A 71,073-nucleotide genomic window follows, 5' to 3' on the forward strand; every position below is an offset into this window, starting at 1 on the left:
AAGGGTTGGTATGTGGTGAAGGTGTGGGTACATAAATAGGTGGGTGAATGGTAGGGAAGTAGGTTGGTGGGGATACAGATTCTCTAGTGACTGACTGTGAGTCACAACTAGGGAAACGGGATCATAATGAGGCCAGGGGAAGGGTTGCCACCTGAAGGAGGAGTGCTTCGTTATCCACGACAGAAGTTTGTTCTGAGGAAGAGGGAACGTTTGAGACATGTTCATTTGTGTTCTTGTTCATCAAAGAGCACTGGGCAAGATGCTGGGTTCCAGGGATTGAAGAAGGAAGGTTCAGGGCTGAGTGCAAGTGACAGTCCAGTGAGCGTGTGCATTGTAAACAAGAAGCCCAAGGGAGCAACTCACTTTCCTCATGTCAGCACAGAGAAGGCTGCCAATAAGGGCTCGGTGAGGCCCTGTGAGCCTGCGTTCTGAGTAGCCTCACCACCTGGCACCCCTTTACCACCTCTGGGCAAGCCTGCCCATGCCTGAGCCTCAGCTTGGGAGCTCCTGCCTGGCTAGGGATCCCTGGGGACTTGGCAGACACTTGTGAAGCTGAGGGTGGGAGGGGGTTGTTGTCAATCTCATTCAATCCTCACAGAGATGGGATTGTTCTACCATTTTGGGGAGAAAGGGAAGATATTCAGAAAGGAAGACTTCCCCCCAAGCTCACCCAACCAGCTGTGGAGCAGAGAGGCCAGATTTGGTACCCAGGACAATCATCTGGGACCCCCTGTCCCTCCCACTAGACTATGTCCCTGCTCTGCATGGATGTCCTGTCTCTGTTGCCAGGGTAACCTTCCCAGCCTAGCAGTCACCCCCCTGGAGCTTGACTCCTGCACCTGACATCATAATCTTCCGTGACATCTTAATCAGCTCCCTGGCAACAGCAACAACAGCCTGTAACGGCATTAGCACTCCCATGAGTCAGCAGGGCCTGGACAGGCCCACCTGCCCCGCCTCTGCCTTATCCTGCCTGCCACCCTGACCTTTAGGGGAAGAAGAGGGGGAGGGGTCGATATGGTTTGGTTTGGAATTCTAACAAGTCATTATTGCGTCAGACTCAAACTTTGCTGAAGAATCCTGACAGACTTTAGCTTCCTCTTCTATAACACAGGTCCATGATGACAGGTCCAGCCAAACATTCTCTACCTGCTGAAGCCCTGGCGGAAGGAAGTGGGCATGCCACCTCCCCAGACTGCAGAATCAATATCTCTCTCTCTCTCTCTCTCTCTCTCTCTCTCTCTCTCTCTCTCTCTCTCTCCCCCCTCTCTCTCTCCTCTCTCTCTCCTCTCCCCCTCTCCCCTCTCTCTCCCTCCTCTCCCCCCTCTCTTTCTCCCCTCTCCCCTCTCTCTCCCCTCTCTCTTCTCTTTCTTCTCTCTCTCTCTCTCTCTCTCTCTCTCTCTCTCTCTCCCTCCCCCCCCCCCCAGCCTGGGTATCCAACCACACCAAAGAACTCCCTACAGGGCCAAGACGAGACCCATATGACTTTGCCGTGGGTCTAATTGTGTGTCCCTTCACCCGAAAGGCCAATCCCTGTTTCTGGAAAGAGTGTCCTTCTTTAGAAATGGGGTCCATCGAAGTAAAACATTCAGGATGATGTCATCCAGTAGAGAGGTGCTCAATTCAGGACAACTGGTGTCCTTCCAAGAAGAAACTTGGACACAGTCACAGAAGACACCATGGAAACAAGCAGAGGCTGGAAGGACACAAAGACGAGCCAAAGGTTTCCAAGGACAGAGGCTGGCCCTGAAGTCAAGAAAGGAAGATTGGCTGTACACAGGGTCTCAGATGGAGCACAGCCCTGCAGAAGCCCTGATTCAGACTGCTGGCCCTGGGACCCTGAAAAGACCAATTTCTGTTGCTTTAAACCGTCCAGTTTGGGGAATCTTTCCCAGTTGCTCTAAAAGTAAAAAACGGTATAGCTTCTGGGGCAAGAGAGATGGCTTGGCTAGTAACGTGTCATACAAGCACATGGACCACAGCTCCGTCCTCAGAACCCATGTGGAGAAGCCAGCTGAGGTGGCCTCTACTTGTTATTCTAGTACTATTCATATTCTATTGTTATGCTGGGGAGGCAGAGCCTCGAAGATTCCTGAGGCTCACTCTCAGGCTAGTCCAGCCTACTTGGTGAGCTTCAGGCCAGGGACAAAATGTATCTGAAAAAAATAGATGCTTGGCCCCATAGCACCAACCACCAAGGCTGTCCTCTGGCAGGTACGAGCCTGTCTTCTACGTGCTCCTGTGTGCGCTTGTGCTGTGTGAGAGGTAGATGGTGGCCTGGTAGCCTTTTGGACAGCCCACTGTCCTCTTAGAACAAATACCCAGATTGCTTCCTCGGTGCCAGGCCACATAGAAACCTCTACCTCTTCCCAAGCCTTAAGCCCTCTCTAGTTTATACCTCACAGTGGAAAAAGGTAGGAAGACTTCATAACCCTGCCTTGTCTGAAGAGAAAACAAACACATGAAGAGATCCCAACAACCCCAAAGTCAGTGTGTGGGGAACTGGACGCAAGCACTTGAATAGATGCTCTTTATTGAGCATCTACTTTGTGCTGAGTGCTGTGCTACGTGAGGAAACAGCCTAATCCTAATGAAAATCCCCAGGGGACGGACCAAAGGAGAGTGGTAAGTGACAGTAACTCAGTGACATCCACAGAAGTAATGCAGATGGTGCAGGGCTTGCTGGGGTGGACGTCTGTGTGTTGGAAGATGAGGGAGGACTTCTCCGAGAAGCAATCCCGGAAGGGCGGAGGCCCCACAGGAAGTGAGGAGACCCGAGGTGGGTGGGAAGAATCATGAGTGACAACTGCAATGGAGGAAGAGGTTAGGGTGAGGGAGGTTAAGAAAAGTTTTTGGAGGCTTTTGTGCACATACAGCAGGTGGGCTTCTGCCGTTAGCCATACCTGACAGGTGTTGCCTCAGAGAGAAGCTTGGAGTCGCAGGTCAGAAGAGAACATGCCCACCTTACCTTGATTTACTTACCTCCCTGGATCCAGGAGGTCCCTCTACCTCCAGCTGTCACGGAGATACCTGGGTAGCTCCATGTGACTGTTCTCAGAGAGTAGTGGGGTTCCTGCACCCAGGCGTCAGCTAGTCTCTTGGGCTTGGTCCTGGCCACGGTTGGAAAGCTCAGTAACTTCTTCAGAGGACACGAAGCCTAAAGGGTTGGGACCGGGATCTGAACCCACGGTGCAAAGTCCCCCAGGAATCCTCTGCATACTGAAGGTAGCTTCTCTCTCCTCTTCCTCTAACCCTATTTCCCTCCTTTCTCCTCTTACTCCCCTTCCCTCTCCCAGCCAGCATCTCCCCAAGGGCCTCCCTTACCTGGCAATCACACTCGAGGCCTGGCTCCGGTTACTGAAAACCCTGGGGGTCTGTTTAAACAAGTGTGTCTGAGCAGGAAAATCAAACAGACAGGGACCCTTTGGGGCCACCTCAGGACCACCCCAGGGACTACCGCCTGAACCAGATAAGGCCTGATCCACTTTCACTTAATTGGACTGTGGCCAGGGGCTCACTGCTTGATCAGATTGGAGTCTCAGCGGGGATGATGGGCTGTGTCCCTCTCAGGTCAGGTGGGGTGTTCCTGTAGCACTAGCAGGACAGAGAGGACAAAGGGGGCTCTGGTACCCTAAAAGAGAGGACCCAGCTGGACCCTGCTTCTTGCTGACCTGGGAACACCAGGAGGAAAGTTGCTTTGAAACTTATTCTTCTTTCTTGCTTCTCTAAAGTGCCCCAGACACTAACAGGTACTGGCTTCTCCGGCTTGCCTACCAATCCCCACTGCCTGTTTCTAGGTACATAACGAAAACAGACCTGGGAGGCCCTTCAGGAGTTAGTGGCTAGTGTGGCAGCAGCAACAGCAATAGGCTGGGTTGAACAGCACAGTCTAACTACTGGCGTTTCTTCTTCTCTGTGGCAGATGCCACAATGCAGATTCAAGTTTACAGAGCGAGCGAGCAGCCCAGAAGGGTCAGCTTTAGCTTTCACTTCAAAATATCATTCAAGAAATAGTAGTTACTGGTGACATCAACTTTAATCCCAGGACTCAGGAGGCAGAGACAGGTGGATCTCTGCCTGGTCTCCATAGGGAGTTGCAGGGCCAACAGAGCTATATAGTGAGACCCTGTCTCAAAATAGAAAAAAGAACAAAAACAAAAAGAAGGAAAGAAAGATTTGCGGAAGCCAGAGAGATGGTCCAGGGTTCAGAACACTTGTTCTTGCAGAAGACCCATGTTTATTTCCCAGCACCCACATGGTTCTTTATACCCATCCATAATTACAGTTCCAGCATATTGATGTTTACTTCTGATTTACTTGGCCACCAGGCACACATTTGGTGCACTGACACACATACAGGCAGAACACCCAATGCACAATAAAATTTTTTTAATCTAAAATTTAAAAAAGAAAGGAATATTTGGAGACTGGGGATGTAACTCAGTGGGCAGTGTTTGCCTAATATTCAGGAAGCTCAGGTCTTATCTGCAGCACTGCACAAACCATGAACAGAAGTACATTCATGCCTGTAATCCTAGCACTTGGGAGTTGGAAGCAGGAGGATCAGGATTTCAAGGTCTTCTTCAGCTACATGGTGAGTTCGAGGCCAGCCTGGAGTACATGGTACCCTGTCTCAAAGGTGTGTGTGTGTGTGTGTGTGTGTGTGTGTGTGTGTGTGTGTGTGTGTGACACAGAAAGGCACATATTCGACTTTGCATGGTCCTGCATATTTAATCACCCACTGAAGGGAGTAAGGAAGGAGCATTTAGGGTTTGAACCCAGCCTGGGGAAACAAAACACATGGAAAGTGTTCTAGACCAGGGTTCTAGGCTGCTGAAGGGCTTGGGTGACACTGAGGTTGCAATTTCTTAGTAGCCATCCTCTCATGCCTCTCTGGTGCCAAGGTCTGGTCTCAGGGTTTGTTCAAGCACGCAGGGGGTGGAGTGTTCTGTTGCTAGCAACCCAACACAGACTAGAAAGTCCTTCACCACAAACCCAGACCCCCTGGCCTCTTGGCCACTGTGAACAAAGGGCCCACAGCAGGGGCCTCCAAAGTGGAGTGCACTCCTGCAGTGATGAACTCAGAAACCCCTGGGGTGCTGGGAGACTCCTCGGAGTGTTTTGTTTTGAAGTTGCATTGATACCAAGAGCTATTTAACTCCCCCCCCCCCCAGTGTGAATTAGGGATAAAAATAGTCACTATTGAAACTGAATTAGTTAAAACATGTTAAGGACAGGATTGGCCATGGGGGTTAAACTATTATCTGTTTGTTTTGCTGTTTTTGAATCAGTGGCCTTGAATCAAGACCCTACCCTTCTACCTAACTCTACAAGTGGGCTTCTTCACAAGCCTCCAAGAGAAGACCTTTCGCTCTGCTGCAAGTGGGCTATGGAGGTCTAATCACTTCTCCAAGGCTCATTCATAGCTTTGAGGCTGGACTTGGGTCAGAATTTGAAGCTCTGGAGGCTGGGAGAGCTGGGACTTCACAGGGACCCAGGTCCCTCTTTGGGCACAAGAATTAGGTGGACTAGAGAAGTCCCACCTGCCCCCTCTTTTTCTGAAACAGCTCTCTTTGGGCTGGGGAAGAACAACTTAACTTGACTGCTGGCTGTTGCAACCCCACTCCCACCCCGCCCCTCACCAGCACCACCTATGCTCCTAGGCAGGGTTGGAAGGAGAACAGCTGAGTTGCTAGAGGGCAGCTGCCCAGAGACTCTGATTTCTGGGTCTGGCTGCATGGCTGGAAGGTTGGAATCCTGCTTCAACTCCAGGAGCACTCAGCTTCCCATCTGGAAAATGGTGCAAGCCTCTGAGGAATCAACTGTGGAGATTCACAAGAAAGCACCCTGCCACAGGCGCTAGGTGAAAGTGGCCCCTATCACTTAGTTCCAAACATCCAGTTTGGTTAGGTCCAGGTTAGCAAGCCCAGTCTCCCAGGCGCCCCTGAATCAGTGCTTTCAGTCTGCACTGAAACCCTCCCAGACTCTTAGCTCCCACAGAACATCTTGGCTTAGAGGGACATGAGATGACCCAGGTTTCTTGGGCTTTCCTGAGTTTGGGTGAGCACAGGATTATGGGCGGGGTGGAGTGTGGGATGGGGTGGGGGTTGGGGTGGGGTGTGAGATGGGGTTTGGGTGGTGGAGGGTTTTGGGGTGGGGGGTGTGGGAATATGGGATGGGGTGGGGGTGGGGGATGGTGGGTGGGAGTGTGGGATGAGGTAGGGGGTGGGGGTGGTGTGGGGGGTGGAGTGGGGTGGTAGGGGGTGTGGGGGTGGAGGGTGAGAGTGGGGTGGGGTGTGGGGGTTGGGATGTGGGGTGTAGGATGAGGTAGGGGGTAGGGGTGGTGTGGGGGATGGTGTGGGGTGGTGATTGATGTGGGGGTGGAGGGTGAGGGTGAGGTTGGGGTGTGGGGTGTGGGATGGGGTTTGGGAGGTGGGATGGGGTAGAGGGTGCAGGGGAGGTGGTGGTGTCTAACACGGGACATTTTAATAGGTTCTGCCACTTATGGCTCAGAGACCTAAGGAAATGACTCCTGCTAGAGCTTGGGTTTCACTATCTATGGAAAATGGGGGTGAAACTAGTGATCCTTCCCTGGCCACTCCACCCTAAAGGGAGGCTGAGCAGAATCACCAGCAAGCATCCCCACCCTGCTACGCCTTCTAGACCAGTTTGTGGGCTTGCCTGGGGGGAGGGGGAGTCACCAAACACTTCCACCTTCTGGAGATGGCACGGATTAAACTACCCTCTCCTCAGAGCCACCTCAGGTTGAGGGGGTGGGGTAGACGTGGCTACAAGGCCATTCCAGGTGGGACAAGGGACTCACTCACTTCATCTTGCAGACCACTGGGCTCCATTTTCTGTCTTTCCAGATTTCCTACTCAGTCACTATTGAGTTTCTGACTGCTCGTGAGGTGCTGGTGCCTGCTGAGTATAGGGAGGCTTCCAGCCACAGGCTCTTTCTGGTTGACCGAGGAAGGCTCCAAGGAGGTGTGAGAAAACCCTCACTAGATAGATCCAAGAATGGCAAAGGCCCCAGGAGAGTGCAGAGTGCCCTTGAGGTGACTTGCTTTCCTGGACCCAGAAGTCTGGAGGGTAAAATATAAGGGGGTAGAAAGTGTCCCCAGGAGTGAGCATTTCAGAAACGACAGCTGGTGTCCAGCTCTAGTGCCAGGGCACGAGCCATCAGCCTCTCCTGAAGACACGCTGCCTGCTGTCCTGTCAGTTTCTGGTCACTTTTGTTACCTTCCAAATGTTCTACAACCGCTAGCTAGCTATATTTTTAGCCAGGACCTTTGAGACAGTCGGCTGGCCCTGTCACCTTCCTTTTGGGTCTCAAGGAGGACCCCTACAGGAAAGCACACATGTGATTCATGGTTCCGTCCTGAAAATGGAGATCCCGAATCCGGAAAATCCAGTAACTGGAAACCAAGCAGGAGGGAAGGAAAGGGATGGAAGACCCAAAAGAAACGTCACTCTGTCTGTCCAGGAGGATGCCTGATGTGCTCTTGCAGAAGTCACTGGCTCACTCCAGAAAGAACTAGCTGGGGTCAAATTAGCTTCTTAGAGACTTGAAGGGTGTGACTTAAGACTAAATCACTGGGGGTTGGGGATTTAGCTCAGTGGTAGAGCGCTTGCCTAGGAAGCGCAAGGCCCTGGGTTCGGTCCCCAGCTCCGGAAAAAAAAAGAACCAAAAAAAAAAAAAAAAAAAAAAGACTGAATCACTGTGTGTGGGTGGAACACAAGAGCTTTAAAGAAGGCAGAAGCCCGAGGAAAAGCGAGCCAACAGCCAAGGGAGAGAAGAAAGGAAGCCTGTGTCTCATGACGCCTGATTAGAGGCCAGCAGAGACTATCCCTAGGAGGAGAGTGGGAAGAAAGTTGGGTCTACCTGTCCCCTGCTTACAAGGTGAGTGCTAAAGCCTCAAAGGGACCACTCCCTTTCTCTGCCCAATCCTATAGGCTGAGCGTTCCTGGTACCCCACCTGCTGAGTTGGTCCCCACCTAAGTGCCTCTGCCTCTCTGGGCTCTTCTGGAGCCTGATTCTAAGCCCTTCAGCACCCCCCCCCCCAATATGCCTTTCAATTCACTCCAGTCTGGCCCGAGTCCTTCCCAGTGCTCTTTGCATTAAAAATGATTTATCTTAATGTTTATTGTAAATATTTTTAACATGAAAGTTTTGCCTGTGTGTGTGTAACTGCACGGTGCGTGTGTCTGGTGCCTGGGGAGGGCAGAAGAGTGAGATAGGTTTCCTTGGAACTGGGGTTACCAAAGGTAACTGAGCCAGCCTCCATGTAGTTGCTGAGAACCAAACCTGGGTCTTTTGCAAGATCAACCAGGGCTCTTAGCTACTGAGCCATCTCTCCAGCCCTTCCTCAAGTCTTTTCTCAAGGCTCCCAAGAACAAGAGCTGCTCTTTCCTTGCTCTTCCTGCCCTTCGTCTCTGCCCAACTTCAAGCTGAAGAACCAAATCTCAGGGGGGAGAAAAGTGTGTAACCCAGGCTCATTTTCTTCTTAGACAGACATAAGAGCCGGGGCATTTGGTAAATTCGCGAGGAACTTCAACAGTATCCCAGGCTTCTTAGTAGGGAGGATCGAAGAGGGTCGACGGAGAGATTAGTAATTGCAGGATAGAAGATCCCTTTCCCGGACTGGGCGGGACTTGGGACGGATCTATTCAGTATGGCAGCGGCACCCTCAGTACTTCAATGCAGTTTGACTTTTGGAGGGGCCCAGAGAGTCTGCTCCTGGTAATGAAAAGGCCACACTGAAAAGCTTGGATGCTTCGGAGATACCAGCAATCCCACCTCTAGCTAGCTGTGTGACCTTTAGCTAGGCGCTTTTCCTCTCTGACTCTCCCCCTTTTATCCCCGGCCAGGGAGCGTGTGTTTCCGATGTCTCAGAGAAGAAAAGATTAAAGTTTTCGAAACTTCTGACCAGAGGCATGACACCAAGTTTTTCCCATGCCCTCCAGTCCGTACCCCCGAGGCTATGGGTGAAAGCCCACACCGGTGCTCAGTCGGCGGGCAGAGAGAGGGGAATTCGGGACAGTCTTTCCAGTACCGCGGTGGGCCGAGACCGGGTGGAGGACTTTGGTCCAGGCCCTTGGAGCCTCAGGGTCTGCCTGACATCTCCAGGCTTAAATAACCGTGCGCCTTTGTTATTCGTAGGCAGCAAAGTGGTTCGTTACGCCTGATTGGTCTAATTGCTTTGAAATGAGATATATTATCTATAATTATAGAGTCCTGGTAGGAGCCGGCAGGCCTCCGCTTTCATCTTCCCCAAGTGCGCCCTCAAGTCCCGATCGCATTAATTTGCGCCATTTGAAGAGGGAGCTCCTTCTTCCGCGGATCCTGGCCCCTCACCCCTCCCACCCCCCACGAATTTAAAGACACAAGAAAGCCCGGCCGAGAAAGTGGGACCCGAAGGAAGTGGGGGATGGGCGGGAAGGGGCAAGAAGCTGCAGATTCTAGCTGCCAGTTCCTCAGGTGAATCCGCAGGGCTGGGGCCCCTTTTTCTGTAGTCAATGAGTTCGCTAGAAAGGGAAAAACACCTTCCAGGAAGGAGTATTCCTTTGGTGGTGCCAGTTCCAGCGCTAAGGACTCCACCAGTTCGGCTAAAGTCTTTGGAAAGCCGAAGCATTTTTTATTTTTTTTAAATCTTTATCTCCTCTGCATCTTCTGGGGCTGAAGATTTTCGAATTCTAAACTGTGGCGCTTGTCCTTGGAAACCTTTGAAATCTTCCCCGAACGAGTGATTCCCAGGCAATTTCTCAAACGTGACTTCTAGCCTCTTGCTCGAAGGCGACAGAGGCTCGGAGATGGCAGGGAAGGGAGGGCCTCTCGGGAGGTTAGCAGATCCCGGAATGAGGCTTTCTGTCCATCCATCAGACCCCACCCCCACCCAGGAACAAAATACCTCTTCTCTCTCCCTCCGCTGCCCTCCCGGTGATTGGTGAATCCCCACAAAAATAAATCGTTCCGGGTAATCGGTTTTCATAGCACATCCATTCTATTAAAGAGGACTGTTTGGGGCTAATTGTCGGCGGATCCCACTGAGCCGCACATTTAAAAAAAAATATGCGGGGTTCCTGGACAGAGGCCACAAAATGCACTGGAAAGGGGAGTGGGATAGGGGCGACAACGAACGCAGTATTGAAGGGCCAACTCGTAGGTTTCTCCAACCCTTAGGAAGATGCTCAGGTAGTAACAGTTTCCTTTACAATTGAATCCCTCTACAAGTTGATTTTCTGCCCAGAAGAGGAAGAAAATATCTAGGAACCATATCGCAACTATCATACACTCCAGCTGTCCTATACTCTAGTAAAACACGCATTTTGGGTGCGGGGTAAAGGCCACCAAGGAGAGTAGCGGCCCAGACATTGATAGCAGAACTAGTCTTTAGGGTCTGAACCGGCAAAGGTAATTTTTTTTTTCCGGAGGCAGGCGAGATGTAGGGTGCAGGAGACTAGGGGGAGACCGAGCGAGGGGGAGGGGAGAAAAGTCGACCAGGCTGCAAGCAGAGCGCCTGTCTCAGAGTTTTATCTGCCGCGGGCCAGCCCTGCCCTTGCCAGGCGTGAATTACGGTCGGTTTTCTCTGCAGCTTGCAGCGACCGCGTCGGGGTAGCAGCACCTCCCGTTAGCGCTGCCGGGAGATAACAGGCCCAGCCTGGGTTGTCAGCTCGCTTAACCCACTGGCCAGGAAATCCGCAAAGGCCAGACAAAAATGAGCTCCGAGGTTGCCTGCTCTCATCGATTCCAAATGCGTGCCTTTCCTTCTTCAGGAATGGGTCACGCGGCCGGGGAGCAGGGTTTTTGTTTTGTTTCTCTGACGTCCTTCTCAGAGTTAGGGGGCACTTTCCCCCCTGCGCAGCCCTTGGGTCTGAGCTCAGCAGGGGTCCTGCGCTCTAGAAGCCATCGAGTCCCGACCCCTCCTCTCTGTAGAAGCGCTCTTCTACAACCTTTGCAACCCACTAGCCCGCGCGCTGGATCACTACAGACCCAAATGCACACCGAACCCAAAAAGAAGATATTTTGGGGGTTTAAGACCTACTCTAAAAACCCAGGGGCCGAATGCAGGGCTCAGGGCTGCGGGCGCAGGCGTTTTGCTCCCTGGAGGCAGGGGCGCGACTTCAAGGGCCCCTGCGCCGGCTGCAGCCTTTGATCCGGCCGCCGCTGGCGCCTAAAAACAACATCCTAGTCTGCCTATTAGGCGCGCTGAGGGATCGTGACAGATTGTTTATCCCCGCAATTAGCGATGCAGCCCTTCTTAGGCCGCCCCCTCCCCGGCCTGAGGCTAGGCCTCTTTGCTCTGACTGCCGCGCACTCCGTGAGTTCCGCTGGAGACCCCAGTACGCCTGGGGCCCCATTCTTGAGGTTCGAGGCCCCCTCGGTTCTAAAGCAAGAATTCAGGCTCAGGGACGGTTCATGAGTCCATGATTTTGGTCCTCACAGTTGCATGTAACGTGTTTTAACCGATATGAATTTTTTTTTTCGGGAAAAAGATCGTAGCTACATTGGATTCTCTGATCGCTCCCAGAAGGAAGTCATTTTGACTTGGGGATCGCGGTGGAACAACTGAAAATCCTTACCTTTTGTCAAACACTCCTCGTACTAAAAGCGCTAGCCTAAAACAAGGCACTTGGGAGTTTTATTTCCACTTGTTTTAACCCGAACGCAGAATGAAAATCGGCTAATGCGGCAGAAGGAGTTGATCTAGCAACAGCTTAATTAGTTCTAAAACTACAGAAGTTCTCCGTACCCGTACCCTTCAGGCTTCGAGCTGGAAGTTCGGCCTACACTCTCACTTAGCTTTCGTTTGCAGGACTTTAAAACGGGATGGCATGGCTTCTCCTTCCCATACACATGGAACAAACCTCAGGGGACCCAGTATAGCGGGCGTCCAGCTGGGCCTAAATGAGCTTGAGTCCCAAGCCCTACGCAATGCCTGCTCAGCAGCCTCAGAAATGTAAGAAATCCGGACATTTCACCGAAGCGAGTATTCCCGAACCCGCCCCAGGCCTTACTATTTTTCCAGGCCCTGTGGGCAGAGGTGAGGCTCCGATCTCTCTGGCCTCCGCAGCCCGACCCCTCCTTCCAGACCCCGGACGCCGTCTGGGTAATAAAGTAATTCATTTTCCTTAATCTGGTCGCCCCTAATCTACAGCTTTTTATTGCGCCCAGTTAAAAGGCCAGGGAATTCGCTATCCCTCCGTGCTCGGATAATTACCCCTAAATGGCCACGGCAGCCCCTTGTGTTTCCTGGAGATTAGAGCCCGGCGGTCATCAATGCTCAGTCCCGGTGAGCCGCCAATCACCTCCTCCAAACTCCCCCGGAGCCGCGAGCCTGGGCCCTGGGATAAGAGGCCATAAAAAGACCCCCCCTCCCAAACAGCCTGTCCGAACTCAGTTTACAAGATCTTCTGTGACCCCCCCCCCCACTTTCCTTCTTTTTATATCAGCCGAAATAAAAACACGTTTCCTTCGAAATCGGGCAAACAAAACTTCTTAAGCCTTGCATCAAATATACCGCCAGGATCCTTTTTTTTTTTTTTTTTTTTTTTTTTTTTGTACTGCCCCATCCTCAAATGGTCCTCCACTCTGCACCAGCAGAGACCCACAGTTAGTAAAGTGTGATTGTTTTTGAGGATTCATTGTCTGAGGTCATGGTGAGGCCAGAACGACATTTTGTTGGTGGGTTCTGTTGCTTTTATTTCAATCAATCTTCATCCAAGGGATCCAATGGCTGCTTTGGCTAGTAGCAGTTCTCTCGTAGAGGTGTAACTTTCTGGAGAAAAGTACAGGGATGGGGTAGGTGTTTTGTATGAAAATCAAACTCATTTTCCAGATCATGTTACATGTTCCTGTACCCACAGAACAAACGACCCAGGCTTCCTTTGACTAACTTTGTCCATCCCTTGGAGACAAAGGCCCATTTTTACCCCGAGGTAAATTTTTGAAGATAGGAAGACATAAGACACTTAGGGTGTTTTGTTTTGTTTTGTTTTGTTTTAAAGAAATTAGTATTATCCCTTGCTACTCTGACAAATAACTATTATCTTTCAAGGCATACACCAAAAAAATTTTTTTAAGTAAACCGAAGTAAAATCTTTGTGGTCGAGAAAGGGGGCCCGAAGGGGGAAGGGGGACAGAAAGAGATCGCACGGACCATAAGAGAGACTGTAGAGAGAAAGTAGGCTATGGAGGGGAACGGAAGAAGTGGGTAAAGGACGGTGGAGGACGACTAGGGCAGAAGAGAAGTACTAATAAAGTTCCTCTGGAACTTGGTAGAATCCACATTCCGGAGTGTGGAGGCCCAGCCGAACCGATGCCCACCCGGCTAAGCTAGGCGGAAAGGCTCCCCAGGTACCTCCGGCTCTGTCCCGCCAGTGCCGGCCGGGCCCTTCCCTGAGCGCCCCCAGGCCGGGCGCGCCTCGGGGCAGGAGCGCAGCCCAATGGTTCTCTCCGGGCCCGCCCCCTCGCTCGCTGATTGGCCGCTGCCGCGCTGGCCTTGCCTTATTAACAAGTTCTCAGGGGAGCGGCGGCGGACCCGGAGCCGGCGAGTGCGCCCGGGAACTCGGCCTGCGCGGCGCAGGGATCCAGGCCCAGCTCGCTGGAGTTGGCCTTCCAGGGAAGCTGCAGGAGACTCGCGCGCGACAGCGGGCCGGACCAGATCCCTGGGAGCTCACAGAAGCCGGCCGCGCTCCCAGCCCGCCCGAAACCCATGATCCAGGGCTGGCCCGAGCTGCGGCTGGAGTGGGGGTCCGGCTCTGCATGGCCCCGGCTGCTGCTATGACTTCTTTGCCACTCGGTGTCAAAGTGGAGGACTCCGCCTTCGCCAAGCCTGCTGGGGGAGGCGCTGGCCAGGCCCCCGGGGCTGCTGCGGCCACTGCAACCGCCATGGGCACAGATGAGGAGGGGGCCAAGCCCAAAGTGCCCGCTTCACTCCTGCCCTTCAGCGTGGAGGCCCTCATGGCCGATCACAGGAAGCCCGGGGCAAAGGAGAGCGTCCTGGTGGCTTCCGAAGGGGCTCAGGCGGCGGGTGGCTCGGTGCAGCACTTGGGCACCCGGCCCGGGTCTCTGGGCGCCCCGGACGCGCCCTCCTCGCCGCGGCCTCTCGGCCATTTCTCTGTTGGGGGACTCCTCAAGCTGCCAGAAGATGCTCTGGTGAAGGCCGAGAGCCCGGAGAAGCTAGATCGGACCCCGTGGATGCAGAGTCCCCGCTTCTCCCCGCCCCCAGCCAGTGAGTAGCCAGCCCTGGATGGAGAGCGAAGGGGCCAGGAGGGGGTGTGGGGCCCGAGGGCGCCAGGCCGCGCGCCGGCGCCGGCTTGTCTCGGGCGTCGGCGTACCTGCAACTGGGTACCTGGAGGCCGTGCAGAGGTTGCGTTGGCGGGAAGGCCGCCTTTGAGTCTCTTCCCACTCCCACCCAGGAAGAGAGTTTGAGGCCTAAATCAGGCAAAGCTCTTAGTCCGTTTTCCCGCGCTCCTTGCCTCGGAGTAGTGTCTCGGAGACTGTCAGTTCATTTGTAGCGCGCTGGTGTCCGTGTACCCTCTTATTCTTCCGGTACTCAGGACACCGCGGGTGCCTTGCTCCTCCACCTGACTCTAAACTCAGTTATTTTGCACCGCGATTTGGATGGTCGCTGCGGCCAGTACATCCTCGCTCTGCGGAGTTTCACTTTCTACTGGTAAAAGGCTATAAGCTCGCGCTCCCCATTTAAAGAATCTCTCAAGGGGTTCGGGAGCGCTGCAAAACTTCTGCCCCACCGCGCATCTAATTCTAAGCAGAAACTTGGTGTTTTGGGTTGGTGGATGATTTAGCAAGAGGGGACAATCACGGACTAGTGGGGAAGGGGGCGGGGCAACGAGACGGCCAAAGGAGCTCTCTAATCACCGCTTTGCTAGTTCCCGAATGTTTTGGACAAGGCTTTCGAAGCGGACCCAGCAGTCAGCGACATGTTGTTCCAGAATAGTCCTAAGTTCTTGCGGCCCTTAGGCTTCCTTTCCCCAGCGAACCCGCTCGAAGATATTTCAGGAGCACGGGAAATTCCCAAGTTTTCCTCGTTTCCTCCGATTATTTTGCACTACATAATAGCGTTGCAAATTCAATGGTGATGCTGAGGAACGATTTTTATCTGGGGATTAAACGTCTTTGAAAAGACAGCCCCTCCCTGGGCCTAACGCTTGAGGAAGGTGGCCCAGAGCCGGGCTGTTGCTGCTGACCAAAGTGACATTTCTCTATGAACACTCCCTTCTCTAGGGCGGCCTGGCGGAAAAAGAGTCTGGGGCCAACTTCTTCCCGTACTTGCCATGGCCTGAAAGAAGTGGGAATGTTAACTGGAGATTTCGTTTGACTCACATCCTGATAGTTTGAGGGCCCAAAGGATTTTTTTTTCAGAGCTTAAAGAATGCATAGTTAGGCAAAACCCGAAGATGTTCTGAATAACCAAGTGGTGTGTGTGTGTGTGGGGGGGTGAGGTTTGTTTTATCCTGTAACGGTTGTGTTAGTCATAGCAGGACTGAAACCCGGTCCCCTAACTAGGCCTGACCTCCAAACAGTGACAGCACTCTGTTGAAGATTTAAGCTTTACTCAGAAAACCCGAAAGAAAAGACAGGTGGATATAACCAGTCTCACACACTGTGCTTAATGTATGTGGTCCTAGAACTCAGGCACTGAGGATTGGAGAGATCATAGGGAAAACGGTGGACATCTGAAATGGCAGCACGCCTACATAAACAGCCCCATACATATTTTAGAATTGTCACAGTGTGACCTCTTGGGTGTCTAATTTGATTGACCCTAGTTCCCAGTAGAAGCATGTTTGATAGAAAGTGTGGGCTTGCAAGATCCATTCTAAGCGATGCAAAGACCTAGCCCCAACGCGATGCACTTGGCGGGCACAAATACAAATGTATGTCTATGGTGGTATGAAACCCAGGTGACCTTGGGGTGGGCAAAGGGCTCCTGAGTATTTATGACACCCCCTGCCCCCAAGCATTCATCTTTCTACTGTGAGAGGCGCAGAAGAAAGACCTGGTGGGGAAAGCTTGACTTTAAGGTAGGTTGGCACTGTCTCTGCCCAACTATATTCCAGCGTTGAGCCTGCTTAGATTTCATCTAGCATTTTAGCAGGCAAGAGAAAATATCTCTCAAGTGTCCCATAGTGCCCAGCACAGACGTGTCTGAACGAAATCAATGCACGGAATGGTTTCTGTTCCTTACTAAAATACTCCCAGCAAGACTCTTAACTCCTTGCTCTTTTTTCTCTCCTGGCCCCCTAGGGCGGCTGAGTCCCCCGGCCTGCACCCTACGCAAGCACAAGACCAACCGCAAGCCCAGGACGCCCTTCACCACGGCTCAGCTACTGGCTCTGGAGCGCAAGTTCCGCCAGAAGCAGTACCTGTCTATTGCCGAGCGCGCCGAGTTCTCCAGCTCGCTCAGCCTTACCGAGACCCAGGTGAAGATCTGGTTCCAGAACCGCCGTGCCAAGGCCAAGAGACTGCAGGAGGCCGAGTTGGAGAAGTTGAAGATGGCCGCGAAGCCAATGTTGCCGCCTGCGGCCTTCGGCCTCTCCTTTCCTCTTGGTGGCCCTGCAGCGGTGGCTGCAGCTGCCGGCGCCTCACTCTACAGTGCCTCTGGCCCTTTCCAGCGCGCCGCGCTGCCTGTAGCGCCGGTGGGACTCTACACCGCCCACGTAGGCTACAGCATGTACCACCTGACATAGGTGGGCCCAGAGTCACCTCCCTGTGGTGCCATCCCTTCCCCCAGCCACCTCTTCTAGCAGCGGGAGTCCTTCCTAGGAAGCTCGGCTGCCCAACACCACCTGGCCCCTTCTCTTAAACCCTTCGCTACACAGTTCCTCCTGGCCATCGCATCTTAAAGTTCCTCCTCCCTCTTCCGACCCCTTCTGGGAAGAAAAAAAAGTGGCCGGAAGTGTCTAGGTTTTTCGAGAAAAATTTATATTTACACGTGCGAGTTATAAATGTGGAAACTGGGGGATGCAAAGGCGAAGAGATTTATCCGTGGTCCCCAGCAGAATTAGAAGCTGAAGGAGACCAGAGGCCAAAAGGACTAGAGGCCATGAGACTCCCATCAGCTGCTTCCGGTCCTGAAACCAGGCAGGACTTGCACAGAGAAATTGTTATTTGGTGCTTCAAGAGACGAGCCCAGCCCTATAGAAAGCAAGGAGCACAGCTCCTTCCACTGTCAGACTCCAAACGCTTTGCAGCAAAGCATTGCTCTGAGGGGGCAGGGTGCGTGCTGGTGCTTCACGAAGGTAGGTTGAAGAGACTTTCCCAGGACCAGAAAAAAAAGAAGTTAAAAAACAAAATCTGTTTCTATTTAACAGTACATTTTCGTGGCTCTCAAACATCCCTTTTGAAGGGATCGTGTGTACTATGTAATATACTGTATATTTGAAATTTTATTATCATTTATATTATAGCTATATTTGTTAAATAAATTAATTTTAAGCTACAAGAAGTGATGTCTGCGGGTTTAGTTGTGTGTTTTATTGTTCATTCTTTCTCCCCACATACACGATTGCTTTACAGTTTGGTGGTTTTATACTAGCAACTTTCAGAGGTGACAGGAAGATGTACAGGGACCATCTTTTGGGCACACAGGAGAGATTTGCATTAACACAGTCAAATGGAGAATTGGAGCAATTACCTAGGATAATTAGGCTCAATTTTCCAATTCACTTTAAGCTGAAATCGACACTTGCTCTTTCTACCCATAACCCACTCTCCCCACCCCCACCTCCCTTTTAAACTGTCTATGGAAACAAAGTGACTTGGCTCAGATGGTTTGATGAGTGTCAACAGCTAATCCAGACAATTCTGATCCCTTCAAACCTATTTCTCCTAATGAAGGGGTGGAGGTGGGGGGCCTGGGCTAAATCTTCTAAACAGCCACTAGTGTAGACACAATGTTTGTGAAGTTCCATTCTGAGCTACTTAAAGAGCTTCGCCCAGCCTGTTAACTACATGCAATGCTACACCGAAGAGTACAGAAAACCCAGGGCTCCCTGCTCTCCTGACCCCCATAAACAGAGTTTTTCTTTTTATGTAGTCAAGTTTAGGCTTCCAAGAAAAACATATTTGAGTAAGTGCAAGTTTAATATTCTGGAGAAAATTCTGCAAGGATATGAAAGACAGAAAATTACCCACTCCTTGGTCAATAAAGGCTATTAAGTATCCCCAACCCCCACTTCTCTTTCTCTTGTGTACCAACTTCCCCCTTAAGTCCTATCAACTCTAGGTGCTCCCCTTCACCAGCGCGGTCAGGTGGAAGGTTGAATATCCAAATGTAAGAGAGCCCTGGGCAACCTGGTTCAAAGCTGTCCAAAGGGGGAACCCACAACCCTAGTACCTGGTGTTGGACTTGGAAGGTATGAATGTCTACACAATTAAAAAGTAGAAACGGTTTCGGGTCCCAAGGCTCAGATTGGCCTGGGAATAAAGAGCATAAAATTTCCTGTAGGCTTGGAAGGGTTTCTGCACTGGCTTCAAGCAGAGGTACCTTGGTCTTGGGTCCTTCAGCCTCCTGTACCTGAAGTTAAGGTCCTGTTTCTCTGGGTATTTGTCATGCCCTCCTCCCTAAAAGAAGAAGCCTTGTCACTAGATCTTGGTTCTACTACTGGGACAGTCTGGAGGATTCAGGAAAGTGACCTTCAGTCTCTGGGCCTCTGGAAGCAAATCCAGGACCTGGGTCACTATGGAATAATCACACCTCCATGATTGGGATCCCGTACCACATGCTCTGTAGCGGCACTTGGAAGCTAAGATGTTTCTCCTTCTTGCTGTCAGCCAACGTAGGTTAAGCAGTTTAGGGACAACCTTGTACAGTACACTCAGACCCCGTGACATCCTGGGTTCCTTTCTAGAAAGGCACCGGAGATGGTCAGGTAGGACTGAGTCTGTCTCTTGTGGGTCGCGATGGACCAGTGGTCTAGCCTACCTCAGTGCCTGTGTGACCTTTTCGTATGTAGGCAAGGTCATGCTATCTTGCTGTAACTCAGTTTTCTCACCAGGGAAAGGGCCTGAGAATCCTCATCATCCTCTGTTAGAATTTGGGGAATGCGTTAACCTGCACTGGGTACTGTAGAATATTCCTGGCGACTGTGTTTTCAACTCGTGCTGTATTCTCAGCGTAAGTCTTTTTCCTCTCTCAGAATAGAGCAATGGCGGGGTAGGATTCTGTGTCTCCACCAGCCCAGGTTCCGGGGCCTCCTGGCTCCTCTGAGTTTAGCAATTTAGGGTCGAGGCAAATTTAGAGCAACATAATTGCTGTAATGAGCAACGGTTCGCGTTCTGCAGACGCGCGGTGGCTCCAGCTAGGCGGTAGCTGCAGGCGAGGCGGGCGTGCCTCCTCTTCCCCCTCCCGAGCCTCCCTGGGACCCCCGCCCGCAAGTGCCTTGGCCTTTGGAAGCAGTCTTGGGCCGGGGTTTCCTTCCACTACTGGGTCCGTCCATTTTTCTGTTAATTTTTTTTCTTTTTGCATTCAGTCCTTTCTTTGCCCCATTCCTCATTTCCTAAATCTCTTTCTAGACCCGCATGTACACAGAAAGTGCTCAATAGGTGTTCTCTGAGCAGCCCACTGGTTTGATGTGATTTCTGCCTGTGAGGCAGAAATTTGCCGCCGGGTGGTGGATTCTGCTTCTTAATGTCGGTTCTGTGGCTGGGTTCCTTGTCTATTCAAACAAAAGTGATGTCTGCAGCGGGCCCTTGACTTGGTCGTTTGCGGATCAATTTCCTGATCTAGCTAACGAGTGGTCTTGATCGCGGGTGGGGGGTAGCATATAGGGCACCAGGTCACCATCTAGGACGCTGGCAGGCTGTGGTAGAGTAGTCTGTTCTTGGGATCTGTTGTGTCGAGTGCGTTACTTGTGGGTACAGGCTGCGTTTCTCCTCCGCTCAAACCCAGATTTCTACAAGTTTTGGGGGACTCCTGTGGCCCGAGAGGTGGTGGGACACATAGCTAATGAAGAAACAAAGCAGGGACTGGATCTGATTTCACTTGGGACCTACTCCCGAGCACTAGCCCAAGACTCTGTGACTGAGGGTCACTGGATGCCATGACAGTTCTCGCACAAAATGTGGGTGTCCCGGGAAACTAGCAATGGGTGACCTGAACCTCAATTGTGACTTTAACTGCTTTCCCATGGCCACACGCAAGCACTGTTCCTGGGGGGCGTGAGAGGGATGTATCCCCTGTCTGACAAGCTGTCTTCACTGGTGTTTTTATTTTGTTGGGAAGATCACGGAAACCCAAGCAGATTCCGTTTTTGACGGTGCCTCAGAACTGGAACGGCCGCTCCAGCGTGGTAACTGCGGAGGGGTGGCACTGGGCAAGGTTGGGGACTTGGTGCACCAGAGCTCTTGTCTTGGGTAGCTGGGCTTAAGCGGGAGGTTGGGTGGGGCTCGCTTTCAGATCGCCTAGTTTCTGGGTACGTGGCTCAGATAGCTGATTCTGGAAGGACAGCCCAGGCCTTCCAGGAGGCTTACAGGAGACCAGGCGTCCTACTGCGGGGCCCCTTTAGTGACCGGAGGCCCCTAGGAGAGCCCGACCGGTTCAGGCCTGCGCCCCGCCAGAGCCCTCGGGGGCGCAATGGGGAGCTGTGAGGAGAGGCAGCGGCGGCCTTTCAACTCTTCCGCTGGCGCCGGCCTGGCCAGGCCCCCGGGGCCGCAAGTTCTCCCCGGCTCCGACTCTGTCCTGTCCTCCCAGCCGCTCACTCCTCTACAACAGTCCCCCTACCCTTGATGCTAGGCGCCACTGAGAGCACCTGACCCCCCCCACTTCCCACAGCTAAATGTTCACTGTCCTCCGCCTCACCGCAAGCTTGCATTCGGATTCGGGGGATCCCTTCAGCTATGTTCGACAGCTCCGGATCCCCGGTTCTCCGGCGCACTTCGGCCTTGGAGGGCCCGGGCCACACGCCTGCCGGCCTCCGCCACAGCGCCACCCCGCGGCCTCAGCCTCCACTTCGAAACGCCAACTGCGGACAAATCCCTTTGCCCGATGCAAAACACAAGCAGAGCCTACAAAGTGCTTGTGCCCACATGACCCATACACATCGTCACAACGCACTAGTATACCCTTCAGCAACCGCACAAAGCCAACACGTGCATCCCAGACGCACGACTCAGACTCACACAGATGCCCAACACATGTCTAACCATCACACATCACACTCACAAAATCAGTAGATGGCACATACATTCCAACAAACATACCACCTTGGACAGGACACACAGCCCACAGCCACAAACCCCACACACCGGCAGAACTGTACATTATACACACAACCAACACCCATTCCTCAAGCATATACACAAGTATCCAATACAAGACCCTAGTTCACAGAGGCAAACCTCGCCCTGTCAAGACCACCTTCTAATGTCTGTAGAGAGCCAGAGACTTAAGGCCTGCTGAGAGAGACACACTTTCATGAGGGAAAAGAGGAGTAGGAGAGAGACAGACAGGTGAAGGAAAAGAATTCCTTCGGTGTGTGAAGAGATGAGGAAAAGGTACAGCAAAGCCTAGTAGAGAACACAGCGGGTCTCAACGCTCCCGTTGAGAATGCTCCTACGTGGAATCACAGCATTCTAGCATTCCAGATGCTAGAGGCAGGCACCAGTGTGAGCACCAGAGGAACGCTATGCCAGCATATTCGTGCAACTGTTTGTGTACCAGTGCTTTGGCCCTCGTGCACATGTGCGTGCACAGTCAGTTCTAAGATGCAGAGCCTTCACGGGTGAGGGTGGGACATGCTAGGAAGCCCCTCCCACCAACGTTAGGAACCTTCTTCCCCTTCCTCAGAGCAGAGCTTCTGCCCAGTGTTTGGCAAAGCCTCACATGTCTTCCCGAGAGGGGCTCCTAAGGGACCTGACTCTGCTTACTCTTGGACAGCACCCAGGCCCAAGACCTGGAATGTCTGTCCAGCATGTCAGGCAGGCACAAAGATATGGGTGCTGTTAGGAACGGCCAGCGTACCATTAGATACTGCAGTCTGTTAGTGTCCGATTGTCTCATCTACAGTTGTCTGCCTGTAGATCCTGGCTTTAGACTTTTCGAAGCCATGTGATTTGAGGCAAGTTCCTTAAGTTTTCTGGGACTGTCTTTTCTCCATACACCAAGTGTAGGATTCTCCTGTTTTCTTGTGGTCACGGAAACAACAGGGAAATCTTTGAAATGTGCTTGGCCCCTCCACCAACAAATATCCATTGTGGGCTCTTAATAAAGTAGTCAGAATTGTGTCCCAGTCTTCCAGGGGACTCCAAAGAGTTGACCACTCAGGTTGAGATGTGGGGCTCAAATCTGGGTCTGTCCCTATCTGGATGGTGACCTCTGTCTAGCAATTTCCTACATCTCAGGAGTTTTGATTACACCCAGATGCCTTTATGCAGGGCATAGCACATCTGAACAGGAACAATAATAAGAGTTGCCTTTGGGCTTTTGTTAGAAGCAAATTTAAGGGTCTGCCTGTCCTCTGTTACTAGTCTTTAGGGCCAGACAAAACAAAGGGCCCACCATACCTCCTCCATCTTTTGTCCCTAATGGGCACAGATGCCCATGGGGGACTTTGCTAGTCAATTTTTCAGGAGACCAACTGGTTAGATTTGAATCTTGTGCTGTAGGACTACAAAGGTCATCCCTCCCTCCAACTTGTGGAGACCCGGCAATCTCTACATTGCAGCTCATCTGGGCAGTATTGCCACTCGACTGGGCAACTCTCCCTTCAGCCCTGAGTATCTGCTTGTGCACACGCAGAGGCTGCAGGCACAATTTGCTGTGTTGGCAGAGAAGCAAGAGAAAGTCCTCAGACACAAAGCTGTGTTTTCAAAAACACATCCTCCACGACACCCTTCTTTGGCTCTCCAAGAATGGACTGGATTCTTTCCCCCTATGCTGGTGCCTCATATGATGCTACATTTAGAGAGAGCCCCCCCCACCCCCGCCTTTTATGCAGAGGTCACTGCTGAGCTCCTGAGTGTGGAGGAGTGGTGTGTTTCCAGGATGTTGGCATTTTGGTGTGGGTTTCCCCCAGCCATTAAGTTCTGGAAGCCCTTCCTTGGGCTCCATCTGTGAAGTGGGACCCACATTGCATCCCATAGGGTTTGGGGGGAATGAGAGAAAGAGCCTTCCATCGTGGGCTGTTTATCACCTGACCTCAACTTTTATGGTGGTCTTGGGAGGACTGTCATGGGCACTTTCCCCAACGTGGCTGCCCTTGGTCCATGTGCAGGCAGGGCCCTTCTGAGTGCTCCCTAAAGATTAGGACAGCAAATGTCCAATCAGGTGACATGCACCATAGTATCCCTATGTCACAAACCAGAAAACAAGGCTGGTGAGGGGCAGGTCTTTGAACCTAGTCAGAATAGGATATGCCCCTTCCTATTCAAGTCCAGACTGAGGAAGCTGGCGGGGTGGGGTGGAGGAGGGTAACTCAAACAGGAATAGAATAGGAGGTGATGATGGAGAGTTTGGGGCCTCAGCACAGGGGCAGGGTCTTGTCTTCAGCCCTCCCACCCTAGTCCTTCGCTTCCCCAGTGAACTCAGAAGAGATCCCTCCCTCCAGATTCCATCCTCTGAGGGTATGCAGGCGGGAGCAATAAAAATAGAACTGGGAACAGAGGGATGCTCCTTGGACAATGCCTCAAAGATCCAGAATTAGAATCCTCCCTTTACTGCCCTAGCCGCAGCTGGCTCCTGCACTTAGCAGACTCCCAAGATTGACCAGATCCGTCTCACTCCTGGGCATGGACAACACTTCAGAGAGGTATAGTTGCCATTCACGGGTTAGCAGATCTCTTTTGACACAAGGAAATCAGACTGGAAGGAGTCTTTGGATCTGATCTAAAATTTAGGCTGATTTAAGCTCAGTGTTCAGTGATGCCTTCTGGGCACAGTAGCAGGTAAACAGGAACTTCAGGCAGAGATGAAGCTTCAAAGCTTCAATGATAGGATCCTCCTGTCTTCCACAGCTGTCAAGCTCAGCCTTTCTGCAGGGGTGACTTGTGAGGCTGAAAGCTGAAGTTAGAGGTATGGGGTTTGAAGTCTGGGGTTCAAAGAACATCCAGGAAAAGCTTCCCAGAGGTAGGTATCTGAGTGGGTCCTAAGGAAAAGTCATGCTGGCCAGGCTGGAACTAAATGATGGTAGTTAAAGTATGTACCCCTTCCCCCCCTGAGCACTGTAAAGAGAGATAGCCTCAAGGTAGGAAGGGCACTGGGACCCAGTGCACTGGAAAGTGATGGTAGCCTAGTGTAGAGATTGCTGGGAGGGAGGTACCCATGAACATGTCGGCTCTGTGTGTGTCCTGTACCATCCACTCAAAGGGTCTAGGGGAGACCTTCTGACCTCTCAGAATGAAAGATCCAAGGCTCCTAGATCCTTCTTTTCAGAGCTCCCACAGCTGGGCCACGCAACCCAGGGCCTGGTCCCCAGCTCCATCCAGGAGCCTCTGAAGCTCAGCTGTAATTGTGCCAGTTGGGTCTCAGCTGTGTGGTGGAGTCAATCAGAAACAGCCCTGGTCAACTGCAGTTCCTCATCTCCTGCCTGCTTGCTTCTCCCGACACTGTGCTGGTCTCCTTGTCCCAGCTATGTGCCAGCTGTGTGGTCTCAGAGCTTGGTCATCCAAGTCCTTCCCTGTGTCCATTCCATAACCTAGGGAACCTGAGGCCTACTCTTCCCAGTTCTGGTGCAGGAAGAGAAATGCAGTGTATTGACCAAGTAGGGGTATGTGCCAAAGCCTCTGCCCAAATGACAGAGGGCACGGTGACTTTAATCCTGCAAAGGACAGAGAGGGGAGTGTTAGCACTGCCACCCCCTTGTGGCTACAGGTATGCTGTCACTCAGCAGGTAAAGGTAGTCTGAGGTCTTGGGCAGACCAGGTTTAAACTGAAAGGGTAGGGGAGTCACAGGCAAGTGCACTCCAAGAGGCTGTGTGAATGCCAGGATAGAGGTGAGGGTGGAGAGAGGTGTAGGGCTGGGGTGTTTGAAGGGAGGAGAACACCGGGGAAGGCATGCTCCAATTTCCTGACTCTGCCCTCACTGCCCAATACACAGGAGTGGGGACCTGAGTCTCACTGCTGGCCCTGTAGTCACCTCCTCTTCCCTTGCTCTCTTCCTTCCTCCACCCCTAACTAGGATTTTATTCAGTTTTTCAGGTTCTGCTGTTGAGCATCCCCACCGATTTCCTCTCCCCTCAGTACAGTCTGACCCCGTCAGCTCAGAGAACACATTCTCTGCACTGGATTCTGCACCAGAGGCCTTATAGGTGTCAAAGGATGTCATCAATAGTGTGCCTCTAGAGGGGAATCCTGCATCAGTCTGGCAACACTCCCAAGGGCACCAAGCAGCGTCCTGGGGAGCCAGGATTCTCACTCACACTCCCAGCTTTCCCTGGGCTCGGTGGGTGTCTGCGCCTGCACACAGAGGAAGGAGGTGGCAGCCATTGGCTGCTCTTCCAAAGGCCCTTCTGCTCCCCACTCTCACCAGCACCTCAGGAGCTAGACTTTCAGATAACATGTCTTCTAATGTCCTTAGGGGTAAGTAGGGCTCCTGTGGCCAGGATGAGGGCTGTGCAAGTGGACTACCTAGCCCATCTGCTGCGTTAGCTTCTGAGTGCAGCTTGTGGGTAAGTCCACTTACCCACAGAGTTTGTTGTGGCCTCATTTCTGGCAGAAGTTTGTTGTGGCCTCATTTCTGGCAGAAGACCCCTGGATTTCCTTGTAGCAGTCTGGGGGGGCCAGAGAAGGACCAGAGTGCCCTGCATGGACTCTCCATGTCCCTTTCTCGGTTCTGTTCCCCTCCTCTCATTCTATACAACATTTATTTAGATCTTTGGTTTCTCTGAGAAAAGGTCTCTCAAGTAACCCAGGCAGCCTCGCACTCCTGATTCTCCTTCCTTTCCCTTCCAAGTGCCGGGATTGCTTGCTCATTCTCTTATTTTGTTTTAACCGTGATGCATCTAATTCCTCAGGTGAAAGGTATAAGGTGGTTGGGGTGGCTTCCGAGGACCCAGGTTTAGTTCACCAACATTTATTACACAAATGAGTGTTTTTCCCTGGCAGTCCAGGATGGTGGCTAGCACCAAAGACAGTGAAAGGTAAGCCGCCAAGCCAGGCCAGCCTATAGCACTGGAGGGGTTAGTTCTTTTGTGACCAACCCTTGACAGAAAGCTACTTAAGGGATCAAGGGTTTATTTTGGTTTACATTGTAAGGAGGGAAGGCATGGCGGCTGGGTAGAGAGGCATCGTGATCGATCACAGTTTGGTAGTAGAGAGTAGACAGGAAGTAGAGAGAAGACATTGGGCTATATAAAACCCCCCAAAAACCTGCAGATATACATGCAGGCAGACATCCATATGAGTAAAAAAAAAAAATTAAAAAGCATCGGAACTTCTTCAATCCCCAGCAGTCACAGAAGCGGGGTACAGCAGTGATGTACTTCCTCCAGTGAGGCTTCACCTCCTAAAAGGTCCATATGTTCCCAAACAGTGCCACCTACTGGGGACCAAGTGTCCAAACACATGAGCCAGTGGGGGTCATTTCACATCCAAAACACGGCAGATGTGATCGTCGTTTTGGCGAAAACATGGGGACACTGGAGGATATAAACGAAGCGTCCTTGACATGATATGATGCACAGAATCCTGAGGCTGTGGATGCTTCCGTTCTGGCATGGCTGTATGTGTTTTGTCTTGCCAAATGGCATCTCTCTTTTTTTTTTTTTTTTTAATCCAAATTCAGACACTGTACCTCCCAAAGTCTTTTCTTTTGTTAAATGTTTCCCCTCCCAGTACAGTGACTCTGAAGACTCTGCCTTAGTGGTTGGTCACTCTTTTGATCTGCTTCCACAAGTGCTGTGGGAAAGCATTGTGTAACTATTTAAGTCAGATCACTTTACCCACAGGTCACAAACTTGAATGGTTTCCTGTCTTGTTCACAGTAAACAGTAACCCTTACCCTAGCCCACAAGCCTCTACAGGGTAAGATGGAGAAATGGTTCATTGGGTATAGTATGTGTGTCACAAAAGCATGAGAGGAGCTGGTGAGACAGCATGGGAATTAAGAGCACTGGCTGCTTTTCCAGAGGATATGGGTTCAATTCTCAGAATCCACCCAGAGGCTTATAATCCTATATACTTCCAGTTCGGGGGTGGATGGGTCAGGGGAGACCCAAGCCTCCTTCTGGCCTTTGTGAGCACTGCACATACATAGTGTGCAGATATACACGCAGGCAGACACCCATCGGAGTAATGAAAATAAAAATTTAAAAGCATCAGAACTTGTTCAATCCCCAGCCGTCACAGAAGTGGGGTACAGCAGTGTACACCTGTGATTCTAGTACTTATGAGTCAGGGAGGGAGATGGGGAACCCCTGGACCTCACTGGCCAACTGGTCTAGTCAAACCAGTGAGTTTCAAGTTCTTGCAACTTATCAGGTGGAAAGTGATAGAGGAAGACAAAGTCAACCTCTGGCCTCCACATAGATGCACACACACATGTACATGTATATACATGGACATATACAAACCCTGTGAGATCCAACTCCTGTGTCCCTGTGATTTCCAATCACCTTTACTGCGTGTCTTCTCTGGTCTCTCCGGCATAGTACACACAGCCCTGTCTCAGGGACTTTGCCATTGCTGCTTCTACCTGGAATGATGACCTTCTGGCCACATCAAGTCACCAAGGGCAATAAAGGATGCTTGGGCCATTGTCTCAGCTCCCAGAGGCCAGAGGCTTTGACTGTGTACCCAGGACCATGTCCAGCACACACTAGGACTGAAGCATTTGCGACCTAGATGGGGTATCTACCCATGAGCAATCATAGCTCCCATAGGTGCTGTGAGTGATGGGAGGGTGAAGCACCCTATTGTACGTGAGCACAACTGAGGGGCCACCTCCTGCTCCCCCTCTCCAAGCAGATCCAGGAGGCAAGAAGATGGGTGCTGAGATGGAGGTGGCCTTGGCAGACCCTGGGTCCTGGATTTTGAAGAATATGGAAGAAGTTTACCCTTTTTTCAATGGACTTCAGCCTGCTAGACTCATAGTCTATCTTCTCTCTCATTAAGAATGGGTTGTAAACAGGACAGCCATAGACTGAAGGGAGGGGACAGGGCTTCCAGTAAAGGAGGTCAGCAGGAGGTAATGCTTCTATGACTTCATTAAACCAAGAAGTTTACTTTCTAATTTAAGTCTCCCACTCAACCTCGAGTCAAGGAACCAGTGGAGTCCTCCCTCAAACCACACTGACATCAGAGCCCTCCCCAATCCCCACACTGACATCAGAGCCCTCCCCCATCTCCACACTGACATCAGAGCCCTGCCCCATTCCCACACTCTCTGAAGTCAGAGCCCTTCCCCATCCCCACACTGACATCAGAACCCTTCCCCATTCCCACACTGACATCAGAACCCTCCCCCATTCCCACTCTGACATCAGAGCCCTCCCCCATTCCCACACTGACATCAGAGCCCTGCCCCATTCCCACACTGACATCAGAGCCCTCCCCCATCCCCACACTGACATCAGAACCCTCCCCCATCCCCACACTGACATCAGAGCCCTCCCCCATCCCCACACTGACATCAGAGCCCTGCCCCTATCCACATACTCTCTGACATCAGAGCCCTGCCCCATTCCCACAATCTCTGAAATCAGAGCCCTTCCCCATCCCCACACTGACATCAGAACCCTCCCCCATTCCCACTCTGACATCAGAGCCCTCCCCCATCCCCACACTGACATCAGAGCCCTCCCCCATCCCCACACTGACATCAGAGCCCTCCCCCATTCCCACTCTGACATCAGAACCCTCCCCCATCCTCACACTCTCTGACATCAGAGCCCTCCCATACTCACTCATCCCTCTCTGACATTAAAGGTCTCCCACACACCTCCCATTCTATAATATCAGAGCCCCCCCTGACATCCTATGCTGACTGTAATCACATATTTATAAAAAATCTGGAAAACGTCTAACTTTTCTATAAAGTGTCTTATGTTTTGTGGCATATGTAGAAGCATGGTCCTAGGAATTGGCCAAGTATAGGTCAAGCTTTTGAAGTGAAGCAGCTTTCTGGGCCTGGTCACTTGCAGTCTGCTGTTTGCATGTCTCTGAGTTACCAGTCTTCATCTAGGCAGTAGGAGCTGGAGGGATTTCTTTCCCCACAGGATTGCCATAGGGGATCAAATGAGTTGAATATGACATGATTCTCGTTGTGCTGGGGACTCTCCTTGAGTCTGCTGTCATGTCAGACCTGGCTGTTTTCCACTTGTCTGTGTTTTCCACTACTTATATGAGCTGACCCTTAAGACACCGTAGGACGTCAGGCCCTTGTCTCACTAGGAACCTTGGTCCTGCCTTGAAAATCTGGGCTCTTAGTTTTTACCAGGCTCCGTGAGACTGTGGAAAGACATTTCCGCTGGGATGGGTTGTGGGGGTGGGAGTTGGGTTTGAGGGGCATTGTACGTATTCTGCTACAGGCCAGTTCGGACAACCCCATCCACATGTAGTTACAGAGAGAGCATGGACATTTCTTATGTGCGTCGGGAGGGAAGGGAAGAGTCATTTCCCTGTGTGGAGCATTTGCTGGGGTCCTTGTGCCTGTTCCTGCACTTAAGTCACAGTGACAGCCCAGTGGCGTGGGTGTCTTCTTCCTGTCCCTCAGGGAATGCTGAATTCCAGAAGTATTGAACCAATTGCTCAAGAACCAAGTCTGGAATTAAGATTTAGTTTGTGCAAGTGAAAAGCACATATCCCTTCAACTTGCTGAAGCTTGCGGCAAGGACCCTCAGATTTTAGAAAGTGGTAGAAAAATAAGAATTAAGTGAAACACCTAAAGAAGATTGTTGGGAATACAAAACAGACAATGAGCTACCCATTTCCTGCTGGTCATCACCGGGGAACGGGGACCTTAAGTGACAGGGACTCTGACAAGCAGCCTTGGATTTTTTTTTTGTTACTGGCTGATTATAAAAGAATGCTAATGAAATGTTCTGAGGGGTTTTTTCCTTGTTAAAATTTCATTTCAAATAATTCCGTTCATCATCCTTTTTCTTTCTTTCTTTCTTTCTTTCTTTCTTCTTTTTGCCTTTTTCTTAAAACAAGGAACAAAAACAAATGTTTTCCAAAGCTTTAAACCAAGACCTCTGTGTGGGTTTCTCTTTTTCAGCCAACTATTCCAAGCCTTTTCCCAGTGGGGAATTCCCTCCCCCTCCCTGTTGGTTGTAGCTCTCAGCATCCTGCTGTTCCCCCTCTACTCTGCCCAAATGCCAGACGGAACCCACGGGTTAGCAGAGTCCTGGGTTCAAGATGGGCAACTCTTTTGCCACTAAAATGAATTTTTATTTTAACATAAAGTACACATCAGCACATTTTCACCATATGATAAGGAGTATAAACTACATTCTCATTGTCTTCCCTAGCTTTTTTTTTTAAAGGTTTGCAAAATTAATTTAGTTTTGTTAAAAGACATCATACATAGCATAAGGTCAAGTGGTCTGGAGACACTTACAAAGGAAAAGATCAACCCTATCCTCGCCCTTCCCACTCCCAGTGTTTCTTCAGATACAACCATTTCAGTGTGTGGGGATCCCCAGGATCCGGCATTATAAGAAGGTTTTGAGCTGCCCCATGATGGTGCTGGGGTCTCAGTAGGTGAGGAGAGACAAGTGGTTAGAGCAGGCAGTGGGAAGAAGCTGCTGAAGAGGCGTGGTCTAGCGACTGGAGTCAAATGTGGGTGACAGAAGCCACCAGAAACGAATGATCCCCACCTGCCTCAGAAGAGTTTCGTCAGCAGCTTGGCTCACTTTGGAAAGGCTGAGCCCCCTTGGAACTGGGCCCATTTATGAATGGAATGAGGGTATAACCGGTTACTCCAAGGTATGGTCGAGGAGACATGAGGGAGTAGAGCCAGAGGCATCTGAAAGAATCCAGTGCAGGGGAAGCAAGTAGTAGACTGAACCATGTTGTGAGAGGAGGGTGGGCAAGGAGAGTCAGAGATGAAGAAAGGAACAGAAGAGGAAAGAAGACCAAGAGGAGCAAGAGAGGCCCAGGCTGAAATGGCCCGGAGACAGGAGCGAGAAGTGGGGGAGGGGCAGTCCCCGAGCTGGAGAAGTTTAGGGTAAGGGGTGGGATGAGAAGAGCGGGTAGAAGCCAAGGAGACTGAGGCTACATATATATATATATATATATATATATATATATATATATATATATATATATATATATATATACACACATATATATATATTATAGGCTACACTACCTTTATATTTATAATAAACCTTAATCATCACTAAAACTGGGCAGATATCTACCGTCTATGCTATTAGACTCTACTGTCCTATCCACAACCCCGAGTTATTACTATGTTTCATCTGGGCTGCTCTTAACTCCAATTGGCCGGCCCTCAGGGGCATGCTTTCTTGACTCCTAACCCATGGCGTCTTTCTCTTCTCTTCACCTTCTTCTCTCTTTCCTTGTGGCCTCCTCCAACCACAAGCCCAGGAATACCAAGCCCCTCCTATCTCAATTCTGCCCAGCTATAGGATGTAGGCATCTTAATTCACCAATCAGAAATAACTTGAGGGCAAGGCCACATAGGGTCTATGTGCAGCCTCTCTCCTACCCAGATCTTGGGGGCCGCACTACAGTACGTAGCAACAGACCAAACCCCAACAGACCTGGATTTCTTCTGGAACTGTCATGCCTGCATTTATTTATTTAGCGCACATGTGAGTACGCACATCCCGGTGGCAGGAGTGTGGAGGTCGAAGACAATTTGTAGGAGTTGATTGGTTCTCTCCTTTCACACCTGGGATGTGATTCAGGGTCTGAAGACAGGAACTCAGGTTTAGTGGCAAACAACCTTGTCCGTTGGGCCATCTCGCTGGCCCCTAATTCTTTAACTTTAAACGACGACTATGTCTTCGGTGTTCTTTCTCATCCTTTGTGCTTCTGCTTTTGTTCCTTTATCGTCAGTATTTAAGCACTCTCTGCCTTGGGAAGAGCGCATGCGTGCTCCAGCTCTCTCCAATTCCCCCCTTGGCAGTCTGAAGGCAGGATAGGCCACCAGCAGTTCTACTGAAGTCATGGATAGAAATTCGGCCAGGGTTCTTCCTCTAATCGCCACGGTCTGGTCCGGAAATACGAGCTGAATGTGCTGTCAGTGTTTCTGTCAGTACGCAAAGGACATAGGCTTCATTAAGTTGGACTAAGAGACCTTGAATGGATTACTCAAGACTGTCTACCCAGTGAAACTCACCATGCTAGTTTTTCTACATAAAGAGTAAAAATAAATAAATAAATAAATAAATAAATAAAATAAAATAAAAATAAGACCTTAAAAAAAGTCCTGCCTTGCTCCCCGTGTGGCCCGACCCTTCTTAGAGCACTAGGACTCTTCTACAGGCAGAGTATCTTATACCTTAGAGGCCCTGCAACATGAAGCTTTCTTTACTGCTTGCTGTCTTTCCCCCATCTCTGAGTCTGTCTCTCGGTTTCAACTTCCTTTTTCATATGCTAAGACACAGGCGCACAAACAACAGGAGCTTCCTGGGCGCAGGGAGGGCTTGTGGACCGACCAGTTGCCTGCGCAGCTAATAAAACAGGGATCCACGTGCAAGCAACAGGGCAACCCAAATTATAATGAAGAGAACATCTGAATCCAAGCTGAAAGAGGGAGCTCTACGTCTAAACTGTTGCTCACAGTTTTTTGAGTACACAGCCCTTACCTTGAGATAGAATATTTCCCCTGGCAAGGCCTGCTGTGGCTAAATCCCAGAGTCCTAGCTTCCTAGGGTGGCTAGTAAAGAGTGTTACCGAAGAAATCAGGCCAACTTCAGTAAAGCAAAAGCAAAAGCAAAAATGTTTTTCTTCTTCTTTGCCTGGTGTCTAAGTTGGGTGGGAGAGGTAAAGTGCTTATTGTTAAAGTGGCAGAATATAGATGTAATCCTGTCATTTGGGAGGCAGAGAGAGGTAGGAGGCTCTAGTTTGAGGTCAGTCTGGGCCTCAGGAAAGAAAAGGGAAGAAAGAAGAAAGAAAGGAATGAATGAACGCATGCACACATGAAGGAGTGAATAAATGGATGGATGATGGATGGATGGATAGATGGATGGATGGATAGATGGATGGATGGATAGATGGATGGATGGATGACTGTTTTTTGGTGAGGACTGAGAAGACAAAGAGAAGGCAAAGGGAAAAACAGATTTGCACTTATCCAAACCTCAACTTGGCGCCACTCGGTCAAATGTGGGGTCAGAGGTCACCGTGGAGGTCTTGTCCTGTGATCTCTCAGGCCTGGTGAGAGCTCTATAGGGAGCCCATGTGCTGGTATTTTGGCAATTTGACCCAAACTAGAGTCACCTGGGAATAGGCAACCTTAGCTGAGGAATTTCCTCCACTAAATGGTCCACGGGCGTGTCTGAGAGGCAGGTTTTTTTTTTTTTTTTTTAATTAATTATCCCTATATGGGGTGCCCGACCCATTGTGGGTGTTTCCACCCCTGGGCAGGTGGTACTGGGGATATAAGACAGCAGGCTGAGCAAACCAGGAGAAGCAAGTCAATAAGCACTGTCCCTCCTTGGCCTCTGCTTCAGTTCCTGTCTCCAGGTTCCTGCCTTGACCTCCCTCATTGGCGGAATGTGATATGGGAGGGTAAGGTGAAATAAACCTGGTTTTCTTCAAGCCAATTTTTGTCATGGTGTTTATTACACTAACAGAACCAGCAAGGACCCTGAGCATGCGGTTGGTGAGTACAAAGTTTAAGTCTGTCTGTCTGTCTGCCTCCAGTCTTAGAGCAGAGGGGACTCCTGTTGTGGCAACAAAGTGACCTCAGCCACCAGGTACTCTCGAGATAGGAGCACAGTCTAGACACATCTGGTTTCTGTGACTGCAACCTCTGAGCTTCCCCGAAGTTTAGTTTCCTTCTCCCTGATGTGGAGCAGCCACCCGTATAACACGAGAAAACTTCCTAGTGCAAGTATAGATTAAAAACGACGCACCTGGGCTGGAGAGACGGCTCAGCGGTTAAGGGCGCTGGCTGCTCTTCCGGAGGTCCTGAGTTCAATTCCCAGCAACCACATGGTGGCTCACAACCATCTGTAATGAGATCCAATTCCCTCTTCTGGTGTGTCTGAAGGTAGATAAAAGATAAACAAACAAAAAAAGACACACCTTATGATATCAACGACACCTGAGGGCCATCTGTTTGTCCCGTCCCATCACCCAACTGTTGTGGACCACTGCTATTTTTTATGCTTGTCTTCATGGTCAAGGTGAGGGCTGCTTCCTCGCAGGTTTTTTTTTTTTTTTTTTTTTCATGGTAAATGCCCAGTTTTGCATAAGGCCTGACCCATAAGGGCTTAAATAAAATCTGGCTGGCTGTACTACTGCTGTTGTTGATATGAGACAGCAAGAGAGGACTTGGATTTTTGTTCTATAAATAGAACATTACTTAATCTCCATCTCCCTCTCCCCCTACTTCCCCGTGTGTGTGTGTGTGTGTGTGTGTGTGTGTGTGTGTGTGTGTGTGTGTGTGTGTGTGTGTTATGGAATGAGTGTGGGGCCAGAGAAGACTTTATGGAGTGCATTCTCCCCTTCCACTGTTTCATGGGTGCCAGGGATTGAAGTCAGGTCACTAGGCATGCATTGCAAGCGCTTTACCTGTCGATCCACCTTGCAGGATTTCCCTTTGTTTTTAGAGACAGAATCCCTCGCTGGGACCTGGAATTTGCCAATTCAGCTAACAGGCCAGCGAATCCCAGATACCCTCCTCTCTCTTCATCCCAACACTGAGCTTACAGGAAGCACAAGGGTGTACAGCCATGCCTGGCTATTTACTCGGGTGCTAGGGATTGAACTCAGGTCTTCATGCTTACGCAGCGAGCACTTTACCGACTGAGCCATCTGCACAAGCCCCACAGAGCAGATTTGTCTCAGTGTCCTGTGGGGATCTTTGCCTCTCTCTTTCTCTCAGCATTATCAGGCCCAGCTCTGTCCAAGGTCAGACTCTTTGGCACTGGGGTCCTCCGGAGCCCCACATCCCGAGGCAGGCTGAAGTCATCACTGCCGAGATTAGATGCAAGCTCTTGATCCACATGAAAGGATGTCGGGATGGGGCGGGGGGAGGCGGAGATACGTTTTGGCCGGAGCCCCCTTCGCCATTCTTGAGCTGTCTTAATAGACGGAGTTGAAGGAGTTTTCGTTTTCCTTTTTTTTTTTTTTTTTTTTTTTTTGCGTGCAGATTATCTGAGAACGGCTTGGCACTTGGGAATTTTCCATTGGCGTGAGCTGAGCGCACTGGCGCCAAGAAAGGAGAGAAGAAAATCAGACAACATGGGCCCCGGTTTTCCTGCCAGTCTCAATTTGGGAGACTTTTTCCATCCTTGGGGCCATTTGTGAGAAATTAAGCTCTGAGGCCTTCTAGGGAAAAATCTTTGGACTTTTGATTCCCCAGTGTGGAAATTTTGCACATTTGAATATTAAGTAGTGACTTGAGAAGGGTGTGGGAGGCGAGGCCAGAAACTCAGCATGTGCTTATTTTTTTCTTTTGTCATGGGAAGGCAGTGTGGTTTCTGCAGTCTGAAAAGGCTTTGTCAGAATGTGGCCTCACTATCTACTGAGTGGGGTAGGGAAACGGTGTCATCTGGGGCCTCAGTTTCCTGCCTCGGAAACAGTGATGCTATTGCGTTTACCGAGTTTCTCTGGGGAACGGAAGTGGGTTCCATGTGATTTACCTCTTCTTCCTCCTCGTCTTCTCCTTCCTCCTCATCTTCCTCCTTTTCCTCTTCCTCATCTTCCTCTCCTTTCTCCTTTTCCCTCTTCTCCTCCTCTTCCTCTCCTTTCTCCTTTTTCCTCTTCCTCCTCCTCTTCCTCTTCCTCTCCTTTCTCCTTTTTCCTCTTCCTCCTCCTCTTCCTCTTCCTCCTCTTCTTCACCTTCTTTCCCTCTTCCTCCTCCTTCCTCTTCCTTCTCTTCCTCTCCTTTCTCCTCTTCCTCCTCTTCTTCCTCCTCCTCTTCACCTTTTCTCCTCTTCCTCCTCCTCTTCCTTCTCTTCCTCTCCTTTCTCTTCTTCCTCCTCTTCTACCTCCTCCTCTTCACCTTCTTTCTCCTCTTCCTCCTCTCTCCTCTCCTCTCCTCTCCTCCCCTCCCCTCCCCTCCCCTTCTCTCTCTCTCTCTCTCTCTCTCTCTCTCTCTCTCTCTCTCAGCAGAAATGATGTGTTTTGTTGTTTTTTTGTTTTCCTTTAGGACTGTTTCCTGGTACTTGTCTAATCACCTCTTAAAGTGTTCCTGGTGTCAGGTAAATTAAGAAGGCTAAGCTCCCAGTAGGGCCCTGGGCTGTCAATACAGAACCAGCCTGTAGAGTGTTCACTATGGCAGTTGCCTCTGGTAGCGGGGACTCTGCGGCAGTGGATGCTAACGGTGGAACCTGGTAAGAGGCCCCTGTCACACTCCTTATTTTGTTGCCGTTTGAAATTCCTTGGGTCACTGAGATGGCACAGCACCCAAAGATGCTTGCTGCCAAGCCTGATGACCTGCGTCCCAACCTTGGGACCCACATGATAGAAGGAAAGAAAAGACTCCTGCAAATTGACCTCTGTTTTCCACATCCAACCCCCCCACCCCCACATTCACATACAAATGAATGAATAAATAAATAAATGTAATGAGACATTAAAGAATAAATTGATTGGCCTTCAGGGTCAAAAAGTGGCTAGAAACGTTGTCACATCTCACCCATGGTAGAGGGTATTAAAGGGCAGAAACTACGGAGAGTGAAAATGTGTAAGAGTTCAGAGCAGGCTGGCAACTTGCCCTTCCACAGACCTTTCTCATAGACATGCCAGGGAGGAAGAGGATCTGCAGAGAAGGAAGCCCCTTTGCTTTGGGAACACTTTTGCTTTAGCCCGCATTCACCTGGTGCGATCTCTGCCCCAATCACTGAATCTACCATCAGTGATTACCCGGCTGCCTGCTGGCATCCACGCCTGCTCTCTGGAGGCTCAGCCTTCAACCCACTGCCCTCAAGGGAAGCTTTGGGATCCTTCTGCTTCCTGTCCCAGGGATGGTTTGGAACCTCCTGTTTTTGGCTTCAGATGATTAAGGGAGCAACCTGGCAAGTCAACCTCTTCCAGACCCTAGAGTTAGGCCACAGTAGCAGCAGGCAGCAATGTAAGTCTTACAAAGTACAGAGAGGTGGGAACCCCATAGTGAACTTGAAAATGAAAGGTTTCTTTCAAGACAGCTCTGGCTAGGTGCATGGTAGGTATTTGGTATAACGCCTTGTTTGTGTTGCAGGCTCTGGGGTGGGCTCCAGAGTCATATTCTGGAACTTTCAATGTGGCCACATGGCATTGGAGGACTTGCATAAACACTCCCTTTATCTCTGTTTTTCAGGTTAAAATTCTTGCAGCTTTAGTTGAGAAACATCTCAGTGGAAAGTAGGAGTTTTCCATGGCTTTGTAGCAATATCACAGTATATCTGTATTATCAAAGCCAGGTGCCAACCAGAGTTCATACCTATAGTCCCAACCTAGGAGGCCGAGGCAAGGAAGAAGGCTGTGAGTTCAAAGTCAGCCTAGGCTACAGAGTGAGACCATGTCTCATAAAGACCCAACAGAATGAGATGAAACAAGCAACCAGATACCCACCACTCTGAATTAGCTGGGCTGGCCTCGGGTAATTACAAGTACATTTAGGAAAGAGAGGACGTGGGGACACAGTTAGAATAGAGAGGAAGTCATGGAAGTGGGGTTGAGGAGGCCAGGTTGCCTTCTTTGAGGAAGTGGCATGAACCAGGGACCATAGGCACACTCTAGGAGTTGCAGAGACAGTGGCATCCTCCCCTGGATATTCCTGACCGTGTCACTCCCGTCACAGTCCATCCTCAGACCGTCAAGGCTGATTTCAGAAGTCAGAAATCTCCACTGAACATAATGGCTACTGTTAGTTTGGAATAGGTAGCCTTTATTTATCATGAAAGGGTATTGGATTTTGTCAAAGGCCTTTTAGGTGGCAATTGAAGTGATTAATCGTGTGCTTTCTGTCCTCGAGTCTATTTATGTGTTGGGTTATGTCTATTGATTTACACATATTGAACCATTCCTGCCTCTGTGGAATGAAACCAATTTGATCATAGCGGATGATCTTTATGATGTATTTTTGATACAGTTTGCATCTTAGGCTTACTATTGCTGGGGTGAAACACCATGAGCACACTGAGCTCAGCTTCCAAGTTGAGGAGGAAGGGATTAATTTGACTTACACTTCCACACTGTAGTCTATCACTGAAGGAGTCAGGACAGGAACTCAAACAGGTTAGGTACCTGAAGGCGAGGGTGGATGCAGAAAGTATGGAGGTGTGCTACTTACTGGCCTGCTCATCAGGGCTTGTTCAGCTTGTTTTCTAAGAGAATGCAGGACTACCATCCCATAGGCTGGAACCTCCCCCAACAATCACTAATAAAGAAAACTCTACAGCTTCAACCTATGGAGGCACTCTCTCAACTGAGGTTTTCTCCTCTCAGGTGACTCTAGCTCGTGTCATGTTGATGTAAAACTAACCGGGGAAGTTTCCACATATTTAGTGGAGAATTTTTGCATCTGACCTCATCAGGGAGATGGGCTGATCATTCTCTCTTGTCCCCTCTCTCTGACCCTTTCTCTCTTTGTTGGGTTATTGTCTGAGTTTCGTGTGTAGCTATCTGGTTTCAATGACTTTGTAGAAAGTTAGAAGTGCTCCTTTCCCTCTATTCTGTGGACTAATTTGAACAGTGTTGGAATTAGTTCTTCAAAGGCAGCTAGAATTCTGTGCTGAATCTGTCTGACTCTGAGGAACACCATCATCCATTATCCAGTAAACAAAACCACTACTTATTTTTTTTGTAGATTCATTTATTTCATGTGTGTTTTGTTTTTTCCCTGAGATTATAATGCAATCACAACATTTCTCCCTTCCTCTTCCCTCCTCAAAACCTTCCTGTATAACCCTCTCACTGTTCTTCAGATTCATGGCCTCATATTTCCCTAACTGCTATTGTATACATATGTGGATATGTATATGTATATGCATATGCATATATTCCTAGATGTGACGTGCTTAGTCTGTATAATCCAAATTGTATATATGTTTTCAGGACTCACCATTTGGCACTGGATAATTAACTATGCTTGCACTTCTACGGGACAGGGCCACCTTTCCTGCACCCATCCTTCCTCAGGTGCCTGTAGTTCTAGGGCTGAGGCCTCCTGAGCTCTTTGCTCTCACGTTTTTAATGTCCTGTGGTGTCATCCAATGGAGACACAAAGATGATCTGTGTGACACAGAATAAAGACCTCTGTAATGTTGACATTTTGGAAAAAAAATACCATTTCCTCCCCTTGTAGTATTCAGCGGGGCTGAATTCTGATGGCGACACAAAGTGACAGGTGCCAGACATGTCGCAGGGCATTGAAATGGCAGAGAAGGACTTGGAAGCTTCCCCTGTTGCCTCAGCACATTCAGACCCCTTAGACTCAGGTTAGTACAACCGACTTCTGCCCTTTGAAGTTGCTGTACTGTATAGGGTTGCTTGGTAAAACAGCTTGGTAAAAACATCAGGATCCTCTGTGTCCTGTGTTTCTTTACTAGCCATTGCTGTGAGGTGCATCACTTGCAGCAAGAAGTAGGGATGAGGGCAAGGGTCACATGTACTCTGCTGAGTCTGGTTCCCAGACACAGAGCCTCTGCAGCATTCCGAGGGCCTAGTGCTGGTAAACAAATGCCAGGTGAGGTGCCCTTTCTCTCTGTTGTTGCAGCTGGGCAGAATCTGTGCAGTTTGGGGCTCTGTAGCCAGAGCTGGGATCAGTGGTGTGTGAGGCAGAAGAAAAGGAAGGGTCACACGGGAGATATCAGCCCTTTGTCTCTTTCCTCCTTCCCATCAAATTCCGATTTGTGCTACCAATGTCTCCCTCCACTTGGGGAAGCTCACTGGAGTATGGGTAATGTAACCACTGAAGTGGTGGGAGGTGCTAGACCAAAGGACCTCTGACTCTCAACCCCTGCTTCAGTTGGTGACTCCTTTTGTGTCTGGCTCTCTCCCTTCTGGGCATCAATAGTGTTCACCAGCAGCCACTCAGCCCCATAAATTATGTAGTTCTGTAGTTGCCGCTTCTCAGACACTTCTCCTCCTAGTCACTTTTTGGTAACTAAACTACCACAGACAGGGTAGCTCAGAGAGGAGGAATTTATGTTTGTATGGTGATGGGAGCTTGAAGTCTCGGATCAGCATGGAAGCCACTTTGCATCTTGGTAAAGGATCTGTCACTAAGCTGTCACTTTTCATACACTAATCCCACAGACTCCCCATCCTTATGACTTCATGAGTTTTCTTTCAAGTCTCTGCCTCCAAATGGAGCTCATTGGCAATGATGACTTCATCATATAAACAGGGAGATCAAGGGGGTACCTCCAACACATCCTACTTCCTCAGCATCAGAGGTGAATGCCCTTTCTACTCATCTGTTGTCTCTATGAAAATGGGACATTCTGGCAGCTGTGTACTACAGGTGACATGGTCCATGTCATCTGGCTGATAGGATCCATTCTAGATTTCCACTCTTAGGATAATATCCAGTATTATCTAAGGACTGCCTAAGATAAGAACCCAAGGTAGGATCCTTTGTAGAATATAAAAGGATAGGCTTCTATTGAGTTTGTTTTGCCCTGCACTTGGGTGTTTTCACCTGGGAAAATATTTGGTTTTGTTACCAGCTGACAGATGTCTGGCACTCCCAAGGGCCATGATGTATTCAGCACACAGTAGGCAAGTTTTCTAAGTTCTCAGCACGGAGTAGGGAAGGCAGTGCATCCAAGAAGCGGTCTCATGACTGCTTCATTCTGTGCACTCAGAATCATTACATGACATATTCATTCTCCAAACACACAAGTGACAGTATTGTCCACTCTACACGTGATAGAGAAATACAGGTGCTACTGTGATGGCCCATGAGTCAGGGTAGGAACCCTGGTTGCAGAATTCCTCCATAGTGGAAGCCACTCTCTGGACCTTGCCTTATAACTCCTTTTTGGTTATAGATTCCTCTCTTAGAATCTAAGCTTCCTCAGGGCAGGTACTGAGGTGTCTTGGTCACAGCTGTATCTGTTGGGTCCCAACCCACAGAAAGGATTTTTATAGTAGGTTTTTACTGAAGAAATGGATTAAACTTGGTACTCTCTACATTCTTAAGTTCCCTACTTTCTGTCTCCCTGTGGACTCTCTTTGGATGTATGACAGGTTCAGATGGGAGATGTCTCTCCCAGTAAGGCATGGTCTTCTTTGACCTCATAGCAGTGAGATTCTCAGCCCCTGTCAAGCATTGCACATTCTTATAACCTCCTAGAAACTGCCACTTAGTCTATGAGGGGCTTGTAGACACGTCATGATGGAGAAAAGGTCAGCTAGAAGTGAGAAGTGCAGTGTCATCATGAGTACTCCATCTCTGGGATGTCCCAGGATGTCCCAGATAAAAGCAGAGGAGGCCGACTTATCGGACAGGAGCACATATGCCTATACCAATCTCATCCAGGGTCTGTAGAGGTCAACAGTGTGGGATCGCATCTGCTGGTGGGCAGTGCTCTATATTCCCAGGAGAAGGGGACAGTAGTGAGACTTTGAGTGTGTGTGTCTAATACTGTCAACTTGGAGGGCTCTAGAATCACCCAGGAGATGTATCTCTGGGTGTGTCTGGTAGGGATTTTCTAGACCGGGTGCCTGGGCTAAGAAGAGCCACTCAAAATGTGGTGGCATCATTTCACAGAACAGGTTCTAGATAGACTGGGAAAAAGCCAGTGATCTGAGCTTCTGACTATGGGTGTAGTGTGAGCAGCCACTCCACAGTCTCGCCACCATGCCCTTTCCATCATCATGGACAGTCCTTGAGTGCTTCAGTCAGGCATTTTGTTATAGCAGCGAGAAAAATGAGAAATCCACCATCCACTGTAACTCTTGAGTGAGGGTGTTGGAGTGGTGTCTTTGGATGTAATACCATCTGCTCTAATCCTAGTGAGGGCATTGGGGCAATGCCTTTGGATGTAATACCACCAGATATAACCATAGTAGGGTGTTGGGGGCAATGCCTTTGGGTATAACACCACTAGCACTAGCTATAACCCTATCTAGTGAGGATGTTGGGCAGTGCCTTTGGACAGTAACTAGGTTGAAGGGAGCAGCCCTCAATGGAGGAGATAAGTGCTCTTATGAGAGGCCAGAGAGCCATCAACTCTTTCTACCAACTGAGTATGAAACTAGAAACCAGATTTCTACTGGTCAGAGCACGGCCCCTACTTCTACAGCCCCTGACCATACTAGCACCTTGATCTTACTCCTCTGTTCTCCAAGATCACCTAGAACTAAATACCAGTCTATGGAATGTTGAGACCAGCTGAGACCAAGGCAGACAGGGAGTCACGTTTACTTGAGCCTTACTGAGTGATACACCCAAAGCTGACATCTCCATCACCCTGTATTTACCATGCAACAGCCCACCCCAACTCTGCCCTCAGAAAATTTAACTCGATTTACTAATATTCAAATTCCAACTGGATTAAAGCAAGCTGAGATCTGGGGGGCAGAGGGACCAAGGCAAACAATTGAAGGCAGATGGGGTAAAACTGGCCTGTGAAGGGTAGGCAGTGAGATGAGGACATTTTGACAAGCTGGGCTCCTGCTTCTGTTCTCATCAAGAATGTGACTCCAGGGGTCTGCTAGGGAAACTGAGCCAATGTCTCAGAGCCTGTTATACGGATGATGGTGACAAAACTCTTTTTCCTACTTGTCCACTGAAGTGTGATGTTGGGAAGCAGAGAACGGTGTCCTCACAATGCCACCAAGAGACTGCGCTGGGCTGTTTCCTATAGCATCCTTGATCATAGGCAGGCGGTACTATACTAGAATGGACAGTCAGTAGCGATTCATTGTGGGACTTGGATGGGAAGGCATTTAGAGAGAGGGATGCTTCTGCCTATGCATGATTTTCTGCTCTATGGACTTCTGGAGGCTGTGGGTAGTCCCTGGAGCTCTACTTTATATCACCAAGATGCATCTATCTCTGTAGTGTCCTCTTGCTGCTCTGTATTAATCCTCATGGCGTCTCTTTGTCAGGAGAACCAGGGATGTGTGTGTGTGTGTGTGTGTGTGTGTGTGTGTGTGTGTGTGAGAGAGAGAGAGAGAGAGAGAGAGAGAGAGAGAGAGAGAGAGAGGCAGACAGACAGACATTCTGGTGTGTCTCCATAGATCCTGTGCAGAATGTGGTCTCAGTGCAGTAGAGATAGGGGGCAGGGTGGAGCTCTCAGAATCTGGCCACTGAGGCTCTGGCTCTCATGGGATTTAACCAGCCATCATGAGAATGGGTTGTTATGCAGTGAGGTACCACTCTCTATCATGGATTGAAGCAATACATTCAATACATTTTGATACAGTGTAATGCATTCTTTTTTTTTTTCCGGAGCTGGGGACCGAACCCAGGGCCTTGCGCTTACTAGGCAAGCACTCTACCACTGAGCTAAATCCCTAACCCCAGTGTAATGCATTCTGATACAACACAATACAACACAACAAAACACAATAAAACACAATACAATACAGTTCTCAGTAGAAGCCGGCCCTGTGATTTCGGACTTGACAGTCCCCAAAATGTGAGCCAAACAAACCTTTATTTCTTATAAACAACCAAGTCTCAGGTATTCTGTTACAGCAACAGAATTGGATTAAAGTAGTGGACTTCATCTGCCCAACTGGTAAGTAGTAAGCTTGGTTCTAAGGAGCGATGTTTGACTCTGAAATGCTTCCCTGGCATCACATGTTGTTTGCTTACTTCTCAGCTGGTGGTGCTACACTGGGAGGTTGTCAGGATTTTAGGGAGTGGGTTCTAGCTGATGGAAGTAGAGTCTCCTATCACATGATCCCACTGCCAGGAACTCTACCATGCTTGCCAGTGGTGGGTAGGAACTCTGAAACCAGGAACCAGAAGGACCATTTCTTCCCTTTACATTGTTTCTGTCAGGTGTTTTAGTCACAGTGACACAGGAGTAATTTACACACAAGCCCAGAGCCTTGATATGACCCTTCCCTGTCTCCCCTGTGTTGTTCCTCTGGAGGAGCAGCCTGGTGAGGTAAGAGCTGAAGGGCTTTACTCATCTTACAAGATGGCGGCCGAGCCTCCTCCTCTATTTATCCCTGCCAGTCCTGCAAACTCCTGAACAGCCTGTTCTACGGGCTGGAAGGCAACCAAGCTGAATTTCAATGTTTTCTAACCAGGCGTCACCTTCTCACCCCTGCCGTTGTTTGCAGCTCTCTACTTTTCCAGACCTGAGCCCCTGATTGACAGAGGGCGGCTGCCAAGCACATCTGGCACAGGGGAAGTCCAGAGCAGCCAGTCATCCAGGTGCTGGGAAGACCCAGCCAGGGGTCATCCACGGTCAGTGTACAGTCTTCTGATTGGCTCAAACCTGCTCCCCCCTTATCTCTGGAGCCTTCCTCCTGAGGACAGGCAACGAGGGGGAGGCTGAGGCCAAGGGACTGGGCCAAACATTTGGAAGCGCTTGCCTTGCAAAGACACAGCCAAGAAAGCAGATTCAAACATTTCTCCTGCCCACACAACTCAGGAAAGCTTAGTTTGGAATTCCCTGATTTTTATGCTTAATTAAGATAAAGGGGTCTCAGAGCGTGTGCAGAACAACTTTGGTTTGGGCAGCAGAGGCAGGACTCACCATGGCTCCCATAAATTGGTAGAAACAGGGGAGGCTCCAAGGTAAATGTCTTTCATACAGAGGCAGAACCGTCCTGAATGGAGTCTGTCCATGATCACCCAAATTAACCACACTGCAATTTGAGCGTGGGCTTCAGGAAAGCTAGCTCCTGCCTTGTCTACCTTATGGCTGCCTGTCAACATGATGAGGTCTCTCCACAGAGGACACAGGTCCAGTGCAGGAGGGCAGAGTCCAGGGCAGAGCTCAGAGACCTGCAGATCTTGGCCATTCCTGAGAACACTTTTGTTTTGCAAATCACAGTGATTTAAACTGGAAGCTCAAAACAAGCCAGTTTGGCTCAGTTGATAGGCTGTTTGCCTAGCATGCACAAGGCCCTATCAGATCCCCAGCCGGTAAAGTAGCACTGGGGGCACACAGCAATTCTGTAATCCCAAGAAGTGAGGTGCACAAGCTCATTCTCAGTCAAATAGCAGGTTCAAGGCCAGTCTGAGACATGTTGAGACCTCTTTAGAAAAGTAAAGAAAGTCCTTTTGCTGAGCTCCTTTGTCTGGATGGCATTACCCTATCTGTTGGCCTTCTGTCGTTAGAGAAGAAGAAACTGAGGCGCAGGAAATATTGTTTGTGCCCTTAGGGGAGGAGCCAGGGCTTGTCTCTAAATTATTCTCTCTCCCCAACTTTTCTAGTATGCTTTGGGGAGTTCCGTGGTTCTTGTGTCCTAGTGCCATCTCAAAGGGATGGGGCCTAAACTCACCCAGCTCCAGGCACATGGGGCAGTCATTACTTGTGGGTCTGACAAGACAGGAAGGCAGGAGGAGCCCAGCACAAGCCACTGAGGGCTCATGGGCTACCCTAGCATCAGCCAGCCTTGGATCATGCCCAGAGGAGTGTGACTGCAACCTGGTGACCAGAAGGCGCATCTTCCTCTAATTCTTTTCTTTCCCCATCCCCCAACACATGCCAACCTTCACAAAAGTCAGGGCAGGAGAGACCCTCAGAGAAACCTCCTATGAGCTAGTCCTAAGAGCTACGCCTGCTTTGAACCATATGGTGTTTTCTTAAAAACAAGTCTAGTCGCCAACATTTAAAAGTTGGAGCTGTCACACAAACATCTGCATCTCTGGCTTCTTTTGAGACTTGGAAGATTTGATATCAGCAGACCTGCATTCGGCTCAGCAGCAAGGCTGACGCTGAGCCAGCCCAGTCCACCCTTGCTTGAGCCTTGGAGTCTGTCATGTGATCTGAGAACAGATGGAGAAGCATGTCGGAGACTCCTACATAGCCACCTTGTCTGAGCCCACACTGTCATTCTGGACACCCTGTCTGTCAAGTCTCCAGGTCTCCAAGTGTGTAGTTGGCAGAGATGCTGGCCTTGGATTAACCTATCAAAATCTGTTCTGATATTTGGTTGTGACACTCCCTTTTGGTGTTACCCACCTCATGTCCACATCCTAGTGATCTGGGAGAAACCCTGCCAGGACTTAGGTGGTGGACACTCTGTCTGCCCCTTGCCTAAGAGGCTAGGCTCTGCCTCTTCAGGGCTAATATATTCAACCAAACCAAACCAAACCAAACCAAACCAAACCAAACCAAACCAAACTAACCAAGACAAAACAAAATCAAACCAAACCAAAAACAAAACAAAAAACAAACACCCCCTGAAAACAAAACAAAACAAAAAGCACAACCCAACCCAAACCAAACCACAAAAACAAAAACAAACAAACAATAAACAAACAAATCCACTGCCTTAGCTCCATTCTGGAATCTTCTTTCTGGGCAGACAGTTGTCCCAGACGGATCAGCCCCACCCCGAGGTTAAGATCCAGGACCTCTTTCTTGCATTCCTTGTCTAGGGATGTCTTCTCCCCTCTGAGGTACAGACCCTTGCCTTTTCTGATTCTGGGTTAGGGAGGGGCAGTGACTAGGATCTTTTACACATGTCCATAGCTGGGGTGCAGGAGAAAGGGATCTCTGCTGAGGTTACTGATCTGAGTCCCTGGAAAGCCAATTTATCAGGGCTCTGCTGTCATCACCTGCAGCATGGTCTCTTGCCTTGCTCATTGGCCCATTGGCAGACTTCTTTATAGAGTGTTCTTGTGGGGCAGAACCGAACCTGACAGTCAACACAGTATCATCTGGGTGAGACTATGCCGGACGTACAGTAGGCTCTTCAAACTATAGGTCAACACATTGCTTGTCTTCTGCTGACCCAGTGTCTGCCCCCCACATATCCTGTATTTCACCTGTCCCTGTGGGAGCTGCCACAACTTTTGACCTGTCACTCAGTCCAGCCCCCTTTCTCTTCTGCTCACCTACACTGAACCAAACTCAGTGCTCCGCCCTCAATGGTCACTGTCCCTTTCTGAGCTCCTTCATGCCTGGTTCAATCCATGCCTGCTGGGTTGAGTCAACATGGGTCTTTAAAACCCAGATTTATGAATGAAACATCAGACAGACAGACAGACAGACACACACACACAGAGAGAGGGAGAGAGAGAGAGAGAGAGAGAGAGAGAGAGAGAGAGAGAGAGAGAGAGATCTCAGGACTGTCAGGGGCAGTAGAACTCACACAGCATGGGAAAGCCAGGGAATATTCAGGGAGACACTGGAAGAGAAGGTTTTGCTTTTGGTTATTGTGCAGTGTGGAGGGCGGAATATCAGAGTCTTGAGCATGCTAGGCAAGGGTTTCATTACTAAGTCCCAGTCCCAGCCTGATGAGGGTTCTAAAAGATAAAACGAAGGGGTGTACGTAAGTTGTCTTGAAACAATTATCCTTGGCTGCAAGGTTCAGTAAGAAGGGTGGTGTCGGTCCATGCTGGACAGGCTGTTGTGCTGAATCTAGATGTCCTCTATGTTCTCTCTGAGGTACGGAGGGAGGCCTTCCTGTTGGGGTGTGGATCTGGCAGTCTCCTGTGATAGTTCCTGCTCTTTAGCACAGGAAAGAGAGGGAGGGAGAGGGAGAGGGAGAGGGAGAGGGAGAGGGAGAGGGAGAGGGAGAAGGAGAGAGGTCCTCATGGTCTCACCTGGTTTCACATTCTCAGAGTTTGACACAAGTGACTCCATTTTGGAACTATAGGCATCACCTCCCAGTTCTTCATTGGTTAGGGTCTACCCCTCTAAGCTGATCATTTTGGCATGGGAGAGACAGAAAAGCAAGTGGACATGTGAAAGATTCAGGCTGTGCTGACAGTGGGATCAGGCCTGGGGTTTACCCTGGGGAGACCATCCATTCCCTATATCCACTGAAAATGGGATCCTGGCTGGTTGTTGAGCGTTGGACTGTGTCTCCAGCTACACATGCCAAAAATGAAACATTGCCAGCACAAGTCCAAGAGGAGCATCTAGCGATGCAAGCCATCAGATACAGAAGAAGAGAGCAGAGACTACAGAAACACTGGGCAAACACACAACTCTAAGTCTCCACTCAGGCACTTGGTTCTGCTGGCCAGACCTCCTCTCTCATATTGGTGTCTGGAGTGCTGAAGGACGACTGTGGTCAGTTTGCTGAGAGCATCGGCTCTACCGTGGTCCAGAGGGTTGAGGTGTCAGCCATCTGAGAGATGCCACAAGAACATCTAAATGCAGAGAATTGGGTGAGGGTATTGGAAGGGGAGGGTCCAGGAGAAGAATGAAGAAGGGGTGAGGGACGGAAAGCATCTCTGCTTGGGATCTGGGTCTGAATCCAGATTACACATCTAGATCATATCCTCATGGCCTTGGTGGCATGTCTCTCCTGGCCCACTCCTGTGTTGTGTTACTGACCCTCCTCAAACGTCAATGGGCTCCTGTCCTGTTGTGGAGTTTAGCTCTCTGCTCCCACCTGGGTAGTAGAGTACAGGCTGTGGGCCTTGTCCCCAGTCCTCTGGTATAGCAAACTCTTCCTCCTGCACTTGGAACAAGATTGGCCTCCCAGCTGGGGATCCTGGGCTCTCACTCACTCATTCACTCACTCACCCACACTCTTCCCAGCAGGTTGTAGACCTGAGGGCCAGGTCTAGGTCAAATGGTGTCCTGGGGCATACACCTGCCAGCTCCTTTCTGGGCTGAGCAGGACTGAATGGAGGCTGGCGTCTGGATAGGGTTCTTTCCTGCCACTCACCCTGGTGCCATCTGACAGCTGTGCCTAGGGAAGGCAGAAGGGCCACAGTGTGAATGACATGTAGACATTCCCAGGCCAGAAGGCCACTGCGACGAGGCTGACGCATGCACGTGTGTGTGCCTGCATCTCTGCGTTACAGCCTCTTGTCAGGCCATTTCGGAGGGCCCTGGAGCCTACTTTACACCAGTCAGGTCCCCAGATTCTCAGAGCACATGACCTTGAGGCTCTCTAACTTTCTTGGGGGCTTTTCCTGAACTTAGTTGTTGGGAAACAATGTTGGGCTTTTAGACAAAGAAGGTGGAAAGGTTGGTGCTCAGAACAAAGCATCCCGGGCATGCACCTGGCCACAGCAGCTTCCCTGCAGCAGGGCAGCCAGGCTTCTGCAGAGCTGCTCCTACTGCAGGAGCCACAGGCAAATGGCCACTTTGGCTTCTGCATCCTGCTGACTCATTCATGTCTCCAGGCCCGTTCGAGTCATAGCGCTCTGGTTGCCCAGGTCCCCGGCCAGCCTCCCGGCACAGCTGGGTAACATTAAGAATTTGGCGCCCCTCAGTCCTGCCTCAGCTCCTTTGAGCCCTTCCTTCACCTCTGTCGCCCCCATCGTCAGATGCTGATGCAGCTCTGGGATCATGTGGGGATATTCTCTTTAGGCTAGATCAATACCGAATGCAGGGCAGGGCTGATGGTGAGGGACTCCTGTTGGTAGGCTTTGGGTTCCTGCTCAAATCCTACATGTACTCATGGCTCCTTCATGCCATGAATTTATACAAGTGTCCAGGGGACCCATATCCCAGTCCCTTGAGAGGGCTGAGTGGCCACATGGACAGAGAAGAGACAAAATAGCCCAGCTGTCCTACCTGCTGCCCCTTGTTTAGTGCCTCAGTGTCTCCTCTGTGTCTCTTTCTCCTTCCTTTGTCCACTCCTCTGCCACTCTGTTCGCACCAGCTATAGTCCGAGGCTTGTTCCTGCCACTTGACTCCTCATTCATTAAGCTTCTAACATTCTAGGTACACATGGAAACCTTTGATCATCCCAGGTTCTAGAACATTCCAGGTTCTAGATCCCTCAACGGGGATCATTTGCACAGCTGCCAAACGTGGCTCTGTGACTTATCTTACTCTGTTCTCTTGGCTATCTCCACCCCGTGTCCATTTTTGTCAACTTGAAATCTCAGCAGACACACCTTCTCAATGGACACACCTTCCATGATGGTCCACCTTACCGTCTTGTAACGGCCAACAGTTGCCTCTAGGGGAGCCATCGCACACACTGTTGGAGACATAAAGGAAGGCTGTAAAGGCCTACGGTCAATACAGAAAAATAAAACTTCCACCCACACAACACAGTCCTTCTCCTGACCTGCCAGGTCATTTAAGGACTCAGAAACTCTGAGAGACTCACATCAAGCCCTGCCCAGCCACCAGCAGAAAACCCCGGACATTGAAGAAACATGGATATGGCCTCTTGCTCTGACTGTCTTGGTGGAGGAAGAAGGACTGAGGACCATACAAGTTTCAGTTGATAAAACTGGAACCCTTTATGACATGTACGTGGTAGCAGGTGTGGGAGGGAGCAAGGATAAAGAGATGGCTAAGATACCCAAAATGCTTTTGAACCCTGCATCTGTCCAAGCTAGACAGATTTCACCCCACGAGAGCTAGCTGGTCCATAAGAGCCTTTGGAAGCCTCTGGGAGGATCACTTACCCACTCCCATTCCCTGTCCTTCCTGTGCTCTGTCTCTAACCTCGATCTCTTTCCTTGCACTGTCTTCCTGTGGACCCAGGTCCCTTCTAACTTCGAGGAGCTAGTGGCTCAAGTGGACTTAGCAAAGCGATGTTGGACTTCTGATTCCTACCGTGGGAAGTAAGGCAATGGTCCCTGCTACATCATTGTCACAGGGATGCTGGGCAGACAATAGAGGCAAAATGTGGGGAAGAATGTTTTCCCCTTTGACTGTAACATGACAAGCAGTGTGGGCACAGTGGCTGGGCATGGTGCCGAGCTGAACTGAGTGTTGGCTTCCAAACTCTGTTAGGGAACAACTGGGAGTCACTCCGCCTTCGGCCTCCATTTCCCTGATCTGTAAGAGTTGTGGGCTCCTGGCTTGAAGTTCATCACCACTGGTAATCTCCAGGACTACACGTTCTACTTCTTCTGGACTTGAACAGCCCTTTGGGTTGTGGGGTATGGAAAGAGGTATTCCATTTGACTCAACAATCTTATGTAGCCATGGAAGACTGGCTCAGGTCGCACTTAGAGGATCTCCTACCTCCAGCACTACGCAGGCTGTCTAGGCAACTTTTCTGTTCTGTCAGTGGTCTTGCCTCACCATACCGGCCTGGCTTTCCTGACATCTGGTTTGTGCCTTTCTGACTTGGACCAGATGTGAGAACTCCCTGGAGAAAGACCTATGGCTATTAGTTCTTGTGTCTGGGTTCTCTCTCTGGTAGAGTCTCCTCCAGGATGACTCTTCGTCCGTGCATCTAGACCACTGTCGTGCAGAGAGCTGGGACCTGAGCATGGAACCAGCTATGGTGTGGATGGAAGGTAGGATTCTGGTCCCTTCCTAGATTGGTACCAGGCTCATAGAAGTTGATGGCGTTGGTCCTTTATGAATGACTGTTAGGTCTGGGTTCCATCTCTGCCACTGTTTCTCACTGTCTGGCAAACACTCTTTAAAAAATTAATTTCAGATTCCCAAATAAAAAAAACACATTGTCCCTTTAAGGCTAGAAAACCAGGGAAAGGTGGTGCCTTAGCGATGTCAGCTTTTCCCAAAACAGTGCAAAAAGTCACCCGGGGTTTGGGACAAGGGCTGAAATAAATGCTAATAATGATTCTGGGGTTCATAGCATGAGCTAAGACCCAGCTGCGCCCCCAAACTGGACTGCACGCTAGACAACTGAGCCCTTAAACTGCAGCGGTGGGCTTGGACCCTAGCCAACCTAAATTCTTCCTGGATACTGCTGCTAGAGCACAGCTCTGAGCTGAGGACCGTTGTCAGCTTAGTTATAAAGGTATAGCACAGCGTCTCAGCTAGACAACAGCAAACATGGGAGGCAAGAAGGCAGACCTCTTAGTTTCGATATACATCAACCTTAAATTTATATAAGAGAAAGGGGGATGTGAGTATACTTGTAAGATATGTTTATAATTTTTATATTATAATTTCAAATTGAAAAATAATGCTTCTCTGTTGACCTAGGAAAGCTGTAATCTGCTGGTTGATCTGAAAACCAGAATTGGGGGTGGGGAAGAATTGTTTTGCATTTATCCAACAGAAAAAGGAAGGCTATGTTCACGAGAGCTAATTTAAAAAATAGGTGTCACAGTGATAGGAGCAACCAGTCTCTATCAACATGGGCTTCCATGAGGAAATTGGCAATTGCTTGGCCTGGCCCATGACACATGGCCTAAGCCATAAAATCTCAGCAAATAATGGTGGCTTGGGAATATGCTTATACAATAAATAGAAGGAAATTTAAATGTAGTGAAATATAGAAAAGGATATTCACTTAATTCACATAAAGAGAAAGATAATATATTTGTCCACAGAGATATTAATCTCCAAAAAGGTAGAAAAAAGTGGGAATTGATATAAATGTTTTCAAGAAAACATAAATAAGTAAATCCAGGCCTTTGATTTCAGTACAAAGGCAAAGACAGATGGGTTCCTTGTGAGTTCGAAGCTAGCCTAATCTACAATACAAATCCAGGTCAGCTCGGGCTACACAGAGAAACTCTGTTTCAATAAATAATAGTAATTGTTTTAATTATTAAAATGAAGGTGGTTATAAGTTCAGTGGTTAGAATGGTATTGCAAATCCTCTATGAGAGAGTTTAAGATAGAAAAGACCTAAATAAAAAAGGGGCTGTTAAACTGAATCAATCTATACTTTTAATGACTTCAGGTTGCTGGACCAAGAACATACTATTTTGGGAGAGAGGCTCTGTTTTTGTGTTAACAGAAAAGAAGAAAAGGCTTTGGACCTCTTCCAAATGTCTCTAGCCAGAACTCCGGCTACACGTAGCCAATGGATCTTATTGGCTACAGAGACTCATTATGCCATCTTTCCGTATGGCATGAATGGAGATTTTTATTACAGTTTATACAGTCACACGTTTATATTTCAGTTTGATTGCACGATCAAACAAACATGAAGAAAGACAGTTGTCTTTCACCTCCTCCAACAAGGAGCGAAATTTCATCTTTAACTGAGCTGTGCGCATTGTGCATTCCATGCATTAGGTTAACATAGAACCATACATTACCTCTAAAAGCTTTTTGTTCACAGAAAGACCCAAAGGACAGCCCTGCCTGACCAGATCCACCCACTATGATGCTGAGATGCTGAGACCTGACAATCTGCCTCAAACATGGTGCTCTTTCCAGAGCCTTGCTTCTAGAGCAGCTTCAGGAAAGACTGCTGATCCCACAGGACCTTGGTTCGTCCCCCCTTTCAGACTGTTCCAATCAGGACTTCAGTTAAGTCCTGAACTTCCTCAACATATAGATACTGGGCGACAAACAATGCCAAAGAGCTTTCTTTTGACTTAACCATTTTTCCAATTTCCTTTTGGGGGACCCAAATTCTTTGCCCCAATTCAGCAAGAAGCAATTACAAGAAGGCTATCATCCCGATCCCTTAAGTTCGGGTGGATGGTTTTGGTTATTTTATGAATAATAGACATGTTGTCATTTAGGGGATGTTTTACCAATAATTATAGTTTTGGGCAGGGAGGAAACTAGAGAACTTAGACTCAGGAATTTCTATCTTTCCTTTCCTTTTCTTCATCCTTCTTTCTTTCTTGGGCAAGGGAAAGGGGGTTGAGAAGAAAAGGGGGGATATAGAAATATTGTAAAAAATTCGACAAATGGGACAGATTATTAAAGTCTACTCTTAAAAGCATCTTATACCCACAATATACATTTACAGACATCTTTTTATTTTGATGAAAAATTGAAATTGCAAAATTAAAATTATATTTTCTTACATTGGTATAAGTCATTGCATATTGATGCAAAATTTAAGATTAATTTTGTTACAACATGATATCTGTATGTTTCAACTCGTGTATAGGTGTTCTGCTTATGCAACTAATACATTTACTAATACATTTACTAATTTACTAATACAAGGCTTAGTCCCAGCCCTTTTAATAGCTGCTATTACAAACTGTTTAGAATATTTATGTAATGCAAGTTAATAGTAAGATAGTCAAATTCATGGTTATATTAGATACTAATTTAATTATAATAAAATGTTTTCAAAGTAAATATTCAAATAGTAAATATCTAAAAATAATGTTTAACAATTTGGATATGCTATATATAGATGGACAGCCTTCAAAAGTATCAAGGACCCACAAAACACAGCATTTAAAATAATTTCATTATTAAAAGATCTTTTGACTGTGAGACAGGTTTGCCCATGTCAGTGACCCCATTTTACTTCAAAAAAGATGATGAGCATCAATAACCTCCATATAGAGTTGCTTCAATTGTGGCAGGCTAGCCATTGGTGGCGGGGAGCCCTAACTTTTGTCCAAAAAGGACAGGAAGACACAGGATAGTCAATTGCTAAGCTCTGCAAGACAGGGTAAGCTAGGCCTTCATAATTCCTGCTTCACTTAAAGTCTGTCAGACGTTCTGGGCCAGAAGGTAGATGTTCCAACATTATAAGGAATATTGGGGGCTCTCCAGGCAATAATCTATCTCTGTCATTTTTATGATTTTTGGAAGCTGTGTCCCCGTGCTTTCTGCATACTCAATATTTATTCCTTCTCAGATCTCTGATGGGGTTGAAGACTAGATAGTTAGAGTCACGCAGTTAAACTTAAGTTGTTTAGGATTTAAGAAGATGTTTCTAGGATGGTAATACAAGTTAAGATAAAAAATAATTTAGATACAAAATTCTAACTCACCAATGTAGTATAGATAATAAAATACTTTATATAAATTGCCAAACAGATGGACTGGACATTATAAATGTATACCATACCTTATAATTTTCATATTTTCTTATTATAATTGTATTCAATTTATATGATGAGCATATATATGTATGAGAGAAGATGCTTGTTTTTGATTAAAATGGGGAATTATTGAAGTTTGATCTGTTGCTATGTATTGCAATGCTAAATGTGGATCTCAAGACCCAGTTGCCCCAGAGATGAAAGAGTTTGCATGTAGACCCAAATGACGCTATGTGACTGTGCCTCCGAGTTATTTCTGATCAGTGAATATAGACACCTACAGCTCATAGCTGGGCAGAATTGAGATAGGCATGGTTTAGTTTTCCATGCTTTGGAGTTGGAGGAGACTACGAGGAGAGGGAGAAGAAGGTGGAGAGAGTCCAGAAAGCATGGCCAGGAGGGCTGGCCAATTGGAGTTAAGAGCAGTCCAAATGAAGCATAATAAGTAATAATTCAGGATTATCAACAGGGAATAGATTTATAGCATAGAGGGTAGATATCTGTCCAACTTTAGTGCTAATCTAGGCTTACTATAAATATAAAGGTTGTATGTGTCTTTTATCTGAGAACTGAATGGTCAAATGTGGGGCAGAAGCTCCAGATTGAGATTTAATATTTTCCACACCTGGGTTGGGTTTTGACTCTGGTAGAGTCTCCTCCAGGATGACTCTTTGTCCGTGCATCCAGACCACTGTCGTGCAGAGAGCTGGGACCTGAGCATGGAACCAGCTATGGTGTGGATGGAAGGTAGGATTCTGGTCCCTTCCTAGATTGGTACCAGGCTCATAGAAGTTGATGGCGTTGGTCCTTTATGAGTGACCATCAGATCTGGATTCCATCTCTGCCACTGCTTTCCACCTCTGTAAGCCAGCAAACATCCACATCTGGGATTTCTACATCTGGATGCCCCATTGACAAAAGTGGAGTCAAAACGGGATGTCTCCTAACCAGGAAGTCTCTTGATAGTAGACTCTGGCCTCCAACTACAGGAATATATTTAATGATCACTTTAGGAGCAAGCTGAGGTAGGAAGAGGGAGGAAGCACACAGAGTCAGGGAGGAGGGGGAAGAAGCAGATCTTTGCTGTGGGCCTGGAGGCATGTATCCTAGGAGTCTTTGGGGTAGTCTAGAACATAGTTCAGTGTGCTCCCACCTCCCTAGGGGAGGAACCAGGGGTATTTATATGCTAATCACTGCTGCTCTCTGGGTGTTAATGTCCCCGGCTTACTGCCTGCATAGAAGGGAGCCAAGCATGGCCTTGTGGCCATGAGAGGTCAAAGGTAGAGAGGCATAGCTGTGGACAGATTGAGGGCTGTGGGCCAGGTACTAACCGTGACTGCCATGCTGCTACCTCAGCAGCCATTGTAGGCAGTGCCAGTGGTTAGCACCATATCTGACATGTGCTTCCCAGGAAAGAACTGTTTATTCTAAGCATTATGTAGTCTTGGTTTCTTTAGTTCCAGCCAAACCACAAGGTTATTCCCATAGCAACTCTCCTCTCTATTGCCTTAGGGGTCTAGGGAGTCTCCAAGGCTGGGTCCTGTTAATTTAGGGCATCCCTTGGCTCCTGGCTGTATGCTTAGGATGCCTTACTTGGCTATGGGATTTGGAAGCGATTGATTGCCTCCCCAGTAAGATCTGGGGAGAGCATCTCAGGAAAGTCTCCACCTGTGCCTGTATTTGACATCCCTATTCAGGTGTTCTGTCCTAGTGTGGAGATGAGGTGGTAGTAAATATTCTGATAACTTCTGGAAGGTGACTCCAGTCTCATGGCTCATCTTCTAGAACCTTAGGAAGGGGCTGGGGCACAGTGTTTAACTCAGGGATCTACACTCCTGTGTTTAACGTCTTGGGCAAAGACCAAACACAAACACAAAACAGCCATGTGCTTCCCTCCTTCCCCCAGTGCCCCTTCTCTGAAATGTGCAGTCACCACGTGTATCTCCCATTCTGCCATCTGGAGGCTGGCCGGGAAGGGCGGAAGGCTTTCGTTTATGACTCGGATGAGGTTCTAACATTCCGGCAAGTTCACACCTTCTCTGAGCTGTGCTTAGCTGCATCCTAAGCATTTCAGCTCCTTCTGGGGCTGGGTGAGGTCACTGCTATGAAGCAATTTGCTTGGAATGAATGGTGCATGTTTTTCCTTCCACAGAGACACTCCAGCATGTAGCTGGCTCTCCTTCTCTCAGTAATTAGTTTTAGGAAGCACTCTCAGACGCAATCAAGGTGAGGGCAGACAAGGTCATAGGTGGGGCTCTCTCAGAGGTGCAGAGCTATGCAGAACCAGAGCAAACCAGGCCATGGGCCTGAGGGTGTAGGAGGGAAGCATCCAGACTAAGAGAGGTCATAACTGTATTGGAGGGATTTGCAGACACCAGGAGCTGACTTGGGTCAGGAGATGGGGGAGAGGGGAGACCTAGAAGTTGGGAGGCTTCCCTGGAGACAAATGTATGATGTACTTGGAGGAAGCCCTTTATTGTGGCTGCCCTGCAGTTGACTGCAGGGCTTCTCCTGGAGAGGCCATTGGCTACTGTAAAGTAGGAAGCAAGGAGAGAGAAAGGGCAGCTAACCACGTTGAGTTAGAGTGGCTGCTCACTGGGAGGATCCTCTGTTCCCTGGGGCTTTTCTACAAGGTAGACTTTGGTGCCCATTTTGTGGATGGGGAAAGTGAGGTTTGGAGATGCCAAGGAACTTGCCAGATCTCCTGTCTGGCAGTAGGGTGATCAAGAGTCCAGCTGTGTTTATCGGACATTTATGACACATCTCTAGAACCCTTCAGTTCTGGACAAACTTGGATGGTTGGTTACTCTAGAGGCAGCAGAGCCAAGATCAAAGTCAGAATCACCTGGTCCCAAGCTGTTCTCACCTGAACACTGTGCTAGCTCCTGACTTCCAACCTGTCACGACTTCACAAGTGAGGGCACACTAGGCTGCACAGATAAGAAATGAGGTAGGGAGATTTGAACTCAGGACTGCTTTTCTCCTACAGTTCCTGATGAGGCCACCTCTGCTTTACACAAATGGTGAAAGGTTCTAGAATGCTTTTCCCTCCATGGTGCTGTGGGAAACTGGATGGCAAGGACCAGTTGGTTCCACTCTTCAGAAGTGATGCACCCGTTCCTGGGGAGAATTCTGAGTGTCTGAGGCATCTGTACCCTTTCCTGGAGCCAGGCTGGTAGGGAGCTGACACTCACGCCAGCTCTTGGGAGGAGAGAGCAATTGCACTCCAGGCTGCTTTGATTTAAGCTGCAGCAAGGCTTCAGCTGGCTGAGTAAGTGGCAGAGACATCAATAAGGCACGGAACAAGAACTGGCTATAAAAGAACTGCAAACACTGTAGTACAATGTGGTAACTTGTCTCATTAGAAGCAACTGGTGGCCCTCCTTGTGTGACTTGATCCAGCTCTGATGCTCTTCCAGGGTGAGGCTAAGCTGAAGTCTCACCCCCCTCCCCCCACCCCCGTCCCACAGACAGACACACATCCACTGTGAACAGACTTATGTGGACATGCTTATATTCACAGACATTTTGCAAGAGCCACCCCTTCACTGAAACTGTTTTGAATTTGTGAACAACTGTTGTTGAAATTGCAGCTGGCACTAGGCACCACACTTAGGGGCTTGTCCTAATTATCCCCATTGCTTCTCTGTTGCCGGTTCCCACCAGCCTTGTCTTTCCAGCCACGCTGGTTCCAGGCCCCTCAGAGTCCCGAGGAAGGTCGTGCCAGCTGAGTTGGAGCACATCCTGCTTGCTGGCTGTTGGCACACCGTGGCTGTATTCTGATATCCTCCCTCCTCTTTTCCCATTGTAACAGAAGCCTGACGGTTTGGCTGGATGTGTGGCTACCCCCAGAACCAGAAGTCCATGTAACCGCCTTCTTCTCGAAGTTTGGGACATTGGCCCGATGTGCCTTGTACGGGCTCTGAGTTGGGTCCCTCAAGGTCTTTTCCTTCCTGACCTGCTCTCTTCCTTCTTGTGGGTTGGAGCACCAGGGTGCTGTTGCGAGGTTCTTTGGAGGCCCGTGTCTATTCATTTTCCCAGTGTGGTCAACTATGGAAGGAAATATGGTCAGCTATGGAAGGACTCCAAGAAGGTAACCAGCAGAGACAGGGGACAGTAGAAAGAGTCACATAGAGACCCCAGATACAGGAGCAATCATAGAGAGACTGAGAAATGATGTAGAGATGGCCACCCACAGGACCCTCTTGTCACCAGGGCTGCCCAACTGGCTCCCGTTTAAGAGAAATAGCATTTGGTGGGGCCTTCTGTGGCAACACAATCCCTATTCTGTACCATGTGGGCTCATGGCCTTTCTGTAGCAGCCCTCCTCACACAGCTCTATCGCCTTCCAGTGAGTATACTTTAGCATATACTGTCACATTTACTAGCACAGACACCGTGTTAGCCTTCTGTATCATGAAGACAAACCAATGGGTTTAACAAGTGGAAAGATTTACTTTAACTCACACCTTTAAATGTTTGGCTCCAGGGACACTTGGCTGTCTCATTTGGGGATCTGTGGACAGCAGCCAGCACATCATGGTGGGAGCCCATGGTGGAGGAGGCTGCTTCATCTCAGGTAGACCTGAAAAGGGAAGAGAGATAGGAAGAAACCAGAGCCCAATGACCTAAGACTGGTTCCACTCCTGAGAGGTTGTTCTATGGCACCAACTGATAAGCAGATCTTCAACATATGGACCTTGGGCAACAGCGTTTGCTAGGAATAGCTTTGGCTGACAACTGAAATATTTGGACTGGCTAACACTTGATACTCTTCTCAGATAAAGGAAGTTAAGAGGTAACTACTAGAATCCAGAGATGAGATACAGAACTGGCTTGCTAAGCCTACTTTCTAATACAACCCAGGTTCACCTGCCTGGGAATGGCACTGCCCACAGTGGGCAGGGCCTTACCACGTCAATCATCAATCAAGAAAACGCTCCCATAGACTTGTCACAAGCCATTTGGATGGAAGCACTTTCTCCACTGAGGCTCCTACTTCTCTGGTGACTCTAGTTTGGGTTAAATTGACAAAAACCCACCCAGTACATGATCTATAAAATGATAAGAAATTATTAGTTCCCTATGAGGCCACAGACCTGCACTTGATATGTCATAGGCAACAGGAACTAGGAGATGCACCTCTGGTCCCTCGTATGTTGCTTATAGCATTGTCTTGCTATTTCCTTTACTTGTGACCAAACACCTGACGAGAGGGGAAAGTTATTATGTCTTATAGTTTTCTTTTCTCTTTTTAAAATTTCAGACAGAGTTTCTCTGCATAACCCTGGCCGCCCTGGAACTCACTCTATAGACCTCGAACTCAGAGATTCGCCTGCCTCTGCTCCCTGAACGGTGGGACTGACTGTGAGAAAGAGCCGCATGGTGGTGGTACACACCATTAATCCTTGGTGTGGTATAGTATCGCAGGGCAGCTGGCCACATTGCATGTCCCGTCAGGACTCAGTGTGGATAGGGCATGGAGCAACCTATAAATCCTCAAGGTCTACCTTTACTTCTTTCAACGAGGCTCTACCCTCTGTAGGTTTTACAGCGTCCCAAAACAGCGCTACTGACTGAGGGCCAAATGTTCAAACATAGGAGCCTAGAAAGGACATTTAACCTTCAAACTACAGCATCCCTTGAACCTCCAGGCCTTCACATGCTGTTTTCTCTGCTGCTGAAGCACTTTTCACCATTTTGGGTTTGTTTTTGGCTGTGTTAGCTCTTCATCCTACCACCCTCAACTCTTCTAAGAAGGATCTTCTTTGCTCTACCTTCTGAAGTTCGATCACTCTCTCCCCATCTGCCGGAGTCCTGTGTGTAATCGACAGTGAACTGTGCACTTGCTGTCTCCTTGTTACAGTGTGTTTGCTTCTGCACACTGTAAGTTCCATGAGTCAGGGAGACCTCTTCCAATTTGCCCCCCATCGTATCCACAGTAGGCATACGGTGCCAGCCACATGGTAGGCATTCTCTGAGTATTTTGGGAAGAGGTATGGACCAGAGGAGACTGGGAACAGGGAACAGATTTGCCTTTAATGGGAGTAGAGAGCAGGGTGAGTCCTGGATTCCATTCAGGTCAGTAAATGTTTATTGAGTGTTTGCTCCTTGTTCTCCTTCATCATCAGATAATCACATGTGTTAGTTCCTCAAAACCAGCTTCCAGGCCAAACAGCACAGATGAAAGTGCTTAATCCTAACTATAGCAGCAACCTTCCCTCATGGTAGCTGTCTGAAGGTTTCCATGTGGGTTCAGGACGATGGAATTAGGAAGAATAAAACACTGGGATTATCAATAAAAAACCCGTGGCATCAGATAATTTCTAGATGCTCCATTAGGTATAAAAATAACTGTTCTGACCAACAGAGTCAACTAACCTGGACCTTTTGGGGGCCCACAGAGACTGAATCACCAACTAAAGAGAGAGCATTGGTTGGACCTAGGCCCCCTGCACATATGTAGCAGAAGTATAGCTTAGTCTTCGTACGGGTCCCCCAACAACTGAAGCAGGGGCTGTCCCTGAATCTGTTGCCTGCCTGTGGATCCTGTTTCCCTCACTTAGCCATTTTTGTCTGGCCTCAGTGGAAGAGGATGTGCCCAATTCTTCAGTGACTTGATGTGCAGGGGTTGGAGGGGGCCCTGGGGTGGAACCCCTTCTCAGAGAAGAAGGGGAGGGAGTTATAGGGGGGAGGATCTATGTGATGGAGTACTGGGAGGGAAGGGGGGCTGATATTGGAATGTAAAGTGAATAAACAAATTAATAATAATAATAATAATAATAATAATAATAATACCACCATGTTCTCTCCAGTTTAAACATAAGATATCTGAAAAGCTATCTGTCTCAAATCATGTGAAGTGCTGGGACTGCTGAGGTCTGAGGTTTTTGTGTCTGGCTTCACATTCCGTGTTCTCTCCCTGTTCACCCATCAGCTTCTGAAAAGCTGGACAGTGGAATTAGTGGCTTGGATGACTGTCTCGGGTCCCCTGTGACGTCAGAGGAGCTAGAACCATCTTCATCCATGCACTTTGGGGACACAGCAAGGTGTCCCCCAGAGCCTGCTATCCACAAGCTCAGCAGTTGTTGCACCTTGGTCTACTTTCCTCAGTCTTATCTTCCACTGAGACACTGACCATTGTATTCATCATTCATTCATTCACTCAATCACTCATTCAACCACCCATTCACCCATCCACCTGTCCATCCACTATACATCATTCATCCATGCATCCATTCATCCATTTATTCATCCATCCCCATCCATCCATCTCCCATCCATCCATTCACCATGTATCCATCCACCATCCATCCACCATCCATCCATTCACTATGCGTCCATCCCCCATCCATCCATTCACCATGCATCTATTCACCATCCATCCATTCACCATGCATCCATTTACTCATCAATCCTTCACTCATTCATCCATCAATACAATAAACAGAGTCAGTTGTCATAGAAGCAGGAAGGGACCATTAAACATGGGGAGGGCTGGCCCTCGTGCTAGCTGTCAAAGTGCCTGGGATTTAAAGGCCAAATTAGCCCTTGACTCCTTAGGTCAGTACCCAGAAATGGAACCCACAGGAGATCTGAAGTGAGATGGCTTCTGTCAGACTCAAGCACATGGTACCTTTTGCAAATATTCATGTTCTTAGTGACTTAATGAAAAGCAACTGCTATGTGTGCTTATGGAAACATACACGTCTCTGTGTGAAGGTCTTCAAAAATAATTATTTTTATTTTACATATATGATGTTTGGGGGCCATGTATGTCTGTGCATTACATATACATACAAGCAGTGCCTTCAGAGGCCAGAGGAAGGGATTTGGTCCTCTGGAACTAGCTGTGGATAGCTGTGAGCCACATTGTAGATTCTGGAAATAAAATCAGGATCCTCTGCAAGAGCAAATGCTTTTAACTTCCGAGCAATCTCTCCAGCTATGTCTATGTGTTTGTCTGTCTCTTTGAGGTAGGATTTCTCTGTGTAAAATATCCCTGGCTGTCCTGCAGTTACTCTGTAGACCAGGCTGGCCTAGAACTCGTAGAGATCTGCCTCCCTCTGCCTCCCAAATGTTGGTATTAAAGGAGGTGTATGCCACAATGCCTGGGTCCTGTGTGTTTGTGTGTATGTTTAAAGTGACCAAGAGGGATTTGATTCAAACAGACATCTTCATGATTGAGAGTCCCACTAGGTGGGGGCACATTAATTAAGGGAACGAGGAAAATAAGGTGTCAGTCCCACAGTCCAAAGCCCTGAAGGGCAGAAGGACAAGATGAAATGGGATGGAGTGACCCACAGCCACGATGGATGGACACAGAGGTGAGCCTGTTAGCCTAAGATTGTCACTCCATCTCTCATTTGGGACCCAGAGGACAGAGGACAGAGGACACCCTTCCATCATGTCTGTCTCACCCATTGTGGGTAAGGCATGTGTGGTGATTTGAATATGCTTGGTTCAGGGAGTGAAGCTATTAGTAGGTGTGGCCTTGTTGGAGTAGGTGTGGTTTTGTTGGAGTAGGTGTGGCCTTGTTGGAGTAGGTGTGGTTTTGTTGGAGTAGGTGTGGCCTTGTTGGAGGTAGTGAGTCACTGTGGGGGTGGGCAATGAGACCCTCTTCCTAACCAGAGGAAGTCAGTCTTCTCCTAGTATCTTTCAGATAAAGATGTTGAACTCTCAGCTCCTCCTGTACCTGGACGCTGCCATGCTCCTGCATTGATGATACTGGACTGAACCTCTGACCCTGTAAGCCAGCCCCAATTAAATGTCCTTTATAAGAGTTGCCTTGGTCATGGTGTCTGTTCACAGCAATAAAACCCTAACTAAGGCAGCCTGCTTGACTCAAGGAACCCTCTTCCTTTAGAAAAGAAAGACATCATTCAAGTACTGTGATACAAAATGCCCTTTCTATGGTTTCTCCTCTAACCTTCCATGGAGTTCTTTAAAGCTAAGCTAAGCAAAAACAGAGGATTAAAACAGCAACACGGATCTGATATTTTTTGTTATGTGATGCCAGCTTTAAAAGAAAATAAAATGCATTTACTCAAGCGTGTGTGCCTTGCAGTTCTTGTGGTTATGTGTACGTCACTTACTCTTGCTGGAACAGTATAGGCTTTGTGCAGAAGGACCTCAGTAGTCCTGATCCTGCCTGTAACCTGAAGGAAAACAAATTAGAGCAGTGAAGAGACTCTGCGTGTAAAAAATAACAGTGAGAGTAGAGGAGAGACTTTGGGAAGAGGGTAGGGACCAGTGGGAGGAGGAGGAGGGACAGAAGAGGGTAACAGTAGGCTGAAGGTGACTCAAAGTGCACAGTGTACAGGAACATGAAAATATCACAGGATGCCCATTATTTTGTTTTAAAACTGTTCTTTTTAAAAAGATTTATTTATTTTATATGTATGAGTACACTGTCGTTTTCTTCAGACACACCAGAAGAAGGCATTGGATCCCATTACAGATGGTTGTGAGCCACCATGTGGTTGCTGGAAATTGAACTCAGGACCTCTGGAAGAGCAGTCAGTGCTCTTAACCACTGAGCCATCTCCTCCAGCCCTTAAAATTATCCTTATTTAAAATATTTTTATTTATGTGAATGTGTGTATCTGTGCATATGTCATGAATGTGTGTGTGTGTTTGTGTTTGTGTGTGTGTGTGTGTGTGTGTGTGTGTGTGTGTGTGTGTGTGTGCCTGCCCTTCCAAGTAGTCCAGAAGAAGGAGCCAGATGTTCTGGAGTCGGAGTTGCAGGCTGTTGTCTATATGCCTGATGTGGGTACTGAGCACAGGTCCTCTGAAAGAGCAGCAAGTACTCTTAACCACACAGCCATCTCTCCAGTCCTTCAATTATTCTATCTATCTATCTATCTATCTATCTATCTATCTATCTATCTATCTATCTATCTCTAAAAGACAGGATTTCTCTGTGTAGCCCTGTTTGTTCTGGAACTCACTCTGTGGGCTAGGCTGAACTTGAACACAGAGACCTACCTGCCTCTGCCTCCTGAATGCTGGCATTAAAGGCATGTGCCGCCAACTCAGTTGTTGTTATTATTATTAATTGTTTTTATTTTATTATTTCAATAAGAAGAAATACCTGTCCTGCCATGCTTGTGGCAACACTACTCACAATAACCAATACACTTTTCATAATAACCAATAACCAAGAAATGGGGTCAACTTAAGTGTCCATCAACAGGGGAGTGGATAATGAAGTTGGGATATATGCAACATGGACTCCTATTCAGCCACAAAAGAAGACATCACCATTTGCAACAATGTGAGTGAACTCTTAGGACATTACACTAAGTGAAATAAGACAGACACAGAGAAAAATACTTCAGAATCTCCCTTATAACCAGAACTGAGGAAGGCAGACATTGGTGGAGGAGGGTGGCTCCTGGAGCAGGGGTGGGAGAGTTTGATCAAAGGCACATGATTGCAATTTACTCGAGAAGAAATCAGGGAGCTTCTTCACACAGCATCGTAGGATGGTTAAAGCCAAATACTGCACCTATGAAAATGCAAATGGGATAAGGGTCCTGGTCACAAAATGTTAACTGAGCTGACATAGTTGTTAAGCCCTGAATTAAAACTACCATATTCAGAGCACCATGGCGGACATCTAAGCAGTATCTGTTTAGAGATAAATAAAAAGAATATTCTCCTCCAACTTCACTTTTTCTCCACATCTTTTTCTTTTTTATTTATTTTATGTATATGAGTACACTGTAGCTGGCGTGTCTGACACACCAGAAGGGGGCATTGGATCTCCTTTAGGCTGTGAGCCACCATGTGGTGGCTTGGAATTGAACTCAGGACCACTGGAAGAGCAGTCAGTGCTCTTAACCTCTGAGTCAACTCTCCAGTCCATCCCCCATTTTAAAGACAGAGTCTCACTGTGTAGTTCTGGCTGTCCTGGAACTCACTATGAAGACCAGGCTGGCCTCAAACTCATAGAGATCAATCTGCCTCTGCCTCCAAGTGCTGGGACGTGCACAATCACAGTCTGGCTCCATGTTCTTTCCTGCAATGTACGATTCCCCTTCAATACTTCTTTAAAGGGAGGAGGGCTGAAAGGCAGAGAGGTTCAGACATCACATTGTCTCATTATCTTCAGAAAGTTCATGATAGTGGCCACCAGTTTCTCAAAAACACTGCTGTCCCCCTTGGACCTTGTATCTGGTGTCCTTGCAGCAGTGTGCACTCTGGCTACAGGACTCTGTTCTTTCAGTCCTTGCTACCATGCACTCACTTGGGGTCTGGCTGTGCTCAGCCATAATGGGAGGTGTGAAGAGGGTTATGATCTCTGGGGCCCTCGTAGAGGACCTAGTCACACAGAGTGGCCAGGGGCAGTGGGCACTGGTCTGTGTACTTCCTCTGTGCAGCCCATTGTCATATAAGACTTCACTTATAAAAATCCATGTTCAAAGACAAAAAGCCATTAAAATTTCAAAAATCAGATATTCTGATCACTAGGAATATCAATTTCACTGGGATGGAAAAATATGCTCTGGGAGAGCTGGAGAGATGACGCTGCAGTTAAGAGCATTTTCTGCTCTCGAAAAGGATCAGGGTTTGCTCCCCAGAACCCAGTGGGGTAACTCACAACTTCCTCTCACTGTAGCCTAGGGGGGATCTAACATTGCTGGCTTCCTTGGGCACTTAGATACATATATGCTTCCACACACAGATACATAGCTAAACTAAAATAATTAAATTTCAAGGAAAAAGGATCTCTTTTGTGTGTGTGTGTGTGTGTGTGTGTGTGTGTGTGTGTGTGTGTATGTGTGTGATAAAACCTGACATGATACTGATGGAGTTTTAGCCTCATGAGCAAGGCTGTATCTATTGTTTTCTGTGGTTTTTATTATTTTATTAGAGAGCCTTAAGCTTGTGTTAAAGCTTGTGCCTTTCCATGAAAGTATCCTAGAAAATTTGAGCTTAATGGATCCTACTTCTGGCCACAGACATTTATCAGCAGCTGTTTATTCCATATGTGGTGGCAGTGCCCACCTCTAACCAGGGAGCTGAGCGGGATTTAGGCCGTCTGGCTTTTCATCCTTAAATGTGTGTCACGTCCTTGTGTGTCTCCACCATATTTAAATATATTCGTGTGCCCTATTTAAGCATATTTGTCAGTAAAACTCAAACAGAGAAGGATTTCGGGCTGAAGACAGCACCACTAAAGTAGCTCGGGGTTCTGAGGTCTGACAAATATTGTTATTTGATGGGCACTTCGAGCAAGGTGACTTCATCTGACTCAGGATTCATGAGCCAAACTGAACCGCACAGGCTGAGCAGGAACCGTACAGACAGAGAGGCAGGGAGAAGGCTGTATACAGGGTGGAGGGGTAGTCCCATGAGGATGAAGTCCGATGGGGAAGTTGGAGAGAGCTTAGAGAGAGTTCTGTCTTCACTAAGGATGCTGGGCCTCTCCCTGGAGCACTCTGCTGTAGGGAAAGGGTATAGGGATCAGGTCAATGGCGGCTCAGAAAGTCAGGAGAGTGTGGACTTAGAATGTGTGGTGTTGGATCCAGGGTTTCTAAGTTCTGCACTCATAGGGCCTACACACACCACCAGAGCAACTCCTGAACACATTTTTCTATCACATTTGCTGCAGTTCCCACCCCATGTTCTGCTCAGGACAGGGCATTGGGCAAGGAAAGGAAAACTAGGCACAGGGCAAGGGTGTATTAAAAAAAATCCATGGTACAGATAGAAACACCAGCATTTCACAGCTCCATTCACTTGTAGGCCAAGAGCTATGCCCTCCTGTGAGTTCTAGGCCTTGTTCTGAGGCACCCAGGCCTCTAAATTCCTTGGATGAGCAATGATGGCGGTGCCTGCATGAAGCCCACTCTGGCATAAGCATGCCACAGTCTCCAAATTCCCAAATCCCTAGCAATCCTGTGAGCCTCTCAGGAACTCCCGGAGCAGGCCTGGCTGCTTCTGGTTTCCTCGTAGAGCTCTGTGAGAGGCAGGGCTCATTAGCAGCACCAGCTCTTGTGTTGTCTGCATGCTAGCCTTGCAGCCCTCCTATTGTTCAATGGTTTTTGTAACCCTGCCTGGGAGGCTGAGCCCATCTTATTGCTCTGAGAATGGAGATGCCTTCTGGTTAGGGACTGATGCCAACTGTTCCTTTAGAAACATGGGAGCTTTCTTCACCACCTCCCACCCTATCCAGGTGTTTGTTATGGGAAACATCCCATGGCAGTGCTCTGGACAAACAACGAGGCAGCAAGAATGTTTGGTGGGAATTCACCAGTGACTCCTCAATTGAGGAAAAGAATTGAAATCTGAGCTATCTCAATTAATAAGAATCTCGCATCTTGCCACAGGTTATAACCAAGGTACTTTTGGGTTATGTGCATGTGTATGCAGAAGCGTGTTTAGTGGGTGCATATGCATGTGTGTGCATATGGGCCTTAGAGGGCCGCTTGGGTGTTGTTCCTCAGGAGCTGTCCACCCTGGCTTTGGGATATTTCCTTGAGCTGTGGGGTTCTCCAAGTAGGAGTCAGAGCAGCAAGCCTCAGAGACCTAGTCAGATTACAGACAAATGCCACTGGTTTTTTTTGTTTTTTGTTTTTTGTTTTTAAATTGGCAGACTCTAAGGATCGAACTCAGGTCCTCATGTCAATACTTCAAGCCTTTATAAACTGAGCCATGTCTCCAGTCCCTCACTGAGGTGAGCTATACTGCACTGTAGCTGCCACTGTGACCTAAAAGTAGAGGTGTCACACATTACCCTCAGTACTGCTGTGTAACGACAAGGCCAGCCTCCCAGTGGCTCACAACAGCTGTATTGACTGAGGCAGCAGCTCAGCTGGGGTGGGCAGAGCTTGGGGAATTGGCTGGTCCCTGGCTTAGCCTGGTAAAGGTGTCTAATCTTCCTACCGGGTCCTGAGCCCTAACTGGGCTCTTATGGCTCAGAAGCCTGATCATCCAAATAGCCAAGCCACTGACACACCATCCACTGACAAGCCCTACAACTGGGAAGTGGGAAAACTCTTTGGAGGAGTGCGTAAGAGGAGAAGGTGAGGACCTGGGCTCCCACCGGAACCTTTTAAGCCCCGATTCTGGAAACAGGGTGTTTTGGTCCCATCCACAACCTGCAATGGGAGACATAGATTTCCTGGGTGGTTCTATATCCTCTCGGATAGAACTCTCCTGAGCTTTGTTTTTCTCAGCTGTATGGTGGGGATGTTAATTCCTTTCACAGGATATTGCCAAAGTCAAGGAAAAACCCTTGCAGAGAGTTTATGGACAGCATCAAGAGGCTGCCTCCCTTCAGACCCACCAAGCCTGGTTCTTCACTTGTTTGTCTTGGTTGCAAAGAAACTTTGGCTTAAAAAACAAGAATCAAGCCAGGTAGTGGTGGTGCATACCTTTAAACTCAGCGCCTGGGAGTTCGAGGCCAGCCTGGTCCACAGAGTGAGTTCCAGGACTGCCGCGGCTACACAGAGAAACCCTGTCTCAGGGGAAAATAAAGCAAAGAATCAAATCCAGTCTGTTGAATAACAGGAAGGCCGTTATCAAAGCTAATGGAAGTCACACCATGTCTATCGGTGATGGGAGATGACAGAAGTCACAGTGTTTACACTGGTAATCAAATCTCCCACACCGGGACTGCATCACACTGCCTTCTGTCTTTGCTAAGGCACAGCAGAGTGACTCCTGAGGGTCACACAGCTGGTTAGGCAGGATTTGTTAGAATTTGCCAGAAAGTCCTCTTAACTCCTCCCTCCCTGTTTTCCTCTCACCCCTCCTTCTCCCTTCCTCCCCACACTGCATCATGGGATAGAGTAACAGCTCCTGGCACTGAGGGACCAGGCCGTGGGTACACCTGTCTGACAGTGGGGCTAAGCAGTTGATGTTGGTCAGGGGTCTCACCCCTGATGCAAAGGCAGATAGTTCACACCAGCCTCTTGGGTATCTCATGTACAGCTTTCTTCAGCATGACCCATCTCCAGACACTCCTCATGGACAAATCCTGTGGAGCAGGGCTGAGCCTCACGGCCAGCCTGTGTTCAGGGTTAGTCTCCGCTGCCTAAGAAATCCCAGGAGCCATCTTGTTCTGTTCAGCATCATTTGGGGTTTGCTGCACAAGGGCTATGGATAAAAAGTTCATTAATGAAAACTATGAGGTCTAGGAAGGACGGAACCTGGAGTTCTTCACCAAATAGAAGAGAGGAGGAATGAACAGGACAGTATCATTGCCCAGAAAGGCTGGGCACAGTAAGCAGCACAGCTGAATACACCCACTTCACCCTTAGGTCAAAGTTCTTATCACTACCACCTGCCAGCCACGGAGGGACAAAATGTTGTTGGCGTTCCCTGTGAGCTGCTTTCCTTTCTCCTGAGGGTTGCAAGGTTGGTGTCCCTGTGAAGCTCTAAAATTCCCGAATGTCTCAACAGGTCAGAACAGGGTCTCCTGGTTATTAGAATATGGCTGCTGGGGAGTGAGGGTCATTTTCTTCTGCGGTGTAGTCACTGACACATTGTCCCACTCCAGTAAGTTCCCACCCACATTCATGCAGTATCACTTGAAAGTCGAAGGGGGGGGTACTTATAATAAAAGTTGCAGCAGGAGAGGGAGACAGGAGAATGGGGAATGAAAAAGGACTAAAATTAATCACATGCATCTATGACACTGTCAGGGAATTGCAGAAAGAATCAGAAAAAAATTAAACTAAAGGCACAGTTCTACCTGTCTTAGTTAACTTTAACCATTAACTTGATACGACCTGAAAATGTCCTGTGAGGATAACCTCAGTTGAAGAATTTTCTAGATTAGACTGGCCTGTGGGAGGCTGTCTTGATTGCTAATGGATGTGGGCAGACCCAGCCCACTGTGGGTGGTACTATTCCCTAGACTGTAAAAGAAAGCTGGCTAAGCAGGAGCCCTCCTATGAACCAGCAAGAGTGTTCCTCCATGGGTTTGGAACTGCTTCTCTGGCTGAGTGAGTTCTCTGGTTGCAGAAAATGCTGCAAGAAATAGCAAGGGGTCTGCCTCCATGTTACTGTTTGAGTGCCTGCCAGACTTCTCTCAAGGATGGGTTGTGGCCTGAGCTGGTAAGTCAGGTAGGCCTTTTCTTCTCCTAAGTTGCTTTCGGTCAGTGTTTTATCACAGAAATAGAAAGGAGATATCTTAGTTGGACTTTTTATTGCTGCTATAAAACACCATGACCAAAAAAACAAGTTAGTGAGGAAGGGGTTTTTTTGGCTTTACACTTCCAGATC

The 71,073-nt window shown here is 48.8% G+C and overlaps 1 protein-coding gene and 2 long non-coding RNA genes across 5 annotated transcripts; 2 read left to right on the top strand and 1 right to left on the bottom strand.

Moving 5' to 3' along the window:
• Positions 1 to 13,537: 13,537 nt before the first annotated feature.
• On the top strand, positions 13,538 to 17,471 carry Msx1 (msh homeobox 1). Its single transcript, NM_031059.2, is given in 2 exon segments — positions 13,538 to 14,234; positions 16,274 to 17,471. Coding segments are annotated over 2 exon segments (912 nt in total). The 5' UTR covers positions 13,538 to 13,765; the 3' UTR covers positions 16,717 to 17,471.
• A 5,976-nt stretch (positions 17,472 to 23,447) lies between these two features.
• On the top strand, positions 23,448 to 28,391 carry LOC120096635 (uncharacterized). Its single transcript, XR_005493360.2, has 3 exons — positions 23,448 to 23,775; positions 23,981 to 24,092; positions 27,930 to 28,391. It is a non-coding gene; the product is annotated as an uncharacterized LOC120096635 (long non-coding RNA).
• Positions 28,392 to 31,698: 3,307 nt separating this feature from the next.
• LOC120096636 (uncharacterized) lies at positions 31,699 to 49,948 on the bottom strand. Of its 3 annotated transcripts, XR_010057573.1 has the most exons (3): positions 49,715 to 49,867; positions 34,016 to 34,146; positions 31,699 to 32,184 (listed from the first exon to the last, which is right to left on the bottom strand). It is a non-coding gene; the product is annotated as an uncharacterized LOC120096636 (long non-coding RNA). The 3 variants fall into 3 exon arrangements; XR_010057574.1 differs by lacking the exon at positions 34,016 to 34,146 and having other exon boundaries at positions 49,715 to 49,948; XR_010057575.1 differs by lacking the exons at positions 31,699 to 32,184; positions 34,016 to 34,146 and adding an exon at positions 48,172 to 48,333 and having other exon boundaries at positions 49,715 to 49,948.
• Between the last annotated feature and the right edge of the window lie 21,125 nt (positions 49,949 to 71,073).

The sequence above is a fragment of the Rattus norvegicus genome, chromosome 14 (genome assembly GCF_036323735.1).
Source record: "Rattus norvegicus strain BN/NHsdMcwi chromosome 14, GRCr8, whole genome shotgun sequence".
Lineage (NCBI taxonomy): Eukaryota > Metazoa > Chordata > Mammalia > Rodentia > Muridae > Rattus > Rattus norvegicus.